Source organism: Humulus lupulus, chromosome 1 (assembly GCF_963169125.1).
Source record: "Humulus lupulus chromosome 1, drHumLupu1.1, whole genome shotgun sequence".
Lineage (NCBI taxonomy): Eukaryota > Viridiplantae > Streptophyta > Magnoliopsida > Rosales > Cannabaceae > Humulus > Humulus lupulus.
The window spans coordinates 296038231-296110319 of record NC_084793.1 but is presented as its reverse complement, the minus strand read 5'-3'; the positions used below and the strand labels follow the sequence as shown (position 1 = coordinate 296110319).

Here is a 72089-nt window from a genome sequence, read left to right as displayed (position 1 = left end):
AGATTAATTTCAATTGTAAAAGTTAGTTTTTTTTTTTAAAAAAAAATAATTAAATTGTTAATATAATTAGCTCATTGTAAAAAATTTGTTATTATAAGTTTTTAGATTTGTATATAAATATTTCACTTAAATCATAATTTTTAATTTAAAATAAATATAAATTAATTTAAAAAAAATTAAAAGTAACTTTTAAGAGCACGCATTGCACGTCCTAAAAAAAATTCGTTGGCATAGCCAGCAATCGCGACACTTAATAACTGTCGGCGTTGCCAGCAGCAACGACACTTTATAACTGTCGGCGTAGTCAGCAATGGCGACACCTAATAACTGTCGGCGTAGCCAGCAATGGCGACACTTAATAACTGTCGGCGTAAGCAGCAATGGCGACACCTAATAACTGTCGGCGTAGCCAACAATGGCGACACCTAATAACTGTCGGCGTAGCCAGCAATGACGACACCTAATAACTGTCGGCGTAGCTACCCCTACGCCGGCATAGGCAAATACGACAGTCAGTCGACTGTCATCGTTGCTCAATAGCGACAGTTAAAAACTGTCGGGAAATCCCATTTTTGTAGTAGTGTTTATAGAGATTAGTGAACGGAAAGCATCTGCATTGGAGAAATTGGTGGCGATAAAGAGAAAGAGGCAGAAGATAATAGGATGACAAAATACATGGATTATCTCATCATGGACATGTCGCATATACCTCCTGAACAAAAGAAAGATCATGAAAACTTGTGTACTTATATTAAGAATAATATCCTGAAGTTGTAATTGCTATGTATTTTTATCAACCGCATTATTATGTATTTTATTTTATTTAAATAAATTATCATTTATTTTAACGGCTATATTTTAACGGCTACATTTTAACGGCTACATTTTAACGGTTACATTTTAACGGCTATATTTTTAACGGCTACATTTTAACGGCTACATATATATGTCACCATGTCTATAAATACCAAGCCTCTCCTTATTCCTTTTACTCAACTCTCCATTCAATCCTTCATTTTACTCTCTCATTCATCTTTCATTCCCAAATATCATATACTCTAAGTTCGACAATGGATTCGCCAAATTCTCCGAATCCATAAGACAATATGAGTCTAGAGGATATCATAATTGCAGAGTGTACTGACGATCATGATGATCAATATTTCAAAGCGCTCATGGATGGGGGTAGCTCAACAAGACAAGGAAGAAAGAGAGCCCACATTGATAGGGGTCATGTAGAAGGACACCAACGTTTGTTCGATGACTACTTTTTTGATGAACCGGTGTATACAGAATATCAATTTCGAAGAAGATTTAGAATGTGTAGACATGTATTCCTATGCATAGTGCAAGCTCTAGAAAATCATTCAGAGTATTTCCATACGAGGTTTGATGCAGACGGTAGAAGGGGGCTTTCGCCATTATAGAAGTGCACTGCTGCTATGCGAATGTTGGCATATGGGGCGCCTGCCGATTATGTTGATGAGTATGTTCGAATTGGTGAAACTACCGCTATTGAATGTCTAGTCAATTTCGTTCGAGGAGTGAATGATATTTTTGGGACCGAATATTTAAGACGACCCAATGCAGGGGACATTCGTCGCTTACTTCAAATGAGGGAGGTGTGTGGCTTTCCAGGCATGCTGGGAAGCATTGATTGTATGCACTGGGAATGGAAAAATTGCCCAGTTGCATGGACAGGTCAATTCATGCGAGGTGATCACGGCATACCAACAATCATGCTCGAAGCAGTTGCGTCACAAGATCTTTGGATATGGCATGCCTTTTTTGGTGTTCCAGGATCCAATAATGATCTCAACGTGTTAAATCAATCCCCAATATTCACTGATATCTTACAAGGGCAAGCTCCGAGAGTTGAGTTTACGATAAATGCACATAATACAACAAGGGGTACTATCTAGTAGATGGTATCTATCCAGAGTGGGGTACATTTGTTAAAACTATCCAACTGCCTCAAGGAGAGAAAAGAAAATTATTTGCCCGATGCCAAGAAACGGTACGCAAAGATGTTGAGCGAGCATTCGGAGTACTTCAATCTTGTTTTGCTATTGTACAAGGACCAGCACGTTTTTGGCAAAGAGATGTTCTCAAAGATATTATGTATGCATGCATCATATTGCACAACATTATTGTCGATGATGAAAGAGATGCATATGAGAGTTTTTTTTATTTTATTATGATGACGGCCCCGCCGACACCCTAATAGTTGAAGTATTGCATGGACCTATTTCTGATTTTCCGACAATGCTTCAAAGAAATGCTGAAATTCGTGATAGAAACATTCATCGCAATCTTCAGGTAGACTTGGTAGAGCACATATGATCAAAATTTGGAAATCATTTTAATTAGTATTTGTTTTTAATTATGTTAGATTGATTAATTATGATTATGTCATTTTATAAGCTCCTTTAAATTTCGTCTAATTTAAATTTCATGTAATATTTATTTATATTAATATATGGATTTAAAAAATTTAGTGTGACAATATTTATAATTACAAAATTATATATTAAATAATAATGCGTGGGGTCATAGTTGACAACTTTTGGGATGGCTTAGCATTGGAACATTTTTATGAAAAAAGTTGCAAAAAGTGATGTGGATGAGAAAGAAAATAAAAAATTATATTTTAAGATGATTTGCATATGTTAAGCAACTAATGGGTAGTTATTGTTGGAGTTCCTCTAAGAGCATTTACAATGGGAGGTTGCTTAAGTTGTCAAATCACAACTTTTCTAATAAACTTAACCAATCAAAAAAATAAAATAAAAAATAATGGCAACGTTGCTACTGTTGGGCAATGTTGCCAATTTTCTTTTAAAATAATTCTTCCACCTCATTTACCAATCCCCACCTCTGACAAGCATTTCCCCGAAGCAACCATTCGAGTTGCTCTGATGGGAAAATCTACGTGTCTCGTTTTGTCAATGTTAATGAAAAAGTGTTAACTTACTTCCTTGTTAAAGTCACAACCTATCTACCCCACGCCTAATATCGCCAAAACAAACCATGATGTGTTACAAGTACCGTCCTTTACTATCTCCCCACCTCACCAATCCATGACCCCCCTCTCTCCAAATAATGACAACACCTCACAATATAATGACCACACATCACCAACATGACACCACACCAACTATCACGTTTCTACCCCACCAGCCCAAGTTTCAAGTATATCTCACCATTGTACCACCTCTTCACCAAGTACTTTTTCCAACACACGGTTAGCCCACTCTCCATGTTATAGACAAAATGATTTGTCTGAAAATGACCTCCATTTAATCATTCAACATGAGTCTGCTCCTTCAAACCAGTTGCCAGTCGTTATTTCAGTAAATGATCTACCTCTAAGTCTTCCTATACCCCCGACTAATGAAACAAACCCAAACGCACGTCCCATGGTAACAAGGTCTAAAGCAGACATTTTTAAATGTAAATCATTGATAATATCTTCTACTAGTTTTTCTTTGGAACCTAAGACAGTGAAACAACCTCTCCAAGACCCCACCTAGACAAAGGCTATGTCAGAAGAATATTAAGCTCTCGTCAACAATCGCACATGGACTCTTGTTCCACCTATACACCTGATATGACCATAGTTAACAACAAATGGATATTGTGGGTTAAATACAAAGATGATGGCAGAGTGGATCATTGCAAAGCTCGATTGGTTGCTAGAGGGTTTTAACAAACTCTAGGTATCGATTTTTTGAGACTTATATCCCAGTGGTGAAGCTTTCTATAATAAGAGTTGTATTCACTCTTGCGGTACAGTTTAATCGCATATTCAGAACGTTGATATTAACAATGCAGTTCTCAGTGGTGAGCTTCAAGAAACTGTGTATATGGCACAACCACAAGGCTTTCAAAGTGCAGAATTTCCTTCTCATGTGTGCAAATTGAACATAGCTTTACATGGCCTCAAACAAGCACCCAAGGTCTTGGTTTGACAAGCTCAAAACATCTATACTATAGTGGAGTTTCATTAATCCCAGGATAGATAACTCTTTGTTTTACACTAGAAAATATGATAAGCTTCTCATTCTTCTAGTGTATCTTGATGATATTCTCATTACTAGAGAAGATAGTGTTTTCATTCATCGACCCATATCTGATTTGCATTTAAAATTTGCACTAAAAGCTCTTGGTCATGCTCACTATTTTTTGGGGTTTGAAGTGTTTCGAAACATTACAGGATTATACCACACTCAGAGCAAAGACACAAGAGCTTAGTACTAGACAAAACCAATATGGAAGAAGCAAAGTCGGTCCCTACACCTATGCCAAATACTTATTTATCAATTGAAAGTGGTGTTCCTCTTGCTGATCAACTTCTCTATAGAAGCATATACAATTGGTGTTTTATAGTATCTCACATTGAGTAGGCCTGACATAACTTTTGTTGTGAATATGCTAAGTCAATTCTTGAAGGCCCCAACAATGGATCGCTAGAATGCTTGCAAGAGAGTTTTACACTACTTAGTTGGCACTATACATCATGGGTTGTGGTTCAAACCAGTCGAAGTTCTTAAGATTCAAGGGTTCACGGATGCTGATTGGGCGAGCTCAGTTAACGATACTCACTCTACTTCAGCTTATTGTACTTTTATGGTGGTAATTTGATTAGTTGGTGTTTCAAAAAGCAAAATGTAGTTGCTCGTTCAAGGACAAAAGAAAAATGTCGTGCCTTTGCCTTAGCTACTTCTGAGATAATGTGGATTCAGTCCTTGCTAAAAGAGCTTCAGATTTCATCTCCAACATGCTCAGTTGTATGGTATGACAATCAAGGTGCCAACTCCTTAGCCTCCAATCCAGTGTTTAACGCCCAGACTAAGCATTTCGAAATCGATTTACATTGTGTTCATGATCAGATTTTGGCAAAAACACTTGATGTTCGTTACATTCCTTCTCATCTCCAACTTGCAGATTTGCTCACTAAACCATTGCAGATTGCTCAGTTTCAGAATTTTCATTCCAAGTTGAACTTAAAGTTCCTCTGTGTCACTTGAGGGAGGGTGTTAGCTTATAGTTAGCTATATTAACATTAATAACCAATTGTATTAGTTGTTCTATTTGGCTGTTATAACAACTTATTTGTCTGTTAATGGTTTTGTAACTACCATTTCTTGAATTGATTATCTATTATCATATAAATAAGCCAAGTCTATGCTATTGAGGGTAAAACTTGTCATTTTCTCACAAACTCTACTTTCACGATTCTAGTCTCTTTTCACATTTCTCTTTGCTCTGTTCTAACAATTTGATGTCCAATAAATAATGTCAAAACTCTCAAGATCCAAACTAATAATACAAAATAAAGGTATAAAACTAAATTAATAAAGATGAACAAACCATATTTAACAACAGTACTTTATACTATTACCAAACAACAACAATAGTAACAACAAGAGTTTTTCAATCCAAAAGTAAAGTAATAAATCACACATACATAAAAGTGATAATAATAATAATCCCAAATTGGTAATTATACAAACAAGAGCTAGTTGATCAAGCTAAGCTTTATTAATTTTGGTTTTATCGATCAACTTGATGAAGCACTTATTATTATTATAATTAAGCATCTTTTGCATTGGATTGTCGGAGCCTCCTTTCGTCTGACAGTAGCTTTGCAAACCTGTAATACAACCATACATATATATATATGATCATTATATAAAATTAAGTCAAAAAAGTATATACTTTAATCAGAATAGAACTAGAACAATCTATATAAAGTGGACGAGACCTTTTAAAGTGAATAGAGTAATATTAAAATAATAATAAAAAATATATATAAAGATGGGACCACATTATATATCATGAGGAATTAATTAAACCTTTTGAGTTCATCCTCGTTGGTAGTGGTGGAGTTTTTGACTGGTTCGTAAAGACCGGTGGCCAAGTTAATGCGTGAAAGTGGTTTTTTGAGTAGTTTCTTGCCCACTTCCACTAGATTGTTCAAGTTTGATTTTGTTGCTATGTCCACCGAGGAAAGATTCCCTTTCAGTGTGTCATCCTATACACACACATACATACATAAATATATTTTCTACTATTAATAACTTATATATCATCTTCAACACATGATAAATCCAACGACAATACATATATTTTATATATATATATATATTACGAGCAAATCTATTTACTTTTAGATATTCAAACAACAGATGATGAATATTGTATATAAGTTTAAAAAACATTGGAATGTTTCGAGAGCTATGCCCCACAACTCTACCATTATTGGTGAATGAGACATATATATATATATATATATATAGAGAGAGAGAGAGAGAGAGAGAGAGAGATCTAGCTAACTAGCTACTGTTTTACCTACAAATCTGCCTAACTCTAAAATCCATATATAGATAATAGAGTTGCTTTCTAGCTAATATTGTTGATTATTAAGACAAAATTATATTTTGGTTTTGAAAATAAAGATATAGTAATATATTAAAGTATAAACTTACATCAATTCGGAGATGGTTACCATCAGAACCTAAGGCATTGAAAAACACACAGTTGTGGTAATTAACCATATCAACACTTGCTTCAGAGAAAACATCAATAATAGGAGTTGATCCATTGTAATATATCCATGATAAAGGTCCCCACGTGGCAGAAAGTTTAGCATTGTACTTCTGTTCAGTCTTGTTCGAACCCGTTCCCAATGAGATCACCAAAAAACGAGTGTAATCCAATGGCTTAGTATTCGACTCGAAACTCGAATTTTTTTTCGCGATTTCTTTAGTTATTTCACTGATAGCAACGAAAGACTGAAAAATAATAATAATAATCATCACAGAAAATAACAATATATATATACGCTATTCAAATAAGGTAAGTGGCTAGTTTAATATATTAATTAATAATGTTGATTTATTATATTACCGGATTATTAACAGCCACACCACCATCAATGAGATGAAATTCTTCAGTCTTTCCATCCTTGTCTTGGTTAGTGAAATAGTGAGAAGGAAGGTATGTTGGAGCTGCTGACGTCGCTATAGCAATGTCTGCCAGGCGAGCATCCATGGCTGAACTCGCCGGGGCCTGCATAAGGACATATAGTCAATTCATATAATAAGTTTTCATATGTGTTATATTATTTATATATATTATATATATATATATATCAATATTACCTGATAAGAGGAAAATATAGTAGGTTGGAGCTTCTTGATGTCGAAAGCAGGAATGACTATGTTAGTCAAAGTTTCATGCAACCTCGTCGTCCCCAACAGTTTCTGGACCAGATTATGAAGATATTTTCCATCATATTTTGGTCCCGTTGCATCTTGCACCGATCCAAGAATTGAACCAAATATGCCCCTGGATTTATTTATAATAATTTAGCAACAAATTAAATAATAATAATGTGCAAAAGATATGATCCGAAGTTATATATTTATACTTTGACTGAGGGAAAATTTTTGGAGAGTGCTCGAGGTAAAAAGGGACAATCTGTTTAGCGGAATACAAAGGGCGGTTTTGGGTATTGGGAGCTGATAGCATGGTTGTAATAAGACCTCCTGTGCTTGTACCCGACATCACATCGAAGTAATCTGCAAGACGTGCCTCTGGGCCATCTAGTGCCTTAACATATATATCATTAGAAATATATTGTATTAGTGCATTGTTTGATTATGCATATATAATAATAAATAATGAGAAAGTAAATTAAAGAAAAGGTGGCCTCGATCGATCAATTACTTGAAGTTGAGATTCAAGGTAATCAAGAATGACAGCAGGGATGATTCCTCTAATTCCCCCTCCATCGAGACTGAGAATTGTGATGAGTCTTCCATACTTTGGAGGTTCAACGGTTGAGGATGATGATGTTGCTGTGGCCATTTGAGTTTCTGTTGATGAATTTGGAAAACGATCGATAGGAGTAAAGGGATTTTACGTTGTAGTGATGATATTACTGCAAGAGAAGCTTTTGGGTTGTGATGAGATACCACATCAAGTGTTACTCCTATTTATAGGCTTAAGTTGTGTTAGATATATTAAGCTCTTTTTTTTTGTATATTGAAAAAAATAAGTCTTTGGTGCAATTATAAGTGTGCTCAATTAATTCTTTATGTCGTAGTTATCTATCTAGTCAAGTGTTTCGTTGAATTATTGAATATGCTGCTATAACAGGCGATCACAAAATGAATAATAAAATCTTACGCACGTTTTGTATTACATTAATTACACGTCATGTGTATGGTTCAAAGAAAAAATATACATCATTTGTAGCATTACTACTCTATCTAGATTCTTACTTATCCCCTTTAATTATTTAAACTATTATTTAACTTCCTAATTTTTTTACATGTAAATATGAATTTGTTTCGCTTATTATTAAAACTTTCCATGTATAGTTAAACATTTTTTTTTCCAATACGTAAAAGTCGTTTTTGACTGTCAAAAAATTATTTTAAGCTTCAATTAATGTGGTGCACATGCATATTATTAATTATATATATATAGACACACACACTACGTTTTACATTGGTTACAACTAAAATTCACATGGGTTAAACCGATCAATGAGATGTAGCGACTTATAATACTATACGTACGTCATTATTTTATTTATTTAAATATATCCTAATTAAAGTCATATTTCATAAAATTGTTAAATTAATATAATTAATGAGAATCTTTGATTTTTCTTAAAAATAAATGTAATATTCATTAATTGATAAATCAGACATAATCAATTATAAAAAGATAATGTTCATAGATCTAAATCAACCAAAATAAGTTTTTTTGAATTTCTACTTCCATAAGTATGACAATTCCTTTTTACAAGGCTTCACTCTAAGGTTTTACTTTAAGTCTTACCGGTGGGGTTCTCAGTATTTCTCGACCTGTGAACAGTTTTCGACGCGATTTTTTTTATGACTGTGTATATTGTAGCTATTTAGAGCATTCTGCAAATTTTCAGAAAATTCTGAATAGTTTACAGTACCAAAAACTAGGTTCAAACATATTGTTTTCCACGCGCATAAAAAAAAGTAGTCACTCGTGCAACAACATGTTTGAACTTAGTTTTCGGTACTGTACTATTCATAATTTTCTGAAAATTTGCAGGATGCTCTAAATACCTACAATATATACGGTCATAAAAAAAATCACGCCAAAAATTGTTCATGGGTCGAGAACACTGAGAGCCCCTCCAGTAGAGCTTAAAGTGAAGCCCTTATTGGAGAATTCCTCTATATATCTAATAATATATATATATATATATCTTCAATATAAAAAGTGTGTAGATAATGGAAATTATTGATTTTAACAGTGTCATTCGTTAACTTTAATTGAATATTCCAAATACTTTTAAAACCAATTAAAAATAAATATTTATTAATTATATTAATATAAATTCAAATGTTATAAAATATCATTATTAAATTCAAATATTATAAAATATTATTAGATATTATAAATTTAAAATATTATAAAATATCATTATTAAATTCAAATATTATAAAATATTATTAGATATTATAAATTAAAAAATGTTATAAAATATCATTATTATAATAATATTTAATACTAGACTATATATTAATTATAACCATATAAATTCAAATGTTATAAAATATTATTATTATTATAATAATAATATATATCATATAATATTTAATCTAAATTTTAAAAAAAATTTCCTAGAATAAATATTTAATAATTATATTAATATAAATTAAAATATTATTATAATAATATTTAATAAAAAACTAGATATATAATAAATATATTAATATAAATTCACATGTTATAAATTATTATTATTACAATAATATATAATACATAATGAATACATTATATATAAGTATAGTTTGTGTACAAATAATATGACTGTGTAACTAAATAAGAAATTATAATAATATTTATTTTCTATCAAAAATAGAGAAGTTTATAATTTGAATAATATTATAAATATTTTGTATTAAATAAGGTAGTTTGTGATCTAAAAGGTTATTGTATTATTTAAAAAATAGATAAACAATGTTTCGGTTTAATTTTTCCTTTAATATGTTTATGTCACTCTTTTATATATATAATATTGTTTATTTATATAAATTTTAAATTATAATAATAAATACTTAATAAATTTTATGAATAAATATATATTACACGTTGATTGCACCTAGTATATATAATACGCCGCTATAGCTCCTAAACAAAATCACAAGAACAAGAATTATTACAACTATTATTATAATTCTTATTACAAGTTTAATTAAAACTTACATATGCCTCAGAAGTACATAACTAGAGATAGTTAATTAAATTTGAACCATCGAGAACAAGAATCTAATCGGATATAAAGTGAAAATTCTGCCCGGTTCACATTTTTATAAACTTATTTATTTATTATTAATATCATTTTCCGTTCGGAGATTCTTTTTGTCAATTTTATAACAATTAATTATCCGCGTACAGTATAAACTACTATTCCCACTATATAAATATATATATATATTTAAATTTATTGTTAATAATAAATAAGTTCTAAATCGTGAAATATTTCGATAATGTCGTAGGCTTTCCATTTAATAATGGCAGGATCAGTAGTGTACTACATCAATTAATGCACAATCATGCATTAATTAATATTGGAAGAAAACATATATAGGACAAAGTTTTGGTAGATTTGAATTTGGATCTTCACTTTGTAAAAAGATATATAATAATAATAATAATATTACGCTATATATGTTTATGACCGCCATTAACTAATTATAAAGATGATTTACACTATATAATTTATGTAATAAGAATCATGCTAAACTTTTACACTCTATATTTATTGAAGCATGCAACTTATTCACTATTAAACCATTATATATAAAATTGAGTATCTAATACTTTAAAACATTAAGTATGTTAGTTAAACCACTACAAAAAAAAATGTTGTTTTTACCAAGAACATTATATCGAGAACATGTTCTCGGTATAAACATTTCAAAATTGCGTCAAGGCTACACGGTATTTTTTTCATTTTAGTTGATATACCGAGAACCCTAAACCCTATACTGAGAACATGTTTTCGGCAGAGATCATCGACATAATTAAAAAAGCTGAAACATTTCTTCTTCCTCTAGCAGATGCGAAAATTGTTTCTTCTCTCTAAAATACTCTTTTCTTCTCAAACTTCTCTCTAAAACACCCCCACTCTATCATTAAAAATAACTCATTTAAGCCTGATTTTTGCTCTCCTATGATTGGATTTTGAGTCTCCATATCTGTTTTTGAGGTATTTTTGTGTTTTCCATGGTTTTTATTTTTTAATTTTTTTATTTAGTTTAATGCGAAATTATTGTTTTTGTTTCTATAAAGATCTTGGCTTGATTTAGTATCTAGAAGCATATATTTGAGGTTACACAGCTTCCATCGGTAAGGTTTTTATTTTTTATTTTTTTCTATTTTACCTATTTTTTAAAATGGGTTTTCCTCCATTTTTGCTGCTATCATAGCCTTAGCCGCGCCTCTGACGAGTCTCAACCGCCCCTCCGATGAGTCTCAGTCACCCCTCCGCTCTCCTTAGCCTCGGTTCCGTTGGTGTCTCTATTGCTCGGTATATATATATATATAATTTTGTTAATTAAATAATTATAATAAAAATCAGATTTGTTTTTAATAGAAATATTTGAAAATGTGTGTAATAATTATTAATGGAAATATAATATTTGAGTGTTAATTTTTTAGATTAGGTTAAATAATTTTAGTGTTAGATTATTAGATTGGGTTAATAATGTTTGATTATTAGATTGGATTTTGTTTCTTTAAATTGAATTTTGTTGTTGTTGTTATATATATAAATATATATATATATATTAATCTTAATGTTGATTAATAGTTATGCTTTGTTGTTTTTGTTAATTTTTAGTAAAATAATGATATTTTTATAAATTATATAGCATTTTGCAATATACTTGTATTGTTTTGTATATGTTCTGAGACTGGATATTTTTGTGTGTGTTATTTGCAGGTTTTTAAATTTTGGGAGATGAAAATACAGTCGTTATGCTGCCAATTTTTTTATAGAATTAAAAGTACTGAATAAAATTTCTAATTAAATAAATAATGAATTGATAAGTAAAATAATATATTTTTTAATTATGATTAAATAAAATTAACAATAACATTATGCAACCAAATTTTAATAAAAATAAACATTAATATTGAATATTAATTAAATAATTTAAGTAATAAATCCTAAATTAATTAAATAATTCTTAACCTAATCTTATAAATTTTGTGTAAATTAATAAAACTATTTAATAAAGTATAAGTAAAATATGTAATTTAATAAATAGTGAATTAATATGTAAAATAATAATATTTGTTTGTTCTAATTAAATAAAATTAGCAAATATATTATTAGAAAACTAATTTTAAACATAATCTTAGTAATTATTAAAATTAATTTAATTGTAAAAGATTAACTATTAATTGTAATTAAAATTAAAATTAAAATTAATATTTGAATTTAGAAAAAAAATATGCCAAATTTAAATCATTTTAATAATATTTACACTCAAATATATTACACGTAGATATCATAAAACAACATAATTAACTTCAAAGAGCATAAGACATTATAAAAATAATATTTAATAAAATTTGTTTTTCTTTGGTCATAAGAAATTATTACCAAAATATGATAGTGTGTTATTATCATCTAGTGATAATTTTTTATTTTATTAGTGTTCATCACAAGAAGCCTTAGACCCATTCAGAGAGGGTGAGTCATTGAAGACTCTTAAATTTGCATCTATCTGAATTAGGACAACACACACACAAATTGATTGTAAGTTTGATGATAAATGTTATGTGCAGTGTTACACTCATACAATGTCGATCGATAAGAGCTGGATTAATTTGACAGAACAATTATCTGATGAGTATGAAGCTGGTGTGATGGATTTTCTTCAGAGAGCTACGCAGTGCGTTGACTCAAGGGGGTTGGTGAAATGTCCGTGTAGGAGGTGTGTCAGTTGAATTTCAGACGATTGATGTATTAGAAAATCATCTATTTGTAAATGGTTTTCTGGGAAAATATATCAATTGGCATTGGCATGGAGAGGATGAAATAATACCAATGAGGAAAGTGATAGATCAAAATGATGAAGATGAAATGATGGATGTTCTCAATAATGTTATGCAAAATGACAATGACGAATATGAAGAGAATGAGCGCGATCAAGAGATACCTACAGCAGACTACAGTGGTGGGCAACGTTATAACGATTTGTTTGCTGAGATCGATGCTCCATTATTCCCTGGGTGTCAAAATTACACATCATTGAATTTCCTAGTGAAGTTGAAGCATTTCAAATTGTTGGGAAAAATTCCCAACAAAATATTTGATGGAATGTTGGAGTTGTTACATGATGCATTTACAGCCCCAAATAAGCTTCCAAAATCGCATTATGCAGCGAAAATGTTGTTGCAAAATCTTTGATTGGGCTACGAGTCAATGCATGTATACAAGCATGATTGTGCACATTTTGGAAAGAACATGCTGGAAAAAGCAAATATCCTGTTTGTGGGGAGGATCGAAAGGTGGAAAAGAACACCAAGGGCAAGAAAGTGCCTCATAAAGTGATGCGTTATTTTCCTTTAACCCCTAGGTTAATGCGAAAATATGCATTGAGGCACATTGCTCAACATATGAGATGGCATCACGAGCAACGTATAAAAGAAGATGGTGTATTGCGTCATCCTGCTGATGAGAAAGCTTGGAAGGACTTTGACTGAAATAATCCAATGTTTGCAATGAAACCCAGGAATGTGCGCCTTGGATTGGCTGCAGAAGGATTCAATCCCTTTGGTAATATGAGTCTTTATTATAGTATGTGGCTGGTTGTGTTGACGACATATAATTTGCCACCGTGGTTATGCATGAGAGAAACTAATTTTCATGTTGATCTTATTAATACGGGACCTCATTCGCCAGGAAAAGATTCGCTGGGATTACTTGTTCGACAATACACAGATCCAAACTGTCCTCAATAGTCAAAGTACCAAATGCCTCAAAACAAATAATACTTGCACATCTGGAGGTAAGTAATTTCTGTATTTATGTTAATTCTATTTAATTATATATCATATTTACTAATAAATGTTTGTAATTTAGGATGATTTTTTTGATATCGGGCGTACCAGATATGGACAAGGGCATATGCTTGGGATCTTGAGAGGCATTGATACATCATGTGCTAAAAAATATTACGATTGGAAGTACGATATTAAAGAACATTCAACGATTAATGGGCTAGAAAATCTTTACGATGGTTGCACAAATACGCAGTGGCAAAAAGCCATTGAATTTTTCCGACGCCCAAAAATTATAGTATTAATTTCTTGCTAAACTTAACTCTCTTAATTAAATATATTACTAACGTAAACCTTTTGCAGAAGCGTTCTGGGGTCAACAAGGATAATAGGAATAAATTAAAAGAGCTTACCTACGGAGGTTCTCAATCAATCCCAGCACTGCGCTATAAAAAAGTTAGTTTATTAATTATTTTTTAAGTTTGTTTTTCTTATTTACGTTTAATTATTATTATTATTATTTTTTAAATATGTATGTGACAACGTAATTTAGAGACTAGGCAACTTGAGCTGATCCCGGATAGTTGGATGGATACTCACCATAAATCAGGCACAGGGTGGGTGACAGAAACAGCCAAAAAACCTTGGGTACGTTAAGATTTAAAAAAAAAATCAAAATTTTAATTGTTTGTTTACAATACATAATTACGTTATATATTGTATCATAGGAGGAATTGCGTGCATATCGCGACACACAGCAAACACAGACAACTAATACTGAGAGTTCCACACCAGTTTCGAGTGCGCCTGAAGATGACGACTTATCTTTGGTACAAACTGTTTTCGGAAAAACGACGTGGCCACCAGAAAGGATATGGACATATCCTTAACATAAGGGACTAAACTCCATTTACTATTGATCCTCCACAAACTAGAGATGAGAAAGCGTGTTCGACAATTAGAGGAGCACATCCGGACTCATTGTATCACCCCGGGATCTCAATGTGCCCACCACCACCTGATGATCCCAATGTTGGAGCACTGAGTCAGTAGGACTTAAGTATGAGTTTTATTACTATGGAGTATTACATTTTCATGTTTAGGACAACTCTTTATTTTGATTTAACAAATGTACTCTTATGTTTTTATTTATATGTTTAATATAAGTGTTTTAATTTTAATCTATTGTTTTATATTTAAATCAATAAATAAATATATGAATAAATAAACATTGCTCATTAAAAAAAATCTCGGTTCAGTCTATACCAAGGACAGTGTCCTTTGTATAGCTCATCCAGATGACAAAATTGGACAGGTTTCACCAACAATATTGTCAACTCTATACCGAGAACAATCATCCTCGGTATAGGATGTACTGAGAACATATTCAATGTCCTCGGTAGAAGTTTTCCTCTACCGAAGAGGATGTGCCGAGAACCTTTTGCCGAGAACATGTTGTCAATAGAAGTTGTACCGAGAATATTCAGGCATCTACCGACAACTTTTGTTCTCGGTATAACCCTTGTTTTTTGTAGTGTCCCCTTTATGAATATAATCTAATATTGAAGTCATATGAACAAAACTATTAAAAATAGTTTGGGATATTGGCGGTGATAATACCCAAAAAATTTCAAAAGTTGCAATTTAATACCAAAATCTTTTTTTGGCAGTAATAATACCTAAATCTATAATTTTGGTGCATCCATTAGTACTTACCGTTAAATTTATTAGTCTAAATGGCGGCAATAATAGCCAAATCTTTTCAAAAGTTACACTTTAATACTAATTTTTTTTGTGGTAATACCTAAATCTACAATTTTGGTGTAACCATTAGTATGAATCGTGAACTGCCCATTAAGTATCCACTTGACACATATAGATTTTGGGATGATTTTAGACTAAATTATTTAAATTTTTTAAATATTATAAAAATCATTTTAAATTTTGAAAATTCTACAAGATTATTAAAAACTAATTAATAATATGGATTTTGGGATGATATTGAGTTTCAATTTTAATTTGGGTTGTTTTGAATTTGCATATTTTAGTTTTATTAATTACTTTTTAATAATCTTTTACATTTTTAAAATTTTAAATTATTTTTATAGTATTTAAATAATTTAGGGATATTGGCGGCGATAATATCTAAAATATTTACAAAGTTATACTTGAATACCTAAATTTACGAGTATAAAAATGTGACACGTGGATACTTAACGGGCAGTTAACGGTGAGTACTAACGGTTACACCAAAATTATAGACTTAGGTATTATTACCGCAAAAAAAAAAATTTGGGTATTATCGCCGCCAATATCCCAAATAGTTTTGATACTCTTTAAAGTTTAAACACAATTGGATCCAATAGCAATAATATTTATTTAGTCATTTAAAAAAATAAGAATAATTATTTAGTCATAAAATAATTATATTTAGTATTGTTGAAAAATAAAATTGATACCTCAGAATATTCCTTCTATATAGTTGTAACCAAGATGGTTCTAGAATTAGACACATCCCACACTTTCAGGAATTTTTCTATACGTGTACCAATAATATTGATTGGGAATATTTTCTATTATTTTCTTTTATCTCTCCTGTATTATAAATACCCAGCTGAGATATTGTATCAATAAATTAATGATGGAAATTAATATACAGATCAAATATAGAGCATAATTTTCACCTCTTTCTTTCTTTCCTTTTCAATATTTTCTTTAATTTGGTATCAGAAGCCAATGGCGTCTTCAGGGTCTCAATCCGCTTCTTTCGTCAGGCAAGAACATCGACATGACCAGCCACCAACTCCACCGGTCATCGACGCTGCTAATTGTAATGCCCCAAATTTCCTAATGAGGTTTAGGACCTTTATTAGGAGGCCGGGAGGGCCATAATTGATTTATTGTAGTATTTGATTATTATATGCATGTTTACGTGAGTTATATTATTATATGATGGTGAATGCATGCATATGGGCTCATATGTTAACTATGAGGGTAATTTGGTAATTTGGCCACTGTGGGCGTAATTGTATATTTTGAGTGCATGATTGTGATTAATTAATATAGCCACATTATAAGTTGGATTGGTTCGAGCTATTGACATGAGACGATCATGAGATGTAAGTGTTTGGTCTAGTCATAACGGGTTTAAGCTCGATTCTCGGAGTGAGTCTCGGGGTGATATTAATGGTTAAAGCGTTACCGGGGACTTTAGGGTAACGGGATATGAATTATTGGTGTTTGAGGATGTAACGCCCTGGCTACCCCAGAACAGTTACGGTGAACGGTGGACCGGAAATTTGACTCACTACCTGAGTCCTTTGGTCAAAAACGTGCTCTAAGTGTAATTAACAGGTTAAGGTATAAAAACCAATAAAAAGGAAATGGAGATTTTATTACATATTGCTCTGCAGAGCTAAACAAAACATTTACAAGCTGTTCTCAGTACAAAATGGCCATATCTGTTGCAAAGTTACAATCCCGCCGACCTAAGCGGCAAAAATAGGGTAAACCCCCTAGTTCCTCTGAGAACACCTTGACCGTGGTGGTCAAGCGGCTGCATATGTACACACCACCACATCAGCTCTCCACTCAAGGCTAGGTGAGCTTTTCTTTTCATTTACCTGCACCACATAGCACCCATGAGCCAAGGCCCAGCAAGAAAACATAACACTTTATATAACATTATCAAATGATTATCATTATAATCACACTGAGCATAAAGCTTTCAAACAAAGGAGTAACACCACATGAGGTCCTGATAAACCACACTGAGTGACTGACAAGCAAGTCACTAATTCAAATGGAAGAGTGGCTGATGGGTAAGCCACTAGCCTTCAATAGGTTCTGGTAACCGTACTGAGTGACTGCCATGCATGTCACTAATTCAGGTGGGAGGATGGCTGCTGAGTAAGCCACCAGCCTCCAAGCGCTTATTTCATTCATCGACCCTCGGGGTCGGTCTGGCATTAATGCTCTCTGAGCCATTCAATGCTGATAATTGATTTGATCAAATCTTGTTGGCTTGCGTGACAAACGCTAAGGCCGTCCTGACTAATAAGTCAGCTCAACATGATCAGTGCCCAGTACCACCGCCGAACCTGACTAATAAGTCACAGCTTCACAATTGATACTAGCACCCTTGCCAAACCTGACTAATAAGTCAGTACCATGCACAAATGAGCAACATATGCTAAGAATTCTATATTCAGTCCATGTCCATATTCTCACAATCAACATGCTTCATGAATGTCCACACATGTCATAATCGGGGTGCAGTTTTCTTACCTTTGGTTCGAGCAAGAACGAATAAAAGAACAACCCTGAGAACGATCGACTTTTTGGTCCTTTAGCGGTTACCTGGTCATAACCAAATCATGGGATTCCATCAATAAAATGAATAATAAAAGGTTCCCAAACCAAAACCTAACCTCCGGGACCTCAAACACTACTCAACCGGGTAGTAGGTTCAATCCCGAGGCCTTAGGCTTGAATCCCCATGCTAAAAAGCTCACTTTGGCCAAAAATGCCTTAAGGGCCGCGGCCCGCCCCTCAAACAGAGGCGCCTAAACCCAGCCTTCACCAAGGGTCGCGGCTCACCCTGGCCATGCCGCGGCGCAACGCCCAGTTCAGCCAAAACCCCTTTTTTTCTTCCCCTACGATTTCTCTTGGAACCAACCCTTCAAACCCAATTTAAACACCACCCAAACCTCTCTCAACCACCCATTTAAACCCCTAAACAACACTCAAAACTCTCCCTCATCATAACCCAAGACAACCCCCTAAAACCTCCATCAATTCCAACAATCCTCCATAAAAACACAAGCTGAAACTTATCATTAAAACAGGGCAAAACCAGAAAAGTAATGATCAAAGCTTACCTCAAACTTGGTATTGAACCCTCTCCAATGGCTGAACTAAAACCACAACCTTAGCCCCTTGATTTCCTAGCTTAGCTCCACACTTGAGCTCAAAATTCCAAAGAGAGAAACTATGGAGATGAATGTACGGGAAGGAGAAGAAGGGAACTCTGTTTTGGGTTCTATTTCACAGCCATCCATACATCATATACATCCAAATACCAAAAGACCATAATACCCCTAGGTCTTTAAAGCTTCTAAAACCAACTCAAGGGCAATTTTGACACTTTCCACCTACACCGTTAATCATAATTAACGCTTCCCAATTCCCGCTAATCTCAATATCCTCAAACACCAATATTTCACATCCCGTTACCCTTTAATGCCCGGTAACACTCTAATCATTAAAAGCACCCCGAGACTCACCCCGAGCCCCGAGCTTAAGCCCGTTATGACCAAACCGATAATTAACATTCCTTGATCGTCTCATGCCAAATGGCTCGAACGAACCCACATTATAATGTGGTCTCAAATTATATCACCAACATGCGAACAAATAATCAATTTACCCTCAACGGGCCAAATTACCATCACACCCCTGTGGATAAAAATATGGACTCACATGCATGCATTTCACATCATATCATAATATAATCAACATATACATGCATTTTATCAATTAATAACATAATTAAGCAAGTACGGTCCTCCCGGCCTACTGTTCATGCCGTTAAATACATCGGAGAATTCGGGGCATTACAACTATCCCCTCCTTACTGAAATTTCGTCCTCGAAATTTACCTGAACAGCTCGGGATACTGACTCTGCATATCTGATTCCAGCTCCCAGGTCGCCTCCTCGACCTTGTTGTTCCTCCACAATACCTTAACCAAAGGTATTGTCTTATTCCTGAGGACCTTGTCCTTTCTATCAAGTATCTGAACTGGCTGCTCCTCAAAGGAGAGATCTGGCTCAAGCTCCAGATCTTCATAACTCAGAATATGGCCCACATCAGATACGTACCTCCGAAGAGCTGATACATGGAACACATTATGCACGGCAGACAACGTCGGAGGCAAAGCCAGTCTGTAAGCCACTTGACCTATCCTCTCCAGGATCTCAAATGGACCTACAAACCTAGGACTCAGCTTGCCTTTCTTTCCAAACCTCCTCACCCCTTTCCACGGCGAGACTCTAAGGAAAACATAGTCTCCTACCTGGAACTCCACGTTCCTACGCTTGGGATCAGCATAGCTCTTCTGTCTACTCTGAGAAGCAAGCATTCTAGCTCTAATCTTCTCTATAGCCTCACTGGTCCTCTGAACTGCTTCAGGACCTAAGTATCTCCTTTCTCCTGTCTCATCCCAATGAATGGGAGATCTGCACTTCCTACCATATAGCATCTCATAAGGTGCTACTCCAATGGTAGACTGGTAACTGTTGTTGTAGGACAATTCTATCAAAGGCAGATACTTACTCCAAGATCCTCCGAAATCCACTACGCATGCTCTCAGCATGTCCTCCAAAATCTGAATCGTCCTCTCAGATTTTCCATCTGTCTGAGGATGATAAGCTGTACTGAACTTCAACTTTGTCCCCATGGCCTTCTGCAAACTCCCCCAAAACTTGGAAGTAAAAGTGGGGTCCCGATCTGACACGATCGACCTAGGTGCACCATGGAGCCGCACGATCTCTCTCACATAGAGATCTGCATACTGATCAACTGTATACGTAGTCCTCACTGGCAAGAAGTGAGCTGATTTGGTGTAGCGATCCACTATCACCCAAACGGAATCATGCTGACCAGTAGTCCTGGGTAAGCCCACCACAAAGTCCATTGTGATGTCTTCCCACTTCCACTCTGGAATATCCAGAGGTTGCAGTGACCCTGCCGGCCTCTGATGCTCAGCCTTGACCTGCTGACATGTCAAGCACTTAGCTACATACTCTACTACATCTCTCTTCATCCCCGGCCACCAATATAGCGATCTCACATCCTGGTACATCTTCGTGGTGCCTGGATGCAAAGAGTAAGGTGTAGTATGAGATTCATCCAGAATCTCCCGCCTCAATGCAGTGCCTAACGGAACACATATCCGCCCTTTGTATCTCAACAAGCCTACCTCAAACACTGTATAATCCCTGGATGCTCCAGCCAGAACATCCTCTCTAATTTCAATCAGCTGAGGATCACCCAACTGACCCTCTTTGATCCTCCCCAACAATGTAGACTGTAGTGTAATGTTAGCCAACTGGCCCACCAGCAACTCTATACCAGCTCTGGTCATATCATCTGCTAACTCTCTGGCTATTAGCCTCATACTATGAATCTGCCCCGGACCCTTCCGGCTCAAAGCATCAGCTACCACGTTGGCTTTCCCTGGGTGATACAAAATCTCACAATCATAGTCTTTCACCAACTCTAGCCAACGCCTTTGCCTCATATTCAGGTCTTTCTGGGTGAAGAAGTACTTCAGGCTCTTGTGGTCTGTATAGATCTCACACTTCTCTCCATAGAGATAGTGCCTCCATATCTTCAAAGCAAAAACCACAGCCGCCAACTCCAAATCATGAGTAGGATACCTCTTTTCATACTCCTTCAGCTGACGAGAAGCATAGGCAATAACCCTTTCTGATTGCATCAAAACACAGCCCAAACCCTGATGAGAAGCGTCACAGTAAATCACAAACTTCTCCTGGTCCGTCGGAAGACTCAGAATCGGGGCTGTAATCAACCTCTGCTTCAGTTCCTGGAAGCTGTTCTCACACTTATCTGACCACACAAACTTCTGGCTCTTGCGTGTCAGCTCAGTCAAAGCACTAGCAATCTTCGAGAACCCTTCCACGAACCGCCTGTAGTAACCTGCCAATCCAAGGAAACTTCTAACCTCAGAAGCATTCTTTGGCCTTGGCCAATCTCTGACCGCTTCGATCTTTGCTGGATCTACCTTAATCCCCTCCTTACTGACAATATGTCCAAGAAAGGATACCTGAGACAACCAGAACTCACACTTCTTGAATTTAGCAAACAATCTCTGTTCTCTCAGTCTCTATAGAACCAACCTCAGATGCTGCTCATGCTCTAACTCAGTCTGAGAGTATACCAGAATATCATCGATGAAGACGATCACAAACTGGTCTAAGTAATCCTTGAACACTCTGTTCATCATATCCATGAAAGCAGCAGGGGCATTAGTCAATCCAAATGACATAACTAGAAACTCATAATGCCCATACCTGGTACGAAAAGCAGTCTTCGGTATATCTCCCTCCTTGACCCTCAACTGATGATAACCAGAACGAAGGTCGATCTTAGAGAATACCTTCATACCTTGCAACTGATCGAACATGTCATCTATCCTTGGCAAAGGATATCGATTCTTAATTGTCAACTTATTCAATTCCCTGTAATCTATACACATTCTCAGAGAACCATCTTTCTTCTTTACAAACAGAACTGGCGCACCCCAGGGTGAGAAACTAGGTCTAATGAAACCCATATCCAGCAGTTCTTGCAACTGCACTTTCAGTTCCTTCAACTCAGCTGGGGCCATTCTGTACGGTGCTCTAGACACTGGCTCTGTCCCTGGTGCCAGTTCTATAACGAACTCAATCTCTCTGTGTGGTGGCAACCCTGGAAAATCTTCTGGAAACACATCCAGAAACTCACATACAAGTCTAGTATCCTCTGGTCTCACTGGCACGACCTGAGTGGTATCAACCACACTGGCTAAGAATCCAATGCATCCTCTCTGCAAAAGATCCCTGGCCCTCAACACAAAAATCATAGGGACGCGAGGTCCATGCACAGTGCCAACAAACACAAAAGGATCCTCACCTTCAGGCTCAAAGGTGACCATCTTCCTTCTGCAGTCAATAGTTGCCCCATACTTTGCCAACCAATCCATACCCAGTATCATATCAAAGTCAGTCATAACTAACTCTATCAGGTCCACTGACAACTCTCTGCCCTCTACTATCACTGGCAAAGATCTGACCCATCTTCTGGATACCACTATCTCCCCAGTGGGTAACAAAGTACCAAACCCCACAGCATAGAAGTCACAAGGTCTACACAACCTATCAATAATGCTACTAGCAACAAAGGAATGCGTAGCACCAGAATCAATTAACACATGATAAGGGGTTCCTGCACTAAGAAGCTGACCTGTAACAACTGAGGGGGAAGCCTCAGCTTCTGCTTGAGTCAACGTGAACACTCGAGCTGGGGCCGAGCTGTCCACCTTTCTGGCTTCTTCTTTCCCTACTCGAGGGCAATCTTTCTTAAAGTGACCCACTACGCCACACAAAAAGCAGGCCTTTGCCTTACACTCTCCCAGATGGTGCCTCTTGCACCTAGGGCATTCAGGATGAGTCTTCCAGGCTTCACTGCCCCCAGGACGACCTATTGTAATACCACGAGGTCTCCTGTCAGAACCTGGAACTGGGAAGGTATCAGGAACCTTCCTCTTCTGATCACTGGGGCCAACACCCCTACCAAAACCAACAATTGGAGGACCTGGCCTCCTGAAATCCCTTCTGGCTGCATTGTCACGCCAGATCTTAATCTCTGCACTCTCAGCTGTGAGTGCCTTCACCACCACCTGTGCATAAGTAGTGACTCCTGCCACAGTGGTGATGCGAACGTCACGAGCTAACCTGGGCTGTAGCCCCTGGAGGAATCTCTCTCTCCTGGTCCCATCAGTGGGCACCAGCTCTTTGGCAAACTTTGCCAAACGGTCAAACCTCAAGGCATATTCAGTAACTGATAAGCTTCCCTGAAGTAGCCTCATAAACTCATCGGCCTTCGCCGCTCTTATAGCATCATTACAGTACTTTTCATTAAACAAGGTCTGAAATTCCTCCCAGCTCAGGAGATTAACATCCTTGGTCTGGCCAACCACTTCCCACCAAATCCGGGCATCTTCCCGAAACATATAGGCAGCACAGGCCACCCTTTCACTACCCACTACCTTCATAAAGTCAAGGATAGTGTTAAGCATGCTCATCCACTGCTCAGCTTTGATAGGATCAGCGCTGCCTTCAAAAACTGGGGGTTGCTGTTTCCTGAACCGCTCATAAAGAGGTTCCAGTCTATTCTCAACCCCAGATAGCTGCCCAATAACTGGCACTGACATAGAAGGTGCCTCTGGTACATTAACCACTGCAGGCACTTGTTGCTGCCTCAGGAGACGAAGCTCATCTCCCTGTTTCAACACTATAGCCTGCAAATCATTAAACAACTGTTGCCAGTTTGCAGGTGCTGGCTGTGGAATCTGGGAATGGTCATTCTCTTGACCCTGGCTGTTGTCATTATTCTGACCCTGACCACTCTGGCCAGATGTAGTGTCTGTCTGTTCTGGGTTCATTCTTTCACTGATACCTTACTGAAACAATAATCAATACGGCCAGTCAAGTAGTAATAACTAAACCTCTTGCCGCCTCACGATCCAAGAACAAGCAGACAATTATTTCCACAGTCATTCAATATGCACAAGCAAATACATGTTTATGGCACTCAGCACTCAGCATGTATCATATAAAAGTTCATAACATTTCAGGGGCACAAGGCCAACACAGTGACTCATGCATACAGGTAAAGCATTTGCACCACATTTAGGCAGTTATGCACATAACTACATAAAGAGTTACCAAACCAAGAGTCGAGCTTGACTTCAGTGATGTGTGTACATGCCCAGTCAGTCTACAGGAACCTTAACCTTGGCATGGCTCTGATACCAAGTTGTAACGCCCTGGCTACCCCAGAACAGTTACGATGAATGATGGACCGGAAATTTGACTCACTACCTGAGTCCTTTGGTCAAAAACGTGCTCTAAGTGTAATTAACAGGTTAAGGTATAAAAACCAATAAAAAGGAAATGGAGATTTTTATTACAAACTGTTCTACAGAGCTAAACAAAACATTTACAAGCTGTTCTCAGTACAAAATGGTCATATCTGTTGCAAAGTTACAATCCCGCCGACCTAAGCGGCAAAAATAGGGTAAACCCCCTAGTTCCTCTGAGAACACCTTGACCGTGGTGGTCAAGCGGCTGCATATGTACACACCACCACATCAGCTCTCCACTCAAGGCTAGGTGAGCTTTTCTTTTCCTTTACCTGCACCACATAGCACCCATGAGCCAAGGCCCAGCAAGAAAACATAACACTTTATATAACATTATCAAATGATTATCATTATAATCACACTGAGCATAAAGCTTTCAAACAAAGGAGTAACACCACATGAGGTCCTGATAAACCACACTGAGTGACTGACAAGCAAGTCACTAATTCAAATGGAAGAGTGGCTGATGGGTAAGCCACTAGCCTTCAACAGGTTCTGGTAACCGTACTGAGTGACTGCCATGCATGTCACTAATTCAGGTGGGAGGGTGGCTGCTGAGTAAGCCACCAGCCTCCAAGCGCTTATTTCATTCATCGACCCTCGGGGTCGGTCTGACATTAATGCTCTCTGAGCCATTCAATGCTGATAATTGATTTGATCAAATCTTGTTGGCTTGCGTGACACACGCTAAGGCCGTCCTGACTAATAAGTCAGCTCAACATGATCAGTGCCCAGTACCACCGCCGAACCTGACTAATAAGTCACAGCTTCACAATTGATACTAGCACCCTTGCCAAACCTGACTAATAAGTCAGTACCATGCACAAATGAGCAACATATGCTAAGCATTCTATATTCAGTCCATGTCCATATTCTCACAATCAACATGCTTCATGAATGTCCACGCATGTCATAATCGGGGTGCAGTTTTCTTACCTTTGGTTCGAGCAAGAACGAATAAAAGAACAACCCTGAGAACGATCGACTTTTTGGTCCTTTAGCGGTTACCTGGTCATAACCAAATCATGGGATTCCATCAATAAAATGAATAATAAAAGGTTCCCAAACCAAAACCTAACCTCCGGGACCTCAAACACTACTCAACCGGGTAGTAGGTTCAATCCCGAGGCCTTAGGCTTGAATCCCCATGCTAAAAAGCTCACTTTGGCCAAAAATGCCTTAAGGGCCGCGGCCCGCCCCTCAAACAGAGGCGCCTAAACCCAGCCTTCACCAAGGGTCGCGGCTCACCCTGGCCATGCCGCGGCGCAACGCCCAGTTCAGCCAAAACCCCTTTTTTTCTTCCCCTACGATTTCTCTTGGAACCAACCCTTCAAACCCAATTTAAACACCACCCAAACCTCTCTCAACCACCCATTTAAACCCCTAAACAACACTCAAAACTCTCCCTCATCATAACCCAAGACAACCCCCTAAAACCTCCATCAATTCCAACAATCCTCCATAAAAACACAAGCTGAAACTTATCATTAAAACAGGGCAAAACCAGAAAAGTAATGATCAAAGCTTACCTCAAACTTGGTATTGAACCCTCTCCAATGGCTGAACTAAAACCACAACCTTAGCCCCTTGATTTCCTAGCTTAGCTCCACACTTGAGCTCAAAATTCCAAAGAGAGAAACTATGGAGATGAATGTACGGGAAGGAGAAGAAGGGAACTCTGTTTTGGGTTCTATTTCACAGCCATCCATACATCATATACATCCAAATACCAAAAGACCATAATACCCCTAGGTCTTTAAAGCTTCTAAAACCAACTCAAGGGCAATTTTGACACTTTCCACCTACACCGTTAATCATAATTAACGCTTCCCAATTCCCGCTAATCTCAATATCCTCAAACACCAATATTTCACATCCCGTTACCCTTTAATGCCCGGTAACACTCTAATCATTAAAAGCACCCCGAGACTCACCCCGAGCCCCGAGCTTAAGCCCGTTATGACCAAACCGATAATTAACATTCCTTGATCGTCTCATGCCAAATGGCTCGAACGAACCCACATTATAATGTGGTCTCAAATTATATCACCAACATGCGAACAAATAATCAATTTACCCTCAACGGGCCAAATTACCATCACACCCCTGTGGATAAAAATATGGACTCACATGCATGCATTTCACATCATATCATAATATAATCAACATATACATGCATTTTATCAATTAATAACATAATTAAGCAAGTACGGCCCTCCCGGTCTACTGTTCACGCCGTTAAATACATCGGAGAATTCGGGGCATTACAGAGGATATTGAGATTAGCGGGAATTGGGAAGCGTTAATTATGATTAACGGGTTAAGCAAAAAGTACCAATTTTACCCCTAGAATGGTTTTAGAGGCTTAAGATGACACAAGGGTAATTTGGTCATTATAGGGGTGGATATATATGGTTTTAGATGGCTGTGAAACAGAACCAAAAACAGAGTTCTCCTCCTCCTCAACCCGTACACCATCCCCACCATTTTCTCTTTGGTGTTCTTGAGGCCATCTTGGGGTTTTGAGCTAGGAAATCAAAGGTGGCAGCTAGGGGACCTATTACAACCATTAAAGGGGATTCAAAGCTGTGTTTGAGGTGAGTTTTAGCCTTTGAACTCAGGTGATACTCTGTTTTCTTCTTTGGTTTTCATCTTTGATTTCTTACTAAAAGTTTGGATTCAAAGGGGTTTTGATGGATTATAAGATTGGGTTTTGATGAGGGGGGGTTATGGGTGTTGTCTAGGGGTTTAATTGTATGTTAGGAGGAGGTTTTAAGAAGGTTTGAAGGACTGGTTTGAGAAGATATCGCACAGGGGAAAAACTGGTTCGTGTATGGTCGGTTGCTGGTTTGGGCTGAGCGCCGCGGCGCAGCAGGGGAGCGCCGCGGCCCTTGGCGTTTGGTAGAGGGAGAGCCCTCTCTGTTTGAGGGCGTGCCGCGGCGCAGCAGGGGAGGGCCGCGACCCTTAAGGCCATTTTTACCAAAAACATGTTTTTAGCTTGGGGATTCAAGCCATAGGCCTCGGGGTTGTACCTAGTACCCGGTTAAGTGGGGATTGATGTCCCGGAGGCTAGATATTGATTTGGGAACTTATGTTGATCATTTTTATTGATGATACCTTATATTTGGTTATGACTAGATGACCGCTAAAGGACGAAAAGTTGATCGTTCTCAAGGGTTGTTCTTTAAATCGTTCTAGCTCGACTTTGAGGAAAGAAAACTGCACCCTGTGTATATGAGACATGCATGGTTATTATTGATGCATGTCGGTTGATTATTATGTATGACATGCATGGTTATTATGATGCATGTTGGTTGATTAATGAGTATGACATGTGTGGTTATTATTGATGCATGTCGGTTGATTATTATGTATGACATGCATGGCTATTCTTGATGCATGTTGGTTGACTATTAAACGTGACATGCATGGCTGTTATTGGTGCATGTTGGATTGCTAGATATATCGCATATGATGCATGAGAAACATGTGATTGGGACATGCTTTATATACTGAGTATGATATCGTTCAGAGCTTGAGTCTCTGTGTTTATGCATGGCCCTAATAGTACTAGTACATGTTTAGTAAGCATGCTAAATACCTCGTTTATGGATATGAAACATGTGATATGTGATTGGTGGCATGTCTTACTAGTGAAAGACACTGACTAGTCAGGGACCGACTCTAAAGTCGAGAATCACGCATTGAATGGCTCTATGGCATTAATGCTAGACCGACTCTAAGGTCGAAGAACTTATAAGCGCTTGCCTGGTCTACGACTAGATGACTATAGCCAAGGTATATGACCCCGGTGACCGTTTCTCACATGGCTAAGGGACGTTGTCCATAGTTTCAACTCTAGAGTCGTGAGGAAGGTTATGTTGGTGACTAATCACCTTGCACCTGTCCTAATCAAACTTAAGAAAGAATCACTTATCGATTAAGCCCTGGTGACCCTATCGTCACATGGCTAGAAGGAGCGATGCTCATTATTGTGACTTTTGGCTATTGTCACCTATTTGCTTGGACTGATAGTCCTGAATGGTTATTATGATCGTTGTTGATATTATGTCATGCTTTATTGTGTTTTCTTGCTGGGCTTTGGCTCACGGGTGCTACGTGGTGCAGGTAAAGGCAAGAGGAAGCTGGACCATCCTTGAGTTGAAGAGCTTAGGTGATGATGTGTACATATGCAGCTGCTCGTCCTCCACGGCCGAGGTTTAAAGTGGAACTAGGGTTGAACCCTGTTTTGCCGCTTAGAACGGCCTGTTGTAAATATTTTCTGTAATAAACTCTGAAACTTTATTTTCGGGATCCCAATGTATATATTAAACGTTCTAGTGAAACGTTACATCTTAACCAAATTGTTTAAACCCTAAACCGCTAATCATACTTAGTTACACGATTTGGCCAAATGACTCGATTAGCGAGTTTAGCACTGTTTACAAGGCACATCATAACGGTCCCAGGAGTTGGGCGTTACACTAATCGTCCCCCAGCTCCGCTGGTTGTTGAAGCTCCAACCCACATCATTCCCGTTGTACAAGCTCCTATTGCTCCATTGCTTGCTTTTATCACCGTTCCCCTAGATCGTGAAAACAATCCCTATTGGCATTCCCAAGTCCTTCCTTTCATCCGTGCTCACGACTTTGATGGGTTTCTCCTTAGTACCAGAACTCGACCACCATAGTTCCTTGATCTTCCTGTAGATCCAAATCTTATTGTGCCAAGGAAGGTAAATCCCCAATTTACTCTTTGGATTCGAACTGAGCAAGCTATTTTAAGTTGGCTTTTGAACTCTATCTCTGAAGTTATGCTGGGTCATGTTCTTCACTGCAATTTTTCCCAGGAACTGTTGCTTCTCCTTGAAAATCTTATCACGACCTAGTCACATGCTCGCATTCTCTAGTTGCGATTTCAACTCCAATCTCTGAAAAAGGGAGCTCTGTCTATTCATGATTATATTTTAAAATTGAAAACTATTGTTGATGGTCTTACTGCTGCAAGACAGGTCTTTAGTGATGATGATTTGATTCTTTACATCCTTGGTGGTCTTGGACCTGGTATGACTCGGTTGTCATTAACCTTACTTCTAGGGTTGATCACATCATCCTCTCTTAATTTCAGTTTCTCCTACAGAGTCAAGAGATGAGGCTTGACCAAATCAACTCTGTTGTTACTACTGACATCACTGTCCCCTCTGCTAATTTTACAGCTCAGAATAGGAAACCTTTTGTTCCTTCTCACTCTAGCAGGTCCTCCTCTTTCTGTGGATGTGGTCGAAGCAACCATGGTCATCTTGTTTTCCAACTTTGCAACAAACCAGGCCACCCAACAACCAAGTGTTACTATCGTTTTGATATGGCCTTTACTCCAGTTCCTTTCAATCCCAATCAGTCTGCGCATCCTCCACGAAATGCGGCTGGCAAACCTAGTGGCCACGGGCAGTAGGATTACATATCTAACTCAGGCTAGCACTCTCCCTCTGAGGATACACATTGGTACCTGGACAGTGGTGCCACAAACCACATAACTGATAATGCTGGAAATCTCTAAGCTCAAATCGAGTATCATGGCAAGACTCACTTAACAGTAGGTAAGGGTTAGTCTCTTTCAATTTCTCATATTGGCAATTCTGTCCTTAAATTAATTGGTGATGCAAACTCTGTTAAACTCAACAAAATTCTTTGTGTACCCTCTATTACCAAAAATCTATTAAGTGTTTCTCAACTTACCAAAGATAACAATGCTTATGCCAAGTTTTATGCTAATTCTTGTGTTTTGAAGGACATGGATACGAAGAGGGTTCTTCTTCAAGGGAACATTAGCAATGGACTCTATCAACTCAAAACTCCACCAGTATGTTCTCTAAGTCATGGTTCAACTTGTTTCACAGCTCAAGTTTCAGCATATAAAATTTCCCGTCCAAGTCTAGAGTCTGTCAAGTCTTGTTTTAGTGTTTCTGTCAATGAGTCTGAGTTATGGCACCTTAGGTTAGGTCATCCCTCCTTCAATGTACTCAAGCATGTTTTAATCAATGAAAAGAAAACTTTACCTTCCAATTTGCATTTTTGTTCTTGCTGTCAATTGGGTAAAGCTCATCACAAAGCGTATCCCTTAACTCTTAAAGAAACCAAACATGCCCTTGACTTAGTACATTCTGATATATGGGGACCTGCCCCTACCATGTCTACACATGGATATAGGTATTATATCCATTTCATTGATGATTTTAGTAGGTATACATGGATTTTTCCATTAAAAACTAAGAATGAAGCTCTTTAAGTTTTCAAGAATTTCCAAACACAAGTTGAGCGTCAATTCAACACCCAAACAAAATTGTCCAAACCTATTGGGGAGGTGAATATAGGTCTTTTGATCCCTTTCTTCAAGCCTTAGGAATTAGCTTTCGTCATCCTTGTCCAAACATCCACCAAAAAAATGGCAAAGTTGAACGAAAACATAGGCACATCGTTGAAACTGATTTAACTCTCCTAGCTCACTCTAGTATGCCTCAACGATTCTGGTGGGAGGCTTTTCAAACAGCCAACTTTCTTATTAATCATTGATAAACGAGTTTTAGGCTCATTTATGGTCTAGCTTTTAGGGTGTTTTTCGTTAGTTTAGGATTATTTTATTTCGGAATTATGTTCGTTTGTTCATGTGTTCAGGTTTTCCATGCTAAATTGGTAAAAAAAGTGAAAATGAGGGAAAGTGGAACAAAATCAGGTTTTTCGGGATTGATATGTGCAATTTTGGGTGCTGATAATAGCTCTATAGCGCTATCAAGGGAGCGTTGTAGCGCTACAAAGGACTTTGATGCACGAATGATTCTGACTTTAGCGCCACAATGCTATAAGTGCAGCACCACAGTGCTATCATGAACATTCAAGCAGTGCTACAACGCTACAACAAGAGCGCTACAGCGCTAGTAAGCAAATTTTCCAGGTGTTTTGGCTCGGACTTTAGCACTACAGTGCTAGTACACTAGATTTTGAGGCATTTTGCCACTGACAATAGCGCTACAGCGCTACGAATACAGCGCTATAGCGCTGGTGATGCGTTTTTCAGATTTTAGACGACTTTTTGAAGGGTAATCTGGTCTTTTAACTTGGGAACTTTGGAGGGTTATTTAAGGAACATAATGCTGCGATTATAGAAGGACTGGAAGTTTTATAAACCCTAGATAAAAAGAGTCTGCTGTAATTATTTTCTCTGTTTTGTTTTCATCTGAATTCTGAGGTTAATCTTATGAACAATTATTTGCAGTTTATTTTCATCATGGCATTTATGAACTAATTTCTTTTATCTAGGAATTAATGTAGTCACTGGGATTCTATTTAATTTTATTATGATTTTCCATTGATACTTCTTTTCTATTCTAATCTATATGATGTGTGTTTAATGCTAGTAAATAGTTGATCATTATTTGCTTGATTTAATGGTTTTGATTCAAAATTCGAAAGATGAGAATTGAATATGCTATCATTGTATAGACATAGGGTGCATATTGGACGAAAGTACCTATATGACTTGTGTAGTAATTAGGTTTCCATGTTTAATGCCTTTTATATGTTCAAGTTTATCACATAAATGTAGAAAAATTGCATATAGATTGAGATCTTATATCTTGAAAAAGAATAGGAATCGATTGTATTAACCTGTTATTAGAATAGAAAGAAGAGATTTAGAATTGATTATTAAAATTAATAGAATGAACAGTTGATGAAATTAATTCCTAGGTTGTTTTTATTATTGATTCTTAAGTAGTGATTCATAGTTTTGTTTCCAGCTCTTTAATTTTGGTTCATAGTTTATAGGATTTCTTTTATTTTTAATTGTTCACTTAAATTTTAATTAACCAAATAGAATTCGAAAATCAATTAGTGGTACTTAGGAGATAGTCTCTGTGGGACGATATCCGTTCTTACGGAATTTACTACTTGACACGACTACGTATACTTGCGTACAGAAAATTATAGATCAATCATCTTGTCACTCCTATTTTGAACAACAAAAGTCCAATCAAAAAGTTATTTAAACTCACACCGAATTATAAATTTTTAAAGGCTTTTGGTTGTGCTTGTTATCCCTATCTTCATCCTTATAATTCCAACAAGCTTCAATTTCGTTCAGCTAAGTGTGTCTTTATAGGTTATAGTCCAAGTCACAAAGGCTATATGTGTTTTCATTCTTCAGGACGTGTCTATATTACAAGTAATTATATGAATATGACTTTCTTTGCTACAGGTTTCACCTACACTACAGCTTGTACAGACTCCGCTATAAGACCTTCCCAATATCCTCAATGGTTACCTTATTTTCCTAGTGTGACATCTGAATGTGCAGCTGGAACTGTGGTTGTTGATAAAGTGCATTCCTCTTCTTCACTTGCAGAAGAACCTGCTTCCCTTCCACCTGTCTCTCCTGCTCCGTCACCAAAATAAACCAGCCTATGTAGTTCCTCTTCCTATTCTATTATCCCTTTACATGTTCACTTACCTTTGTCTTCTTTACATCAAGTGCCACACACACCAAACCATTCAGCCTTGTCATCTCCTTTACCATCTCCACCGACTCTTCCCAAACCATCTCACCCATTGATTACACGAGCCAAGGCCGACAACCAGAAACCTCGAGTTTTTCATGCCTTTTGTCCATCACCAATTTCTTTAATGATAGAATATGAACCTAAAAGTGTTGATCACGCTCTTACTCTTCCTCATTGGAAGTCTGCCATGGATGTTGAGTACTCGACTCTCATGAAAAACAACACTTGGACCCTCGTTCCTCGGACTCCTGCTATGAGTATTGTTGACAATCAGTGGATGTTTCGTGTTAAAAATTAAACAAGATGGCAATATTCAACGTTACAAAGCACGCCTTGTTGCCAAAGGCTTTCAACAAAAAACAAGGTGTGGATTTCTTTGAGACCTTTAGTCCTGTTCTGAAGATTTCTACAATTCGAGCTATTCTTGCTCTTGCTGCGGTCAGGAATTAGGATATTCAACATGTGGATATTGACAATGCCTTTCTCGATGGCACCCTCATTGAAACCGTCTACATGTCTCAACCTCTTGGCTATGTCAACATTGATTTTCCTCATCATGTTTGTAAGCTTCATAAAGCTTTCTATGGGCTTGGTCAAGCTCCCCGTGCGTGGTTTGATTGATTAAAAGAAGTCCTTTTATCTCTGAATTTCAAGAACTCTGTCTCAGATTCATCTCTCTTTTATTACAGAAATCCAAATGTTGAACTCTATCTCTTAGTTTATGTTGATGACATTCTTTTAACTGGCAACAATCATCATAAGGTCAAGAATATCATCACTCAACTCAAGCAATATTTCTCTCTGAAATCGCTGGGGTCTATGACTGACTTCCTTGGTTTCGAAATCACTCAGGGAGCATACGACATTCATCTTTCCCAAGGAAAATACATGACTGATTTGCTTCGAAAGACCAACATGCTCAAGTGTAAGTCAAGCCCCACACCTATATCTCAAGGCGAAAATTTGAGCACCGGAGATAGCAAAATCTTTCATCAACCTACTATCTTTCAGAGTGTCATGGGAGGTCTTCAATACCTTACCTTGAGCAGACCAGATATTGCATTTACTGTGAATAAATTAAGTCAATTTATGCATAGTCCTATTCAACATCACTAGACTGTTTGTAAAAGGCTTCTCAGATATCTTCGCGGAACTATAGGCCTTGTTTTCAAACCCTCAAATCATTGGGCAGTCGAGTGTTTCAGTGATGCGGATTGGGCTGGTTCCAGTGATGATAGAAAGTCGACTGCTGGTTATTGTGTGTATTTGGGAGGCAATCTAATTACATGGTGCTCCAAGAAACAGAAAGCTATTGCAAAATCATCAACTGAAGTTGAATATAGGGTCTTATCTCACACTGCCACCGAAATGGCTTGGATGCATTCACTCTTTGAAGAACTTGGCCTTAATCACAAAGTTCCTGCTGTGAACTGATGAGATAATGCAGGAGCCAAACAACTCTCCTCCAACCCTGTCTTTCATAGCCAAACCAAGCACATAGAAGTTGATGTGCACTACATCCGTGATTTGATCAAACAGGGTCTTGTTGAGGTTAGAACATTCCAATACATGAATAAACAATTGATGTATTTACTAAATAAGTGTCGATCAATCAATTTCAGTATTTAAAAGACAAGTTTGATGTTGTATCAGTACCATAGTCAAACTTGAGGGAGCATGTTAAAAAATAAAATTGATTGCTCATAATATTCATTCTTTACATCTGTAACCAAGATGGTTCTAGAATTAGACACATCCTACACTTTCAAGAATTTTTTTATATGTGTACCAATCATATTGATTCGGAATATTTTTATGTTATTTTATTTTATCTCTCCTTTATTATAAATACCCAGCTTAGATATTGTATCAATGAATCAATGAGTAAAATTAATATAAAGATCAAATACAGAGCATAATTTTTGCCTATTTTCTTTCTTTCCTTTTCAATATTTTCTTTAATTGGTATTATTAAATGTTTTTTAACAATCATTTATTAGAGTATCATCATAAAGATAATGATTTACTAGTATTAATATAATTTTGTTGTTTCAAACTTCATCAATTATTATGTGCCACACATGAAAGGGAAATTTTGTCTTAATTTAGAAATATAAAATATTAATTTATGTTAATAAAAGAATTAATTTCTAAACTATTATCATGAAAGTTATATTAGTCATTCTTTTATCATCATGTCGCCATTACCTGTTGTCAAATATTTTCTAGATATATTAGTAAAAATTATTTCTTGGGTGCATAAATTCTCACCATAAATTTAAGGAGGTTACTAAAATTGACTTTATTTCAAAAGGCATCTACATTGATAAAGAAAAAAAATCAAAAACAAAAACAAAAACTCTAGTTAATATCTAAATATCTTATTAATATATATATATATAAATATATAATATGTCTGATTACCGTATATAGGTAGGTGAAGTATTTGTACACTTAAACCACGTTGGATATATAATTATAGGTAGGCCGGTGAGTTCAATAATTTATGAAGAGACAAGTTGTTCCTTATTTTATGTTAAAGTAAATGACACGTTAATTGATATATTATAGTTTTATAATTAAATATAGAATAGTAAGATAGGTAGAGCTATAGTAACTTATTCGAGCAGATGCTCCACGCTGCACTAGGACAAATCTTTAACTTATTATATAAAAATGTATTAAGAAGAAGAAAAAATACTCGTTCTTCGTGTGAAAATTATTGACTCAGTAGAAAATAATAATACCACCATAAATTGCCGACCAATTAATTGACCAATATGTTATGGAGAGTAGTTGTATAGGCCTAATAAAAACGTGTTTTGTTATTAAGTCATTGAATTTGCTCTCGTTTTCACTGACAACTTAAAGTGTCAGGCACTACGATGAGGCATATAAAGAGTGGTATATTGAATATTAGATCACACATATACCAATATAAAAATAAAATAAGTGGTATATTGAATATTAGATCACACATATACCAATATAAAAATAAAATAAGTGTTACTCGATATTAAATCATATCTATTAATATTTATCATATTATACTGGGTACTTTGAGGTAAAAAAAACCAATATTTTTAAATGAAAATTCCGACTCAGCATTTTATAAAATTGAGCATATATAATAACACTCAAGTTCGATTTTAGTGAAATTAATTTTAAATATAAAATTGATTATTGGATCCTTAAGAATATGATGAGTTTAGAGAAATAAAAAAAAAAGTGGTCAATAAACAGAAATATAAAAATAATATTTGAAATCATTTTGATCAAAATCGAGCTCAATATATTATATTTTATTCTATTTTGAAAAAAATGTGGAATCTAAATTGTTATTTAACTAAATAGAAGGTCCAATTAAAAACGTTTGCATATCACAATGACTAAAATGATATATACCCCTAAATGATTAGAACATCTCTAATTGAGTGTTAAAACGTTGGTGCAATGCTATTATTAATTTCTTTTTAAATATTATTATATTTTATATATGTGTTATATAACTATGTAAATATATATTTATGTCAATATTATGTTTAAATGTCATATATGTAGATATTATTGATATAAATATTTATATATACTATAGAACTATAATTCATTCTATTATATATATATTGTTTTTAAAAACAGTAAACCAGTTTTATTAAAATTATAGATAATGTTTACGATTTTAAAACTATGAAATGTGCATTGCACGTTGCTTCTACTTAATATATATATATATATATATATATTAGTGGGATGAGGCACATGCAATACATGTGCTATTTTTTTTTATCATTTTCTAAAATACAATTTAAATGTAGTCTCTTATTTTTATATATTTAATGGTTAAAAGTATTTTATCTTTATTCATTTTTTATATTTGTAACTTCAATTAGAATTTTATTAAATATTCTAATATATATATATATTAAATGGCCGTGTGAAAAAAAATTACGTGTAATAAGAGGGAAATGGTTAGATAATGTTATTTAATGAAAGGATGAGAAATAAATTGGAAAAAAAAAATTGAGCTGCGTTAAAAATGATTGGTGGCACTTAGTTAAAAGATTAAATTTTAAAAAAATTATGAATAATTAATATATATTGAACACAGTTTACCTACATGCAACAAACAAAATTAAATCTATGGATGATAATTACTATATATTTTTTCATAGTGTGTGCTGCAACTAAAAAACAAAGAAAAAAGTAAAAGGAAAAAAAAAAAGACAACTGGAAATAAAAGCAAAGGTTAGTCCAATTTCCCATTAGGGAGACACTTAGTTTATTAGTAGGATATGGTTATGATAGATGAAAGAATTGGTATATTTCTTTCATAAAATATAGATAATTTATAATTGAGGTCATATAACGATATATATATTAATTTATCAATGTTATACCAAAAATATTGCCTTCTTTATATATGCAGGAATTAAATAAAATTAATTTTAAGATAAAGTAGTGTGTTACTGCACCTAGCGCTCTCCTCACAAAGAGGGGCCCCCTCCCCAATATTAAAAAAATCAAGCTATTATAATGATGGAATATCATTACAAACATAAAAAATATATATATATATATATTATTCCAAGCCTAATTCACCCGCATACATATTTTGTTAAAAAAAAATCACTACATACATTTATTCATATTCAGTATATAATATTATTAGTGCAAAAAAAATGATATGATATTATTATTATTTGGTAACATTTTATTTTTACGAGTGACAAGATCCTTGATAATATTCCTTTGTGGCTTCCATTATTGATTGTTTTTGTTCCCTGTTTTTTAGTCCTCTTGTCCCTTTCCCTTCCAAATCTTAATTAGGATTCTCCTCATCTTTTTGTGGCAATATATATCTCATATCTACTATTAACTCTGTCTAAGCATCAATAATGGAGTGGTAACAATGTGGTGTATGGTTATATTTAGCCTCAGTAAAATTATCACTCTAATAGTATTATAAAAAATATGTCAAATTTGGCCCAAGATATAATATGGCCTAAATTTGACACAACAATAAATAAAACTTTTTTATTTACGATATTTTCATAAATTTATTAATTAGCAATTAATTACTACTTTTTTTTACAATAAAAAATGAAAAAAAAATTACTTATTATCAATAAATATCAAATGAATTGTTCACTTTTTTTAGTTAAGTTGCATCTTGTGCATTGAAGCACAATTGTAAATATTGAGCAAAATATAACATTGATTCATTTTTTGTGCTAAATTTCACACAAAATTTACCACTTGCATTAGAGATGATCTCATATATTCAGAATAGAAAATACTACTTTAGTCTCGTGATTTTTTTTTAATATGCAATTGATTATTGTATTTTGTTAAATGACAATTTTAGGCTTTGTGTTTTATAAAATTGGTCAAAATAGAACTATAGATTCAATTTTGGTTAAAATATTTTCAATTATAAGATAAATTATTTGGTTGTTGGCGATACAATGACTTAAGATGAACAGAGAATGTGATTAAAGAATTAATAATGAAATATTATATTTAAAAATATTTTAACAAAAATCAAGATAATAATATTATTTTGATTCATTTTGTAAAACACAAAGTACAAACTAATATTTTTCCTATTAAAAAAGTGTATGATATCACCCTTAAAATTAATCTAATTAATAATCACTTAAAGATATATGGAATAATCTGCTCGACGTTGTATATATTCGATCAAGTTCTTCTTTGTCCACGAGGCTCATAAAATAAATAAATAGGTGGTCGTGCATAGTGGAATAAATCTGCTTTAAAACAACCAGGTATATGAATATCATTCCTTTCTAGAAATAACGCTAGCTTATGTTATTAATATTGTTAGTGAGAAAGATAGCTAAAAGAGTTTTGGACATTAATTGACTTTAATGGTTAATTTTCCAACTATCTTTCCTAAGTTTTTCTTTCAGGAGTCCGAGTGGGATTGAATGAAGTCCGGGTCCAACTATAATATGAAAAATTGAATGTTTTTTTTAAAAAAAAACTTTAAACGCGGTCGGTTGGACAACAAAAGATCAACTGATTGTAGTACTAAAGCACATGTATCCTTCTTTGAGAGTCTACATCAAGTACATATCCGTGCTCAATTATACATGGCCCATGGGCTATTAGAGCTCAGATCAATTTTTATAAGTACATATGATTTGAGAGGTATACCACACTTCAACAAAAGGGGTTTTTAGGACGATGGTCATATGTCTCTGCTAATATTTCGACGATAATGTCAATTATTAGTGGTGACAAAAACATCGTTCCTAATAATCGTGATTCCTAGATCATATTTCACCCCTAATAATATAATATTAGCAGCGACTTTGATATTATTAGTAGCGAAAAATGTCGTTTCTAAAATTTTTATATAATTAAAAAAATTAAAATAAAATATTTAAATAATATTTTTAATTCATAATATCAAAATTATATACGCATAAAAAAATAGTATTAAAATTAAATATGCATAAAATTAATAATTTATTCAAAATACACAACCAATACAATATTATCCAAATTAAATATGCATATAATAATATATAAAATATCTCAACCCTCGGCGTCCTCCATATCGTCCCCTTCTTCTAGTGCCTATGGTATGTGTGAAGGCATCAACCATAGATATTGTGGCGGTAACGATGACCCTATAGGTCCATACATGCATGAATAAGGATAGGGCGGAGGTTGAGACAACAGTCCACTCATATGAGGAGGTGAAGGTTGGGACGAATGTCCACTCATATGAGAATGATAAGCCTGAGGGTACGGAGACATCGACCATTGATACATATATGGTTGGGTCAAAGGTTGAGATGGCAATGTTGATGCAGGCATGTCGAGGTGGCATGGTGAAAGCTGAGAAGTTGAAGCTTCAAATGTGTGATGTGTCTGAGGTTCAGAAGACGAACCTACATACTTCTCAAAAAACCGCTGACATGTATTATGCATCTCCACGTTTGTGTCGGACGTTTTTCATGTGGAAGCTGCTGACACACGTACTGAAGTTACTCATTCATGGTCTTCACAATATGAACCATTTCACGTATATCCTTAGTTGGTTGGTGAGGTGGTGCCTGAGACTGAGTGTTTTGAGAGGGACGGGTTAATACTTTACCCTTTAATTTGCGGCCAACTCCTTGCTGGTGGCCCTGCCTTTCACCAAGAACTTGACTTAGTATATTCATTTGATTGACCAAGGAAGAATCATCGGTACCAAATTCAACTGTCTGCTGAGTCTCAACTTCAAGAGTTGATTTCAACTTAACCTATTTTTAAAAAATATTATAATACAAAAGAAAAATATAATTATTTGAATTGATAATAAAGTTAAACTTATATAATCTCGTTAACCATCCTCGTTGTAATGCCTCGAAATCCCTAATGCGGTTTAATGGCTGGATTAGTAGGGCGGGAGGTTCATAATTGTTTAATAATGTCATTAAATGATTATATGCATGTCTATGTGAATTATATTATAATATGATGTTAAATTCATGCATGTGGGTCCACATTTGATTATTTGGGTATTTTGGTAATTTGGCCCGTTGAGGAAATATTTGTGTATTTTGGTGCATATTGTGAGTTATGGATGAGATCCCATTATTATGGAGATATATTCAAGCTATTCGGCATGAGACGGTCTTATGTGGTAAATTAGCGGTTTTGTCATAACATGGTCATTAATTGGGATATTGGATAATGGGAATGCTTATTTGATAATAGATTGAGAGTTATTGAGATCAGGAGGAAATTCTGAGAGTTTTGACTATTTTGTCCCCGGGGGTGTTTTCGGGACCCTGAGCACTAGGTTTTTTTTTAGGTTACTTAAGCCTGAAGTAGTATGTCAGAAGGAACCGTACGTTAAAAACACATTTTCTCTCTCCTGTTAACCTTTGTGACGTTCGTGGTAATTTCTAAGAAATCTTGAGTTCTAGGAGTCGGAATCAAGCGAGGATCGAGGCATAACGATCCTAGGAAAGATTAGAAGCTTCTTGACCAAAGGATTTAATGAAAAACAACCCAATCAAAGGTAATCTAAGCTTTAAGTTTTGAGTTTTAGAGTTTTTAAGCTTTGAATTGGATTTTGTGAATCGATGAGTTTTTGATTCATTTGAGCCTCGGGATTTGATGATTTTGGATCATTGGGATGTTTGGGAACTTTTATTTTTGGATTTGGATATGTTTAGGTATGTTTTTGGAAGGTTTTAAATGGGAGAAAACAGAGTTATGGTAGGTTTCCCAGGTGGGGCCGCGGCCCTGTGCTTGGGCGCCGCAGCCCAAGCTCGATGCTGAAGTAGGTGAGTTTTGTGTGTGCTGGGGGCCGCGAAACTAAGTAGAAGGCGCTGTGGCGCTTGCTCCTGGTGTGGCTAGGGGCTGCAGCTCAAGATTCTAGGGTCGCGGCTCATGAAGGGTTTTGAGGCCAATTTGGTGTTTTGATCATGGGAACTCAATTTTAGGCCTTGGGATCGTTCCTACTACCCGGATTAGTGGGATTCGAGGCTAGATCTTTTTCAGAGACACAAAACAGATTAGAAACACACAAAAAAACTAAAACTAACACTAATATCAACATAACAAATAATCTGAAAATCTCAAATCTAAAAAAATATCAATAAACAAAACAGAGTTGAAACATAAATTATTAAACTCTAAATCTATCAAGATAAAAAATATATAAACAATATACTATGCAATTTGAAAACCTAAAATCCAAAACACATGGCAATACACAAACATGGAAAAATATGCCTCATATTAATGAAACATCACTAATCCTTCAGATTATTGAGGATTTAGTCATTGTGATCTCATACAAATACCTCAATCCGAAAATCTCAAATCCACCAGCCAATCCGAAAATTTCATAGCCTCCAAGAATCCAAAACCCTCAATGCGTCCAAGCAATCCAAAATCATCAATCCAAACAAAACAAACCAAAACATATCTTACTAACTACACATATTCTAAACAATAAACAGAGAAAAAATTACTTACAGAGAATAGAAGGCCTTAAGATCAAAGATGGCTTACTGAGAGAACAAAGGGTTACAAGCGTATACAGCACATGATAGAGGCTTAGTCATGGACGCAGTGGCTTAGGTCGAACGACGGAAATCTGGGTTGAAGATCGGAGATGAGGCGCCCGGGTTCAAAACTATAAATGAAGACATTCAGGTTCAATAATAGAAACAAGACGTTTGGGTTCAAGAAAATAGGTGAAGGCATCTCGGTTCAACAATGGAGATGAAGGGTCTCACCTATTCTCAGCCATGGGCTTGGAGAAGAGAGAAGAGAGAGGCGGGGCTCGGAGAAGAGAAAAAGAAAGGCAAGGCTTGGGGCAGGGCTCAGAGAAGAGATAAGAGAGAGGCAGTGCTTAGAGAAGAGAGGCGATTGAGTGTTTGGAAGAATGGAGATGAGTTGAGAGATAAGTATGGTTTAGGGTTATAAGTATATAATTTTATTAAGTAATAAATTTATTTATGTTTTTATTATATTATATATGTATTGATAAAATGTGTAAATTATAAAATAACTATATATGGTCACACACTAGGAAAATGTTGTACACATCATCATTAATTTTAATAAAATTTAAAAAATTAAAATAAAATTGGAAGGAAAAATAAGCTCCAAAAACTGAAAATTTTCCCTCCAATATATACGTAGGTAAAACTCTTTACCTACCAATTTTATTGGTAGAGAAAAATAAATTTGATATAGTTTATATATTTTGCAATATTTACCTACAAATAGTTTGTACCATTAAATATTGGTAGGTAAAACTCATCTTTACCTACAAATAAATATAAGTAGGTAAATGTCAAATTTCTTGTAGTGCGACAGCTATAAGTTGTCGCTATTGGAGGCACTTTATTTATGTTTTTATAAATATATATTTATATAATTTAGTTTATTTTTAAATATACAATTCATTAATTTTTTTACAATATTTTTCCAATTAATAAAATAACTCTTTTTTAACTAATACAAATTTTATAAATATGTTAAAGAATAGTATAGTTAATTTTATAAATATGTTAAAGAATAATAAATTTAAATTTTGATATAAAAATTATTATAAATACAAAAGTTAATAATATGAAAAATTTAGAAACAAAAAAAAATATAGTTTAAATTTTTTTTAATAAATACATAATTTTTATAAACATATATTTACATAATTTAGTTTATTTTTAAAATTATACTATTCATTAATTATAATTTTAGATTTTTTATTTGAATTTTGGCGACATTTTATGATTGTCGGCATTGGACTTTTATTAACTATCGACGTTAGGTCAATAGTAACAATGTTTAACTGTCAGCATTTGTCTTGAATTAACTGTCGGCGTTGGAGTCAATAGCGACACCTTTTAAGTCGACATTGGTATCAAATAAGCTATCGGCGTTGGGGCCAATATCGACACCTTTTAACTGTCGGCATTGGTCTCGAATTAACTGTCGATGTTGGGGTCAATAGCGACACATTTTAACTGTCAACATTGGTCTCGAATTAACTGTCGGCGTTGGGGTCAATAGCAACAGTCAAAAACAATAATGACAGTTATTAGATGTCAGCGTTAGTCTCTATGCCTACAGTTTGTAACTGTCAGCGTAGAGTCCCGCTGAGCAATTACGACAGTCAACAGAGTTGACTGTCGTGGTTGGGTGTCGGGAAAGCCCAGCTTTGTAGTAGTGCATAACACATATTACATGTGTTGTTCCATGCGTAAACCGAGCATGAATTAACAAAAGCATGCACTTTTCATGACGTGAGAATGCAATTTATCATAACGTGAGCATGCAATTTTATATCGTAAGCACACTTCAAGAAAAATGGTCTTTAGGGGTGATAGATGTCACCCCTAATAATACCCAAAGTCGCCGCTAATATTTTGACTCTAGTATCGATTATTAGCGACGATAAAAAAGTCGTGCCTAATAATAAGTATTAGTGGCGACAGTTTCACCCCTAATAAATTGAATGTTGCTCCTAATAATCGTGATTCCCATTGACCGAGAAATAACAAACAGAGGTAAAAATTACCTTGATTGAGACTTATGCTTCCAATTTCCAAAGACCAAAGAGATAACTAAGAAATGAAAAAGAAAAAAAAAAGAAAAAATCTAGTGTTGTATTGTACCATGAGACTAAGAGAATCAGATCACCCAAACGGGTGGTCAATGAGTATTGAATCAACACTACAAGAAAATGGCTCAACAACGACAACTTTTGTCGTCGCTGTAGATCAAGAAGTCGTCGTTGTAGGTAGACAGCGACGACATATTGTCGCAACAACGACGTCACTGTAGGTCCGTATGTGTAGCAATCTACGGCGATGAAAAAACGTAGTCATCGCAGTAGGGTTTTACTACAGCGAAGACATGTCGGTCGCAGTAGGAAATCCTTTTTTCAGTTGGACTTGGATATTGCGACGACATGTCATCACTGTTGGTGGTGCAAGATTTGAATATTTGAATTTCAAAGAACTTTTACAGCGACGGCATGTGGTCGCTGTAGGTCCGTCGACCGCTCCATCTACAGCGACGACATGTCGTCGCTGAAGAGTGCGTGAGTTTATATGCATTCAGCGACGACATGGCGTCGCTGTAGTGTCACGAAAACTCAGATTTTTGTGTTCAGCATCACCCTACAGCGACTCATCGCTGTAGGTATACAATTTTAAAATATATATATAGTTAATTAATTATATTGATTAAATTTTATTTAAATATTAATTAAATAAATAAATAAAACCAATTTATTAATTAAATAATAAAACCAATTTAACAATATTCATAATATCCAAAATGCAAGATAACAAAACATAGGTAGTATTGTCTCCAAAATAAAAAAAAAACAACACAAAATATTAATAATTTAAAAATAGTAACTTAATAAAACTAAATGTCATCTAAATCAATTCCAAAGTCATTATCGTCGGGTTGTTGTGGTGGTTGTGGCTACTGTGGTTGAAAGCTTGCCATCATGGACTGTATCATGTTCATGTCCAAGTTGACAGGCTGAAATTGTGGATGTTGGATGCTCGGAGTTGTTGTTTGCAAATATTGTTACATTTGCTGGAAGTTGTTGTTCTGGGTCATAAAGGCTTGAGTGAAGTGTTGAATCATGGACTGGAAAGCCTCAGGTGGTATCATCGGAGGGCCAACTATGGTGGACAGAAACGGTGATGACTCTGACTGTGAAGAGGATCCGGTGGCGCTTGAGGCAAATATACTAGTGCCTGTTTTTCATAATTCTCATAAAACGAGTGACTCTTCCTCCAATTATGTGTAGAAGATAAGAATCTTCTATGACCAACATAAGCCGTCTTCCCAATTACCTGACATGAAGGAGTGTCTTCGTTGCATGAAGGACATGCCATATATCCTTGGCCACTCCAACCAGACAAACTACTACGGGCTGGAAAATCATTGATAGTCCATAATATTGTTGCACGCATTCTAAATACAATGTTCGTTGCAGCGTCTCTGGTTTGAACTCCCTCATCCCACAATTCCTTCAATTCTTCTACCACAAGCCTCAAAAAGACATCCATATCCTTCACAGGTGATTTCGGACTGGGAATCAATAAGGTCAGCATGAATGATGACTCTTTCATGCACAGCCAAGGAGGCATATTGTACGTGCCGAGTATTACCAGCCACATGCTGTAAGATAAACTCATGTTACCAAATTGATTAAAACCATTAGCAGCCAAACCCAATCGAACATTTCTGGGTTCTTAGGAAAATTAGGATATCTGGAATTAAATTGTTTCCAAGCACCCCCCATCAACAGGATGATGCATCACACCATCTTCTTTCGACCATCCCGTACTATGCCAGGTCATATCATTTGCTGTATGCCTTAAACCATAAAGATGCTTCAGCCTAGGAGTCAAAGGGAACTACCGCAACACTTTGTGGGCGACTTTTTTCCCCTTTGTGTCTTTGTCAACCAATCGGCTCTCACCACATACAGGACAAATATGTTTTTGGGAATTCTCCTTCCAGAACAAACAACAGTCATACTTACAAGCATGAATTGATTGATAACCTAACCTTAACTTCCTCATTTTTTTCTTAGACTCATAGAATGAAGTTGAAATATTATTCTCCTTCGGGAATGCAAATTTCATAAACTTCAAAAGTTCATCAAAGGAACTATTTGTCCATTTATTCATAGCCTTCATGTGCATTATCTTCGCCAAGAAGTTCAAGGAAGACAACCATGTACAACTAGGGTATAACTCAGCTTCAACCTCTTGAAACAGATCATCAAATTGATTCTCCGCACTATTGCCACCACTATCTGAAATTCCTTCATTTACGCCTTCTTCGTTAGTGTCTTGTTCACCAATAACATAATTGATGATGTCAATCATCTCATCAGACACTGGAGCCCCGTCGTCCATTACTGGAGGCATATCAACTTCACCATGGTAGGCCCACTTCACATATCGCTGCAGAAACCCATATCTGTGTATGTGAGCCTCCACCACAACCAGTTTTTGATTCAGCATATTGACACACTGAACGCATGGGCATCTGACTTCTCCCGAAGCATTCACATGATTCTTGACCATTTGTAAAAATGCTTGAAGACCATTCCAAAACTCATTAGAGTTACGTCGTCTATTAGTTATCCAACTCTTGTCAATCATCATAACTGATTCAAGTGGAAAATAAATTATCACAATGTGATAATCATAAAAAACTACATTTATTTGGTGATAAATTTTTTATCACCTAAGCACTAATTGTTTCAATTAACTTAGGATATCTTATTGAATTTTATGAATACATTAGTAAATTTTATGAATATATTATCAAATTTTAAAATTACTTTGTTAAAAATTTTATTTCTTATTTTTAATTATATATTTATTAATTTACTATTTAATATTATTATTTTAATTTACGCTTTATAATTTTTTAATTAGTTGATTTAAAATTTACAATCATAAAAATTCTAATAACACTAATTTTAAAATTACATTGTCTAAATTTTTACTTTTTTTTAATTATATATTTATAATTTTCTATTTAATATTATTATTTTGATTTACACTTTATAATTTTGCAATTAATTGATTTAAAATTTACAATCATAAAAATTCTAAGAACACTAATTTTAAAATTACATTGTTAAAATTTGTACTTTTTATTTTTAATTATATATTTATAATTTTCTATTTAATATTATTATTTTGATTTACACTTTATAATTTTTTAATTAATTGATTTAAAATTTACAATCATAAAAATTCTAATAACACTAATTTAAAAAATACATTGTTAAAATTTGTACTTTTTATTTATAATTAATTGTTTTAAAATTAATTAAAAATTAAATGGTAATGTTTAATATTTCTAAAACTACTAAAATTTCGGCAGCATAACGGTTATAATCTAACCTATCCCAAAATTTAAAACCTGTATAAAAACTAGAAAACTACTCCCAGAACATACATACACTACTAGGAATGTAGACTTTTACTTCGTTTTTTACACATAGAATATAAAAAAACTGAAGTAAAAGCCTTTCAATGAGTTTTTACTTCGCTTTTGGGAATGGTAGAACATAAAAATAGGCTATTACTTCGGTTTCTTAAAATAATGAAGTTAAAATAGAAAATGAGCAAGGGTCATGTTTGGTTTGCACACTATATTGTGGCTTTTCACTTCGGTTTTTATGAAAAAACCGAAGTGAAAAGTGGAGCAAACCAAACGCGGCCCTGAAGGCTTTTACTTCGGTTCTTATATAAAAACCGAAGTAGAAATGGTACTTTTTACTTCGGTTCTTATATAAGAACCGAAGTAAAAATGGTACTTTCTACTTCGGTTTTTATATAAGAACCGAAGTAAAAGAGTTTTAATACCCTTAATATATAGCTCTCGCTTCATTCGTCTCTCTAAAGCAACAATCCCAAATGCCAAACCCAGAAAACCTCCATTGTTGTCGTACTCCTACGAGGGTTTCATTAAATATGCCATTTGTTATGTTTTTTTTACCATTTAAAACCATTTTTCTTACTTAAAAACAAAAATATTAGTTCCATATTTATTTTTGAGGGAGAAAATAAAGACTTTGGGTGTGAGTATTTTTAGGGTTCGAGAATGGGTATTGTTATTGGACATTGACTGGTTTTCTTACATTAAAATGTGTTCTTGAGCTTCAAAAAAGGTATGAATCACTAAATCTTTGTTTGTATGATTTTTTTTTTATTTTCTATATTATTTTCAGATTTTTTTTCTTATAGATATAATGTGTTTATTATATATAGGTTTTAGAGTTGCTAATATTGATTTAGATATTATTTTGAGCATCAAAGAAGATTTGTTACCTTAAAACTTTGTTTGTGTTAATTTTTTTATATTATTCCGAATTTAATACTTATTTTTTAGTATATTTGTGTTATAGTTATTTATTTATTTTGTTATTTTATATAATGTTATTAATTATATATATATTAGTAAAATTTAAAAATTGTTGTGACTTGCTATTTAAATTTCTAAACATAGCTTCAATAGGTAATATTGTTCCCAATGTTAGAACTTGAAATGTTTGGATTATTAGTGCATTTTTTTTTATTTTCTATAACTAGCTAGCTTGATATGTTGTTTGATGATTATGTAACTAGTTTAATTGATATTTATTTGTTTTTGTTGAAGCTTTTTAGTAGGGTTGTTGATTTAGTTGCCAATTTGGTATTGATGTTGGGTGACCTCATGAGTAATATTAGAGGTGAGTAATCTTTAAATTTTATTTATTACTATTACAATATATATTTATAAAATTAGAGTTAAATCATGCATGTTTTACTTTAGTGAAGTAGGTTATGAGAAATTTGTTGTTGGCGGTGATATAAGGATGGATTTTATTAATTGTTTTCCTTTTTTAATTCGCACACTATATTGAGATATTTTGTGTGTTATTTACAGGTTTCAAAATTTTTGGAGATGTTAAAATGTAGTTGTTATGCTGCCGAAATTTTGTTAGACTTAAGAAAATTTAATAATTAAACTTCAATTATGTTGGATGTCCTAGAAAAAAGAACTAGGAGTAGAAGATGTAGAGGGATATGAAATTTGGATAAGAGTGCGAGAAACGAAGAAGACTCTTGTCGAAGATAATTTGGACAATAAAATTGATGAAAGACTTGTAAGTGTTTTAAAGCAAAGTAGGCATTTTTTTTTAAGTGTTGTTACAAGTTACTAATTTAATCTATCATTGGTTTGTTTCGTAGAATGAACTAAATGACAAAGTTAATAGTAGCCAAATTTTCGCCAAGGGTCGGGATGACATCTTGCCAATCCAACAAGAATAGTTAAGTCGATTGATGACTTAAATTTATTAGTAAGGCTATTTTGTTTATACATATCTTTAGTTTTATGTGAATGTATATATAAATGTTTAGGCTATTTTACTTAATCACAATTATGTGAATGTATATATGAATGATTAGGCTATTCTACTTAATAATAATGTGAATGTATAAATATTTTATTTTATAAGAATTTTAATTCTAAGTGTATAAATTTTGTGATTTTTATTTCTGTTATAAATTAAATGAAAATAAACCAATTTCAATTGTAAAAATATATATAACTATAAATTCATATAATTAGATTATTTAAAAAAATTAGGGCAAAAAAAAAATATATAAATAGAATTAGGCAATTTAAAAATAAATAGAAATAATTATTAAAAAGGGGGCTTTCTACTTCGATTATTATGTAAAAACCGAAGTAGAAAGTGAGGATTAATTTACTATTTAATATTATTATTTTAATTTACGCTTTATAATTTTTTAATTAATTGATTTAAATTTACAATCATAAAAATTCTAATAACACTTATTTTAAAATTACATTGTCAAAATTTTTACTTTTTATTTTTAATTATATATTTATAATTTTCTATTTAATATTATTATTTTGATTTACACTTTATAATTTTGTAATTAATTGATTTAAAATTTACAATCATAAAAATTCTAATAACACTAATTTTAAAATTACATTGTTAAAATTTGTACCTTTTATTTTTAATTATATATTTTTAATTTTCTATTTAATATTATAATTTTGATTTACACTTTATAATTTTTTAATTAATTGATTTAAAATTTACAATCATAAAATTTCTAATAACACTAATTTTAAAATTACATTGTTAAAATTTGTACTTTTTATTTATAATTAATTTTTTTAAAATTAATTAAAAATTAAATGGTAATGTTTAATATTTCTAAAACTACTAAAATTTTGGCAACATAACGGTTATATTCTAACATATCCCAAAATTTAAAACCTGTATAAAAACTACAAAACCAGTCCCAGAAAATACATATAATTGATTTCAAAGATTTATATCTCATATCAACAACATAAATCATATTATAAACATTTAATTATATTTATCTAATATAATAATCTAATTATTATTTAAATTCTAATATTCACATCCACGTTAAATCATAAAAACATATTCACATTTTTTATACATACATTCATATACGCATAAAAAAATAAACATACATATATTAATAAATAAAATTATATTATCTAATATCTAAACCTATCATATGCATTTTTTTATAACATCTAATATTTTATATCATCTAATATTTAATTGAAAACAAAAAATTATAATAAACATCTAATTATATTAATCTAACCTGCCACACAATTTAAAAATAAATTTCACATTCACATTTATATACATATAAACATATTCACATTTATATACATATATTTAACCTATCATACATTTTTTTTATTACATAACATTTAATCAAATTAAATTAACATAAAACAAAATAAAAAAATCACAAATATAATAAAATTAACAAAACATACAAATTTATTTTAGAAACTACTAGAACTTAATTTAATTTAAAAATTATCTACACACTATTAATACCAAAACAAAAAAAATATTAAAAATTAAAAACAATACCCAAAAGCTTGAGATTGTCTAGATGCTCCAATACAATCTGAAAACAATAGAAAATTTAACTAACTCATAAAAAATACACAAAAAAAATCATAAAAACACTAAATTTAAAAGAAAAAAGCATTAAGGTTTAATAATACTAGCATTAACAAAAGAGGGCCAAAAATGGCTCTAGGCAGTGCTGGGAGGAGCTGGGCGGCGTTGGGAGGCGGAGGAAAATAGAGAGAAAGGCTCTGTTTTGGAAAATTGCAGCAAAATTGAGGAAGAAAGGCTCTGCCTGGGGGTTATATCGCTGGGACCTATAGCGATGACATGTTGTCGCTATAAGGAATACACTGTCGTCGCCAAGGTTGGACGCACCGTTTCACTCACACGGTGAGACCATGTCGTCGTTGTAGGATAGTGAATAGTACACGAATCCCCTCATGTGCTACGCGTCCACTCTACAGCAACGACATACCGTCGCTATCGGTAGTGAAATTTTACTTAAATTGTTTGGCGGTTCACGTTCCCACGTTTTATTTTGGACCCTATAGCGACGACACGTCGTCACTGTAGAGTACAAAATAATTGATCAGTGGATATATTGGATTCTACAGCAACGACATGTCATCGCTATAGGGTGTGCAAATAGGCAACAAACTATGGGTGGTTGAGTTCCCTGAGCATCCTACAGCGACGACATGTCGTCGCTATAGACAAACATATTTCCCTTCTTTTTTTCCTACGAATACCCTACAATGTGTCGTCGCTGTATAGTTGTTACACCCAGATTTCGAGCCATAAGAATTGTAATCTCAAAAGCTAGATTCATAATGAATGGACTCGTAATGTCTGGAACGTGTCCGCAACCCAGGCACTGAGCCTGCGAAGCAGAGACGACTTCGAAGATGGTAGCTTCGAGATCCTCACAAGCTCGGAGGACAGATATCGAAGTACGCCTGTTCTCGGGATGGCATCGGATCAGGGGCTCTGAGCCTGACGCATGTATGAGCTCGAAGTCACATGATCTCGGGAAGATGCTATAGCTCGAAAGTCAATAAGAGACCTGGGTGAATATGGCATTGGCGATATAAGATAATAACTTTGAACATCTTAGTGAATCATCAATGAGAGACGCGGTCTACATTGATTGCTATAAATCCCCTATAATCAAGGGATATTAATTGTTTAGTTATACGCCCCCTGATCTTTAGAGGACGTTTCCTTGTATATAGGATTACAGGCTTTTAATGCCATTAAATTTATTTTCATATAAAGAATAACTTCCCAAAATATGTGGGATAGTATTCTGAAACCTCCTCTATAAATAGAGAGGTTATGCACCATTGTAAAGGACTGAATTTTTGTGATCTTAAGAGAAAACTCTGGAGAATTCATTCTTGAAGAATTTTCAAAGATCATCTTGAGTTTAATAACAAAGACTCGTGGACTAGGCAGAGTTAACTGCTGAACCACGTAAAAAATCCCATTTGTGTTATCATATTTTTTTTGGCCATAACCAATTATTGTTTTCGTGCTTTTATTTCACTGTTGACGAAAAGCGGCGTCAACAGTTTGGTGCTTTCATTGAGAGCCTTAAGCATTCAGTCCCTGAACAAGTTATGGCCGCTAATAATCAGAACGTTCCTGAAGAAAATTATCCGAGACGTCCTGGGAAACAGCCGATGGAAAACCCAGATGTTGAAGAGAGAAGCGGATCCTCCGATTCTCGGGGACCACCCGCACCACCGAGAGATGAGGATATGTATTACAATCCTGAGCGATATGTTCCCATTGTGGAACTTGAGAACTGACAGTTGAAACACCAGTTGGCAGAAGCCAACAAGCGGAATGAGGAGTTGGCAAGGATAGCCGCCGAGGCGCAGGCGGCTCAGCCCCCGCCTCCGCGCGAAAACCAAGCCCCTCCTTCGATGGACGTGCATGTTCCTCCCCGTAGACCCCATGGGCGTCCACGGAAGAATGCTGCCATAAGAAGGCCGGAGCAACCTCCTGTACCAGCAGATCAGTCGGCCCCATCTAGGCCCCAGAGAAGTACCCAGGCTAGGGCCCCGGTTAATCCACCTGCGGAAGTACCTATGGGAACTGAGAATAACCGAGCCCCTGCAGAGGCTCGGACTCAAGTCCCTGGGAGCGCGCCGAATGCAACCAACCCATCTCGGGCGAACTCCGGACCATCTAGGCCGCGAAATGGGTGGCAGCCACCGTCACCCATACGGTTCCCTCCATCGCCTATAAGATATCCTTCACCTCCTCGCAGGAATGCTCAACCAGTTCGAGATCAGGACGAAAGGTGTGCGGAGAGGAGACAAGGAAACAGGGAGGCTTTATAGGGAGGCTTTCTAGGAGCAGAGAGGTGCCCTATCTGAAAGAAGTCAAACATCTCGATCTCGCACGGCGGAAACGAGGCGGCATGGAAAAGACCTATCTCGAAATAACCATGCGACAAGTTTTACTAGTGACAACTCTGGAGATACCAGATCGGTCAGCATGCACGATCGAGGTCGAAAGAATAATGGGAGCCGTAGGAATCGCTCCGACCTACGAGAACACTTGAATCAAAGTCGGGGTAATGTTAACCCGATAAACCCGGACCTGAGGGACCGCTTGAATAGGCGTAAAGACCCCCTACGGAGGTGCGAGCCTGGAATTGTGATCGACGACAACCGATTCCAGACAGTACCCCTCGTGGACACAGTCCAGGAAAGAATTGATCAGTTGGAAAAGGCCTTTAGGCTTTTGAAAAACGAGCAAGGTCAGGATTGATATGAAGATTCTGATGAGGAGCTTGAACCGTTTTCTCCCCATATTTCTAACACTCCATTTCCCCAAGGATTTCGGATCCCTCACGTCCCAACGTTTGAGGGAAAGTCCGACCCATACAGCCATTTGAGTACGTTCAACACCATAATGAGAGCAAGCAACGTGGGTTACGAGCTCAGATGCATGTTATTTCCAGCATCATTGACAGGGCTAGCGAAAAGCTGGTTCGAAAAATATAAAAGACACTCAATAACTTCTTGGGAGCAGCTGTCTAAAGACTTCAAGAAGCAATTCAGAGCCATGATGGGGGTTAGACCTGAGGCGTCAACCCTGACTAACGTTCGGCAGCAGCCAGGAGAAACATTGAAAAGTTACCTTACAAGGTTCAACTTGGAAGTTTCCCGAGCTCGGAACGTGGATGACAGCGGTCACCTAATGGCTGTCCAAGCTGGAGTTATGCCAGGGAGTGCTCTCTGGGACGACATGCAGAGGAAATTTGTGAGGTCCCTAACCGAGTTTAACAAACGGGCATAGAGGTTTGTCAATGTCGAGGAAGCGAGGTCGACACTTAATGTGACTTCCCAGCCCGCAACTACAACGATAAATGTAAACTCTGCCTCAACCTCGGCGGACCCACCAGCTTCAAAGCCTTCCGCGGAAAACCCTTCCAAGAGAAAAAAGAATGAAGGGAGTAACCCCGAGGCCGAAGGAGGAAAGAAAAAGAAGGGGGAAAGATATTTCTCCGTATACAGAGTGTACACCGAGCTCAACGAGTCTCGGGAAAACATATACCTGACTAATGAAAACCAGGTCCCTTTCAGGCGTCCGAACCCAATGAGAAATCAGAAGTCCAAGACGGACTCCAGCAAATATTGCCGATTTCACAGAGACACCGGGCATACTATCGATGAATGTCGACAGCTGAAAGACGAGATCGAAGGATTGATCTCGAGGGGTTACTTTAGACGATATGTCAAGAATCAAAGTACTAATCAAGCGACTGCTAGCCAGAGAACAGCCGTGCCGCAGCCCACACAGAACAACAATTCCCGAGCTAGGGAAGAGGATAGGCCCCCACCGATAGATGGAGAAGACGTGATAACCATCTCAGGAGGGCCTCATCCCGCGGGCACGGGCAGAAATGCCCAAAAGAGATATGTTAACGAGCTGAAGACTGGGGATGGGTCTCCATATGAACCCGAACCTAGAGCTCCAAAAAGTCAAAGGGTTGAATCTCAACCAATAACATTCACTGAGGAAGACGTGTCCCATGTTCAGTTTCCTCACCATGATCTGCTGGTCATCACTCTCCAGCTGGCAAACAAAAGAGTCCACCAAGTTCTCATAGACAATGAGAGCTCTGTTAACATTCTCTATAAAGAAACCCTTGAAAAGATGGGACTCTCCCTTCACGACCTGAAAGCATGTGCGACTACATTATACAGCTTCTCAGGAGAAGGGACCGCCTGCATGGGGTCCATCGAACTCCCTTTGACCTTGGGAGATTACCCAGTCTCGGTGACCAAGATGATGGAATTCGTGGTAGTAGACTTGCCTTCGGCTTACAACGTGCTGCTCGGGAGACCCGCCCTGGTTGGGCTGGGGGCAGTCTCGTCCGTGAGGCACCTGGCCATTAAGTTCCCAACCCCTAGTGGCTTCGGGACATTGAATGGAGATCAGTTAGCTGGAAGAGAGTGTTACAGCATTTCCTTGAGAGGAAAGAAACAGACGAGCGCACAAGCACTCGTCATAGTTCAGAATAAAGACGGGACAATTTTAGAGATTGATGAAGAAATCGATCCAAGGATTGAGGAGAAAGCTGACCTCAAACCCTTAGAGGAGCTCGAAGAGATCCAGCTCGAGGAGTCCGATCCCTCGAAAAAGGTAAAGGTTGGAAAACACCTCCAGGAAGAGGCAAAATAACAACTAATTTGCTTTCTGAAGAAAAACCAGGACGTCTTCGCATGGTCACATTCGGACATGGTAGGGATAAGTTCGAACGTAGCAAGCCACGCACTAAAAATAGACAAAAGCTTCCCTTCGAAGCAACAAAAGCGAAGACAGCTGGACGACGACAGAAAGAAGGCACTGAAGGAGGAGGTCGACAGGTTAAAAGCAAACCGATTCATCAGGGATGTTTTTTACCCTGACTGGGTAGCCAATCAGGTGTTGGTCCCAAAACCTAATGGGACGTGGCGAACCTGTATTGACTATTCAGACCTCAACAAAGCTTGCCCGAAGGACTATTTTCCATTACCGAGGATTGACCAGCTCGTGGATGCAACGACAGGGCATGGACTGATGTCGTTCATGGATGGCTATTCTGGATACAACCAGATTCCCATGCATGCCCCCGACTAGGAACATACGAGCTTCATAACGGATAAGGGGCTATACTGCTATAATTTCATGCCATTCGGGCTTAAAAATGCTGGAGCCACATACCAGCGGCTCGTGAATATGATGTTTTCAGAACAAATAGGGAACAACATGGAAGTTTATGTTGACGACATGCTTGTCAAGTCTCAACTAAACAAAAACCATGTTGATGACCTCGAAGAGTGCTTTGGCGTGCTCCGGAAGTATAACATGAAACTAAATCCTCATAAGTGCACCTTCGGTGTATCTTCAGGAAAATTCTTGGGCTTTATCATGAACGCCCGTGGAATAGAAGCCAACAGTGACAAGATCCAGGCTCTGATTGACATGCCCTCACCTTGAAAACACAAGGATGTCCAAAGTTTGAGCGGCAGGATGGTGGCCCTAAGTAGGTTCATATCAAAATCTACGGACCGTTGTCTTCCATTTTTCAACCTTCTGAGGGGAGGCAAGAAATCTGAATGGATAGAGGAATGCGAGCTGGCCTTCCAGGAGCTTGAAAAGTACCTCGCAGAACCCCCGATCTTATCAAAAGCTGTTACAGAAGAAGTACTCTACCTATACCTTTCCACCACCGAACACGCAATAAGTGCAGTGCTCGTGCGAGAAGAAGAGAAGGTACAGAGACCCATCTATTACATCAGCAAAAGGTTACTGGGGGCAGAGTCGAGATACCCCTCGATGGAAAAGATGGCTCTCAGCTTAATTCATTCATCTCGTAAACTTCGACCCTATTTTCAAGCACACCCCATCCATGTGTTGACTGATCAACCACTTAGGCAATTTTTGTCTAAGCCAGAGGCCTCAGGTCGACTTCTTAAATGGGCGGTTGAACTCGGACAGTTCGAGATCACTTACCACCTGAGGACGACCATCAAGGCCCAGGCACTGGCAGATTTTATAGTGGAATGTACTGGCATGACCAACGACGAAGTGATAACCCCGGCCCACGAGCTGTGGAAACTTTACGTCGATGGCTCATCTAATGAAAATGGATTGGGGGCAGGTGTAATGCCCCAAATTTCCTAATAAGGTTTAGGACCTTGATTAGGAGGTCGGGAGGGCCATAATTGATTTTTTATGCTATTTAATGATAATATGCATGTTTAGGTGTATTAAATATGCATGTGAACCCATTTGTGATTAATTGGGTGATTTTCATATTTTGGCCATTTCGGGCATTTTTGGCATATCTGTGAAATGGGCGTGGTGCTTTATTATTATTTGGTTATGCCAGGGTTACCCAGCACAAGACGATCCTAGGAGGTAAGCTAGTGGGAAAGTCACAACGGGGTTTAAGCTTGGCTTGGAGTAAGTCAAGGGGTATTTAGAGCATTACCGGGTTATTGGGTAATGGGAATTAATATTTGGTGATAAATTGGGAGTTAGTAAGACCAGGGGGAAATTCTGGAAGTTTTGACTATAATGTCCCCGGGGGTGTTTTCGGGACCCCGAGCATTAGGTTTTATTGGAAGCTACTTAAGCTTGAAGTAACCTTTTAAGAAAGAAAAGAAACGTTATGTACGTTCTCTCTCCCTAAAGTTCCCTTTTCGTTCTCGATCGGATTTTCGAAGATAACTTGAGTTCTAGGACTCGGAATCAAGCGAGGATCGAGGCATATCAATCCTAAGGAGAATTAGAAGCTTATTAGCCGGAGGATTTAGTTGGAAACAACTCAATCGGAGGTTAACACTAGAGGCTTGGAATCGGGATCGTGCTTGTGGCTCATTTGTTGATAACCTGTGCTTGGACCAAAGGTAAGAAAAATGCACCCCATATGTGACATGCATGGCTATGATTGATGCATGTTGGATGTTTAAATGTAAACATGGATAGCATAATGAATGCTTGACAATCTTGCCCATTTGCATATGATTATTGTTGAGGCATGCTGGAGGATTAAGTGCGATGCATATGATGCACGAGAAACATGTGATTAGGGCATGCCATAAATGATGAATATGAGATTGGTCAGAGCTTGAGTCTCTGTGTTTGTGCACGATCATAATTATGCTAGAAACTGTTTAGTAAGCATGCTGAATGCCTTGTTCTTGGATAATTGGCATATGATACACATTGATAGCATTGCTTACTTGTGCATGGCACTGACTAATTAGTCAGGTTTGGCAAAGGTGCTAGTACCACTGTGAAGCCGTGACTCACTAGTCAGGTTCGGCAGTGGTGCTAGGCACTGGTCACACACTGACTAATTAGTCAGATCTGGCAAAGGTGTTAGTATCAACTGTGAAGCCGTGACTCACTAGTCAGGTTCGGCAGTGGTACTGGGCACTGGTCACACAGGGCTGACTCACTAGTCAGAATTGGCAAAGGTGGTAGTATCAACTGTGAAGCTGTGACTCACTAGTCAGGTTCGGCAGTGGTACTGGGTACTGGTCACATTGTGCTAACTCACTAGTCATGACAACCCTAGTGTGTAGTGCAAGCTATGTCGATTGGACCTAATCGACCCTCTGCATTGAATGACTCAAAGAGCATTAATGCAGGACCGACCTCAAGTTCGATGAATATAAACAAGCATTTATCTAGCCAAGGGCTAGCCATGTAGAGCCATTGCGGGAAATGGGCACTGGGCCCCTAGTGACTTGGTTGTCAGTCACTCAGTATGGTTTACTAGAACCTCAAGTGATATTCACTCATCTGATCAGAGCTATAAGCTCTGCATGATCATTTGGATCATCATATGCATGGCTTGGGCACTGAGGCCCCAGTGACTTGCTTGTTGGTCATTCAGCATGGTTTATCGGAACCTCTAGTGTTACGACACTCATCTGATTAGGATTGACTTGATAGTCCTCCAATCAGAAGGCCAGGACTTCTTATCCTGGACACCCCAGCATCTGTTGAAATTCATTTGCATGCTGAATAGAGCTATGAGTGCTAGGCATGCCAGATATGATTTGGTATCATGATATGACTGTTTATGAGCATATGAGTTTTCTTGCTGGGCTTCGGCTCACGGGTGCTTTGTGGTGCAGGTAAAGGCAAAAGGAAGCTGGACCATCCTTGAGTTGGAGAGCTTAGGTGATGACGTGTACATATGCAGCTGCTCGACCAATACTTGGGCGAGGTTTGAAAGTGGAACTAGGGCTGAACCCTGTTTTGCCGCTTAGAACGGCCTGTTGTAAACACTTTCTTGTAAAAACTCTGAAATTATATTTTTGGGATCCCAATGTATACAGTAAATGTTCTAGTGAAACGTTATATCTTAACCAAAGTTTTTAACCCCTAAACCACTAATCACACTTAGTTACACGTTTATGACCAAATGACTCGATTAGCGAGTTTAGCACTGTTTGCAATGTGCACTGTAGCGGTCCCTGGAGTTGGGGCGTTACAGCATGGGTCATTTTGATTACCCCAGCAGGGAGCAAATTTCATTCCGCCTTGAGATTCGACTTCAAGGCGTCGAATAACGAGGCCGAATGTGAGGCTTTACTGGCGGGACTTCGCATAGCCAAGGAGCTCAAAGCTAAAGCAATACATTGCTACAGCGACTCCCAGCTTGTGGTTAATCAAATCTTGGGAGAATACCAAGCTCGTGGCACGAGAATGGCAGCTTATTTAGAAAAGGCAAAATCCGCATTGGAACATTTCGAGTTCTACGCAATCGAACAGGTTCCTCGAGAGAAAAACTCAAATGCAGATGCCTTAGCTCGGCTCGCTACTTCCACCGAGAATGACGAACTAAACATTGTGCCCATAGAACACCTCTCAGCACCAAGCATTAACGAGCCGGAGGAGGAATATGTATGTATGATTGAGTCTAAGCCAACATGGATGACCCCAATAGTCGAATATCTCGAGACCGGAGTCCTTCCAAAAGATCGGAACCAGGCTCGAAAGCTAATGTATCAGCTTCCCCGTTACACCATTTTGGATGGAAAGCTGTATAGAAGGGGGTATTCCATGCCGTTACTTCGGTGCGCAACTCCACCCGAAGCCAAGAAAATCATTGAAGAAATTCATGAAGGGTTCTGTGGAGACCATACCGGGGGGCATAGCCTGTCCAAGAAAATCATACGCCAAGGATATTTCTGGCCTACCATTAAATCAGATTCATTCAACTATGTAAAGAAATGCGACAAATGCCAGGGATTCGCCACGATTCCTCGAGCTCCACCATCCGAGTTGACCATGTTGGCTTCCCCATGGCCATTCGCGGTATGGGGAATCGACCTCATAGGCTCTCTCCCAACTGGAAAGGGCGGTGTGAAATATGTTGTAGTCGCTGTGGATTACTTCACAAAGTGGACGGAGGCTGAACCATTGGCAACAATAACTTCCAAAAAGGTCCTTGACTTCGTGGTAAAAAACATCGTATGCCGATATGGGATGCCGAGGAAAATTGTATCCGACAACGGAACCCAGTTCGATAGCGATTTGTTTACCAACTTTTGTGAGAAGAATGGAATAATAAAGAGTTTTTCGTTCCCACGTTTTATTTTGGACCCTATAGAGATGACACGTCGTCGCTGTAGAGTACAAAATATCTGATCAGTGGATATATTGGATTCTACAGTGACGACATGTCATCGCTATAGGGTGTGCAAATAGGCAACAAACTATGGGTGGTTGAGTTCCCTGAGCATCCTACAGCGATGACATGTCGTCGCTATAGACAAACATATTTCCCTTCTTTTTTTCCTACGAATACCCTACAACGTGTCGTCGCTGTATAGTTGTTACACCCAGATTTCGAGCCATAATAATTGTGATCTCGAAAGCTGGATTCATAATGAATGGACTCGTAATGTCTGGAACGTGTCCGCAACCCAGGCACCGAGCCTGCGAAGCAAAGACGACTTTGAAGATGGTAGCTTCGAGATCCTCACAAGCTCGGGGGACAGATATTGAAGTACGCCTGTTCTTGGGATGGCCTCGGATCAGGGGCTCCGAGCCTGATGCATGTATGAGCTCGAAGTCACATGATCTCGGGAACATGCTATAGCTCGAAAGTCAATAAGAGACCTGGGTGAATATGGCATTGGCAATATAAGATAATAACTTTGAACATCTTAGTGAATCATCAATGAAAGACGCGGTCTACATTGATTGCTATAAATCCCCTATAATCAAGGGATATTAATTGTTCTGTTATACGCCCCCTGATCTTCAGGGGACGTTTCCTTGTATATAGGATTACAGGCTTTTAATGCCATTAAATTTATTTGCATATAAAGAATAACTTCCCAAAATATGTGGGATAGTATTTTGAAACCTCCTCTATAAATAGAGAGGTTATGCACCATTGTAAATGACCGAATTTTTGTGATCTTAAGAGAAAACTTTGGAGAATTCATTCTTGAAGAATTTTCAGAGATCATCTTGAGTTTAATAACAAAGACTCGTGGACTAGGTAGAGTTAACTGCTGAACCACGTAAAAAATCCCATTTGTGTTATCATATTTCTTTTGGCCATAACCAATTATTGTTTCCGTGCTCTTGTTTCACTGTTGACGAAAAGCGGCGTCAACAATAGTCATTTCCCGCCTTGTGTTCCCTCCAAAATTCCTGATACCCTACAGCGACGACTAGGGTATCGGGAATTTTGGAGGGCCAGATCGTGTGTAGCTTATTTTTAATAAATTAAGAGAAAATAATTTTTCGTGGAATTTTGCCTACATACAGCGATGACTTTAGAGTCGTTGCAATAGACGTCGTCGCTATAGAGTCTTTTTCTTGTAGTGTAACTTCCTATGTTTTGAGAATTAATAAGGGAAATTTCTTAGAGTTTGTACTTAATATGTCTATATAAACCTGTTTTGGTATAATAGAGTTGGTAATTACCTTAACTGCTCTCCACCAAAGAGAATCAAACCCATGTTACCAAGAATAAGAACAAGAACCATAAACTGGAAACTCAAGTGATGTAATACATTTTTGTTCCTTGTAAAAAGAAAAAAAAAAAGAGAATTCACTAATTATCTACTTCTTATTATAGTAGACAACATTTATGGAATATAGTGGTATGTCTCACCATAAAGATAGCCCATAAGATCTTTGTATCTGAAGAATCTTTGGCAATTGACAAAGTGTAATGATGTGAGAAGCCAATTAGCATAGGAAGTGCAAAACCCTACAACAAGCAAGCAAGCATGTGATACCCCATTTCCAACCAAAAGGCTCCAATATGAGATTTGAAAACTGAGTATATATCCACAATTTAAGCTAGTAAGTACAACATCAGCCCAACTTGTTCCCAAGAATTTGCAGATTTATTTCATGTTCATTCATATCGATAATTAAATTCGTAACAATCTCAAATAAGAAACTTATCAAATAAATAGATTTCTATAGCTTTCTTTTTTCATTCAAACATCCAATCAAACATCTTAACTACATTAATTATATAGCTAAAATGTATATTTTCTAAACACTTCCATTCTAACAAATGAATCACAAGTAATGGAACACCGCTATCAAATACACACGTATTCAACAAAATCAGTAATACTCAATCAAATTTATTGAACTATAAGTTATTTTGTAGAAGAAAAAAAAAATCATTGCATAAAAAAAGAGAAAAATACAAAAATATCCGTGGATGTCACTGTAAGGGAGATGGAGAGGCTGAAATGCTCGCCTTGCATGTATCTAGGCTAGAGAAGATGGTTGGGCGGTGGACGAATGCTCGGACTGAAAGCTGGATGGCGCTAGCTGGTCTCATGCAGGCAAGAAGAAGGCTTGGTAGCACGCAGGAAATAGGAGAGAAAATCTGACCTCTGGTGTCATTGTTCACCCCTGGTGTCGCGTAAGGGCTTGGGCTCGTGTAGGACAAAGCTTCAACGACCTCTGAAGCTCCTTGGGCGGCAGGGAAGGCAACGGTCGGGATCTGCAAAGATGAAGGCGGGAGAGAGAGAGAGAGAGAGAGAGAGAGAGAGAGAGAGAGAGAGAGAGAGAGAGAGAGTTGCGTGGGAGAAAGAGATCTGAGAGAGAGGAGAGAGAAAGATGAGGAAAAAAGAGAAAGAGAAAGAAAGATCAGGGGCTGAGTGGGAGAATAGAGTTTGTTTTATTTTATTTTTCTTTTTTTTTTAATTTAGTTATTAATAAAACTTAATTTATTATTTTATTTAGGAAAAATACCAGTTTGACCTCTATATTTTTTCTAAATTCTCAATTGGCCCATGTGTTTTGTTAAATGACAATTTGGACCATATGTTTTACAAAATGGATCAAAATAGAGCCCTAGTCCTGATTTTGGTCAAAATATTTTCAAATATAATCTTTCCTTCTCAATTCCTCGACCACCTTCTTCGCTACTGTGAATGCATCTCATCTCCAATGACTGAATAATCAATCTTATAATTGAAAATATTTTAACAAAAATTAGGTTTAAGGTACTATTTTAACCCATTTTGGAAAATACATGGTTCAAATTGTCATTTAATAAAACATAGGGTCAATCGCTTATTCAAGAAAAATATAGGGGTCAAACTAGTATTTTCTAATTTATTTATATATTATTATATTTTTAGGGCCCACTTTGAGTACCCTCAATACTCTTTTAGGATACTTAAAGTTTGTCATTAAAAGTCTCCACTGACTCAAATTTTCTCATAGTCTTTTAGGACCCACATCAATAATTAAGGCTCGCACTGCGTGTCCTAAAATGTATTTTTTTAAGGATTCCCACTGAGTGTCCTAAAAAATCTAAAAGATGTTTTGAGGGCTCGCATCTAGATGAGTGCCCTAAGAAAGTGTCATAAAAGCCAGTTTTACGTATAGTAGTGCCACTGCCATCTTCACCTATCAATAAGTCAATGTGGTACGATTTCTTTCTCTAAGGTCCAAACTCAATGTCCTTCACCTGCCAATAAGTTTGAGGGGGGAATGATAATCAGAGTAATTAGTCCTTAATTATGCTTTTAGTACTATGTTTTATAATATAGAGCTATGTATATAATTAGTGTATTGTGTGAGCTTTTCCTTTATTTCCACTTGTATGTATGATCCAGCAACTCTTCATATTATATTGGGTTTATATATAATCTATTATACTATTGTATACCCTGACTTAAGAATGAATATAGAAAGGGTATAATACCAAATATATAATACCTATCATTCTTCTAACTCTATTGTCTTTTAGGGTAGACAATTAATTGCCCTTGGTTCTCATATTCGCCTATAAGTTTATTAGCAATTTTTGTTTTAATGGAGTTTCTTTATCTTAAAACAATTGTGACACCTTCTCTAATGTGGTATAATAAAGGGGTTACTAGATTCAACTTACACATTATGCACTTATTTACATATTTTAAAAAAGGTAATGATATATGTGGTAAGACAAGCATATGATTATATAGTATATATTGAGCAGATACGTGTACTTCATTAAAAAAAGGTTATAACAATAAACAGTTTTCAACAATAAAATAAAATCTTTCTTAAAATGAAAAAAAAATTAGAGTACGGAACATTAAAATATAATCATGATTTTAATTATAATTATTTGCATCAAAATTATTACTTATATATATACATAATACACACTTAAAGAACGATATTGATTAATTTATGTTAATTTGACTTGATTTTCTTTCGTGCCAACCATTTTCAATCCACTCATGTTTTTCTTTAATCTATAAAAAATTTGTGTGATGCTCCACTCGAATTCTCGTGTCATAATCCAGTCATTTGTTATATAAGCCATATATCCAAATATTTCAATTCTCAAATAATATCGTACTTGAAAATCAGTACACAACGATTGAGCATCAACTTAAAGGTAGTTATTATTATTATTTTGACAAACAATAATATATATAATAGTAATACTATTATTATGATCTAAAGGGCAATTATAAGTTGATATTAATATTACAAATATATTTAAGAGCAACTAGCAGCTCGATATTTGAGCTTATTGGGACTAGTAGTATGGGAATACTTAATGCCAAGCAGCAACTAAAAAAAGTAGAATAATGACAGATTTTATTTGTTGGCTTAATATTCATAAACTAGGGATGAATATTAAGACGTGGTTGTGGATGTAGCTGTAGCTGTAATTGTAGTTGTTTCTGTAACTGTGACTGTAGTAGCTGATGCTGTAGAAGCTGTAGCTTTAGCTTTGGCATAATTACTTCTTCTCAGTTTCTTTTCATCTGAAAGCCTTTTCGCAAACCTACCAATAAGGCATCAAATAGAAATATTAAATATATATATATATATACATATTGATCAGTATATAGATATAGTTAATATTAATATATTTATATGTATTTTAAGTAGTATTTATATTAATGGTACCATTTGAGTGATTGTTCATTGGTTCCACCATTTTCAATAGGTTGATGAAGACCAGTAGCCAAACTCTTGCATGAGACCGGTTTCTGTAGCAAGGCCATGGCCTTATTCTCTAGATCTTTCATGTTCTTGGGTGTAGCTATGTCCACTGAATTTAGATCCCCTTTTAGAGTCTCATCCTGTATATTTCACGTGCCATATTAAATGTGTAAACAATCATATATAGCTAGCTAGTCATTATTGTTAGTGTAATTACAAATTTTTTCCTTATACTAGCTAAGCTATAATATTATTTTAGTGTAACATCAAACTACTTGACTTTATTAACTATATTATCTTTGTAAATCCCTTCTTGAAAGAAGTACTAGATTAGCTAGATCCACAAAACTAGTTAGCAGGGTGTAATTATTTAATATAATTTTGTGAGATATATTTATATACACAAAGAGAAAGAGAAAGACTTACCTCAATACGAAGGAAATGATCTTGAGAACCTGCAAAGGCTTGGAAAACGACAGCGGTATGGTAGTCAACCATGTCACCGCTAGCTTCCATGAAAAAGTCAACAATGGGAGCAGTTCCATTGAAATATATCCAAGACAAGGGACCCCACTCTGCAACCGACTTAGCATTGTACTTCTTCTCTGTCTTGTTATTCCCAGTCCCTATCGATAGCACCAGGAACCGGAAATCTCTCACATTTATCTTCTTGAAATCTGGATTGTTCTTCATTATTTCTTGGGTTATTTCGCTAATAGCAACCAAAGTCTGCCCACCCCACCCCATGCATAGTTAATTAGTACGTAAAATGATAATGTACAAATTAATGTTATATAATATATATATATATATAGATTATTACAAATTAATAATTATACGTACAGGATTATTTGCTGCGAGACCACCATCGATGAGATTGAATTCTCGAGGTATACCATTTTCGTCGTTGTTAGTGAAATAATGGGCTGGAAGGTAAGTTGGAGCAGCCGATGTTCCTATGCAAATGTCTGAAAGATTTGCATCCAACCCTTTGTCGCTCCTCGCCTAATTAGTAGTTAATTCACCGGAAAACAAATTATATTTCTATATATATATATATATAAATCAAAATGAAAAACTATATTGTATATTTATTAATTAATACACATGTGTATGTACTTTACTTATTAATTAAATATTGAGTCTTCATTGCATTTATATATGCGGTACTGTTAATGAGATTAATTAACATGTATGTAAGATCTGTATGAGTAAATATTGATGTAATACTAAGTATACAAACCTAATAAATATGTATAAATAATATATAATAATTAATAAATTATAGTTAATTATTAGTACGTACCGAGTAAGTAGAAAAAATAATAGGCTCGAGTTTCTTGATATCGAAAGCTGGAACAACCAAGTTTGTCAACGTATCATTCAACCTCTTTTCCCCTAATAAGTTCTTTAAGAGTTTGTGAAGGTACTCCCCATCATATTTGGGTGAGATCAGATCCTGCATTATATTCATAACCGAACGGAAATAACCTCTGCAAAGGCCAAATAAGAGAACAGAGAACAGTACTGTGTTAATTATTACATACATACTCCAAACTCAAATGACAACATAATATAATTAACGTACGTACGTTGATTGTGGGAATATTTTGGGGCAGTGCTCATGGTAAAATGGAATAATATCTTTTGCAGCATATAACGGCCGTCTATTCTCATTTGGTGCCGTTAACATAGTAGCAATAAGACCACCGGTACTTGCTCCAGTGATTACATCAAAGTAATCTGCTAGTCTTGCATCTTTACCATCCAACTCCTTTACATATAAAAATACATATATATATATATATCATTAGTTTAAAATATACTAGAACAAAATTAACTATATATAAATATATATACATATGTAAATACCTGAAGATGAGATTCAAGGTTGGCAAGGATAACGGCTGGAATCATTCCTCTAATGCCACCTCCGTCTATGCTAAGAATTGTTATGAGACTTCCATATCTTGGGCGCAAAATCTTTGGTGTAATTATTTCTTGAGCCATATATGTAATTATTGAAAGTATTATTGTTGATGTGAAATCGAGCTAAGCTAGCGCAGAAAATTGGGACAATGGGATTGGTTTGGAAATTAAGAGGAAATGAAAATCCTATTTATAGATGTTTAAGGCGTACGTTGTACTGAGATCACCTCGTATTTTGTTATTTATTTTTTAAGAGTACTATTATTAAGAATCATGACCTCTTCTCGGTATTATTTTGTCTTGTCTGCTGTAATGTGTCTACCTTATATAATACTCATATATTTTTTTTTATTTTGACACCTCATATTCCTATTCCTACGAGAGGTAACAATCTTTTAATAAAAAAAAAATTAAATGAGATATCATTATTATATTGGTTACACAAATTATAAGATACAATAATTTAGTAGAGGATATTGATACATATTATTAGGCAATTTAAGGTGTCAAACACCAACAATTTACTAGATATATTTCATATTTATTATTAAACAAAATTGTGTGGCTCCGGATATTAAATTACACTAGCAATATTATACTAACTTCATATGATGTTGGACCATTTCTTTTTTTTTTTTGAAGGTACAACTTGCTAGTATATAATACTATGAATATGTATTTGAAAATGGAATAATTAATGCGATTCCCATGACTCAATCTTATCCTATAATCTTATTTTTATATTTGGGCAATAATAATGTACTGTTGTTAAATAGTAATCATCTATTAATAACAACCATATTTTCAGCATGCAACTTATTAAAATATTTTTTCCTCTTCTACCTACCTACATATAAATATAATTTTCACATTTGAGCAAAATTAATAATGTATAGTGGCCGGTTAGATTTATTCTTTTAACAGCCATATTTGTGGCATGCATCTTATAATATATTATTTATTTCCTCCCGTTGTACATATATATATAAAATCAATAAATATGTAATATTTGATACTTGTTCCATCTTCAACAATATGCCATGTTCTCACTATAGATATATATTATTTTATTTTGCAGGAAAAATAAAATAAAAAAGATGTACTTGAAAATTAATAAGCGGGTATTATTTAAATATTTATATTTAAAAAATATTATAAATTATATATAAAATTCATATATCAAAGTATAAAACAATAAATAGAAGAGACTGCAAGAAGGAATGCATTTAGCATTTCTTAAAAAATAAAATAAAACATAATTTGCCTTAATATAATATATATGCTTTTGATGTTCCATAATTGATTTCAAAGCGATATATTTGAGAATATTTGATTCATTTTGACTCGTAAATTTGAGAGTAAGAAGAAAAAAAAATGTGATGTTTTAGGATTTGGGGGTTGTTCTATATTGAACAATTTATCGAGTTTCATGAACAGAGAGCCTCAATCTCTTATTCTACGACTACGTACTGGTTATTTTTGTCCCTTTTCTCAAAAAAATAAAATAAACGTGTGATATTTCTTCAACATACTGATCATGAATTAGGTTAGCGTTATTAACAAGACAATATGAAATTGATTACACCTCAAGGCTCCAAGATAGCGCATGTGCAAATAAATTAAAACCATCCTTAGATATTTCAAATGGAAAATATATGTTGGATTTATATGAGTGTTAATTTTTTATAATTATATTATGTAAGATTACACCTCAGCGCACAAAACAACGATTTAAAAACACAACTTAATAATATAAAATAAACTAAAATATCTAGTGTAAAATTACATTTAACAACAAACATAAATTAACACAAATTATAAGATGATGGAGACTTGGAGTAAATGAAAGAAAATATCACTTAGAAATAATATAAATTAGATTGCAATATTTTAAGTCTTCTTCTAACTTTTTCAATGATTACTTATTTTTTGTTTTTTTTTGAAAAATTTGACGAATAATGATGTGCACATGGTATATATATATATATATATACTAGATAGAAGCAACAATAAAATTATAAATATTATTAATAATTTTAATAAAAACTAACTTATTATTGGCTACATGTAGCCAATAATAAGTTAACTTTTATTAAAATTATTAATAATATCATGACATATATACAAAATACAATAATATTTAAAAATAAATTAATAATAGAAAAATTCATAGTGTAAACAGTAGTATATATACATGTATCAACTATTTTTAGTTTTTAATGTATCTGGCAATGTCCTTTGGTGAATTTGATGAAGAAAAAAAAACTTCAATCACTTGATAAAAAACAAACTATCACACAAATATATAAGATAAGAAAATAATATGTATGCATTTATTACTTTTAAATAAATATGATTTAATTATTTAAATTATTATAAAATATCTTTAAAATATCATATTTTAATTAATTATTATTTTTAAATAACTATCATTGTAAAATATCTCAAAAATATCATATTTTAATTTATTTAATTATTTAATTTTATTTAAGTTTAAGCCATATTTACAATCTACCGTTAAATATAAAAATATTTTGTTAATTATAAGAATATTCTGTTAAAGTGGATAGAAAAAAAATAAAAAACTGTTAAAACAAAAACATTTCGTTATCTACACATTTTTAATATAGAAGAGATATATTTATATATATATATATATTTATATTTATATTTATAGAGAGTGACTACAACTCATCCACTTTTTTAACAACATCGATACAGCCAGTTTGTGTTTTCTACACATCTCGATGATTTTTTTTTAAATTTTTTTATATGACAATATACATTGTAATCATTTAAGACACCCTGCAAATTTTAAGAAATTCTGAATAGTTTACAGTGCCGAAAACAAGGTTCAAACAATTGACTTGTACACGCGTTTACAAAAAATTAAGCACGCATGCGACAAGCTGTTTGAACCTTGTTTTCAGTATTATAATTTATTCGGAATTGCTTGAAAATTTGTAGGATGTTCTAGATAGCTACAATGTATACTGTCATATAAAAAAAAATTGAGATTATATCTATCCAGGTGTTGAAAATAGAAAAAGGAGGTACCGGTGTTGTAAAAAAAGCAAATATGTAGTCACTCCCTGTTATACCCAGATTTCGAGCTATAGTAAATATGACCTCGAAAGCTGAGTTCGCAATAAATGGTCTCGTGAGGGTTAGGGCATGCTCTAGGATTGTAAATCGAGCCTGCAAAGTACGATACACGACCTCGAGTATCGTGACCTCGGAATGATCTCGATCTCAAAAGGTAGCTCTGAGAGCACCCTCATCTTCAGGAACAACTTCGGAGCAGGGGTCTTGAGCTCGACGTACTATCTCGAAAGCCACGTTAGCTCGGAAGATGTCACTGGCTCGGGCAATGATGGGAAACTTGGGAGGCAAGAGCCTTAGAGATACGCGATCGCCGCTTTGAATGTCAACAAGTATTATAAACATGAGATGTAATCCTCATTTATTAATGTAAATCCCCAAGAATCGTGAGATATTATTTAATCAGTTATGCGTTTCCTGGTCTTCAGGGACGTTTCCTTTTTTATCTGATTATAGGCATTTAAAGCCATTTATTTTATTCACAAAAGAGTAACTACCCAAAATATGTGGGATAGTATTCTGCATCCTTCTCTATAAATAGAGAAGCCATGCACCATTGTAAAGGACCGAAATTCTAATCCTTGAGAGAAAACTCTAGAGAATTCATGCTAAAGAATTTTTCAGAGATAATCTTGAGATTAATAACAGAGACTCGTGGACTAGGCAGATTTAACTGCTGAACCACGTAAAAAATCGTGTGTTTGATTTGTTTGTTTCGTTTGGCCATTGTCATTCATTGTTTTTGTGCTCTTCTTTTATCTGTTTGACGAAAAACGGCGTCAACAGTTTGGTGCTTTCATTGAGAGCCTCAAGCATTCATCCCTGAGAGATTCATGGCTACAAACAATCAGAACACCCCTGACGAAAGCTACCCAAGGTGTCCTGGAAAACAACCAATGGAGAATCCGGAGTCTGAGGAGAGAAGTGGGTCCTCCGATTCCCGGGGACCACCGCCTCCACCGAGGGATGAGGATATGTACTACAATCCTGAACGTTACGTTCCTATTGTAGAACTGGAAAACCGGCAATTGAAACAGCTGTTGGCAGAAGCCAACAAATGGAATGAGGAGTTGACTAGGAGAGCCGCGGAGGCGCAGGTGGCTTAGCCCCCGCCTTCGCGCGAAAACCAAGTCCCTCCTCCAAGGGACGTGCATGTTCCTCCGCAGAGGCCCCGTGGACGATCACGAAAAGATGCTGCCACGAGGAGGCCGACTCAACCTCCGGCACCAGCAAAGCCATCTGCTCCTCCTAGGCCCCAGAGGAGTACCCGAGCTCGGGTCCCGCCTAATCCACCTGTG

The 72089-nt window shown here is 35.7% G+C and overlaps 3 protein-coding genes across 3 annotated transcripts; 1 reads left to right on the top strand and 2 right to left on the bottom strand.

Annotated features, from left to right (window-relative positions):
- Positions 1-5377: 5377 nt before the first annotated feature.
- Positions 5378-7987, bottom strand: LOC133810757 (patatin-like protein 3). Its single transcript, XM_062246080.1, has 7 exons — positions 7735-7987; positions 7436-7617; positions 7167-7353; positions 6913-7074; positions 6492-6797; positions 5859-6037; positions 5378-5656 (listed from the first exon to the last, which is right to left on the bottom strand). Exons 1-7 carry the CDS (start codon positions 7873-7875, stop codon positions 5596-5598), a joined length of 1218 nt encoding a protein of 405 aa, XP_062102064.1. The 5' UTR covers positions 7876-7987; the 3' UTR covers positions 5378-5595.
- Positions 7988-33638: 25651 nt separating this feature from the next.
- LOC133779426 (uncharacterized mitochondrial protein AtMg00810-like) lies at positions 33639-34769 on the top strand. The gene is made up of 3 exons (XM_062219391.1): positions 33639-33773; positions 33990-34403; positions 34452-34769. The coding sequence occupies exons 1-3, from the start codon at positions 33639-33641 to the stop codon at positions 34767-34769; spliced, it is 867 nt and encodes a 288-aa protein (XP_062075375.1).
- Positions 34770-65316: 30547 nt separating this feature from the next.
- LOC133779304 (patatin-like protein 1) lies at positions 65317-67807 on the bottom strand. The gene is made up of 7 exons (XM_062219283.1): positions 67633-67807; positions 67353-67534; positions 67067-67253; positions 66604-66765; positions 66187-66489; positions 65725-65900; positions 65317-65599 (listed from the first exon to the last, which is right to left on the bottom strand). The coding sequence occupies exons 1-7, from the start codon at positions 67768-67770 to the stop codon at positions 65449-65451; spliced, it is 1299 nt and encodes a 432-aa protein (XP_062075267.1). The 5' UTR covers positions 67771-67807; the 3' UTR covers positions 65317-65448.
- Between the last annotated feature and the right edge of the window lie 4282 nt (positions 67808-72089).

What these genes read in the sequence shown, in the direction of transcription:
- LOC133779304 (XM_062219283.1), bottom strand. Translation starts at nt 67,770, where the DNA reads ATGGCTCAAGAAATAATTACACCAAAGATTTTGCGCCCAAGATATGGA. An exon ending in ACCTTGAATCTCATCTTCAG is followed by an intron (nt 67,535 to 67,632) that starts GTATTTACATAT and finishes TTATATGTAAAG; the next exon opens with GAGTTGGATGGTAAAGATGC. An exon ending in ATCATTTCCTTCGTATTGAG is followed by an intron (nt 65,901 to 66,186) that starts GTAAGTCTTTCT and finishes TGAAATATACAG; the next exon opens with GATGAGACTCTAAAAGGGGA.
- LOC133779426 (XM_062219391.1), top strand. Translation starts at nt 33,639, where the DNA reads ATGGCAATATTCAACGTTACAAAGCACGCCTTGTTGCCAAAGGCTTTC. An exon ending in CTATTCTTGCTCTTGCTGCG is followed by an intron (nt 33,774 to 33,989) that starts GTCAGGAATTAG and finishes CTGAATTTCAAG; the next exon opens with AACTCTGTCTCAGATTCATC. An exon ending in GACCAGATATTGCATTTACT is followed by an intron (nt 34,404 to 34,451) that starts GTGAATAAATTA and finishes CAACATCACTAG; the next exon opens with ACTGTTTGTAAAAGGCTTCT.
- LOC133810757 (XM_062246080.1), bottom strand. Translation starts at nt 7,875, where the DNA reads ATGGCCACAGCAACATCATCATCCTCAACCGTTGAACCTCCAAAGTAT. An exon ending in AAAATTTTCCCTCAGTCAAA is followed by an intron (nt 7,354 to 7,435) that starts GTATAAATATAT and finishes AAATAAATCCAG; the next exon opens with GGGCATATTTGGTTCAATTC. An exon ending in GTAACCATCTCCGAATTGAT is followed by an intron (nt 6,038 to 6,491) that starts GTAAGTTTATAC and finishes GTGTGTGTATAG; the next exon opens with GATGACACACTGAAAGGGAA.